The sequence below is a fragment of the Pelophylax lessonae genome, assembly GCF_965119305.1.
Source record: "Pelophylax lessonae genome assembly, chromosome: 4".
In the NCBI taxonomy this organism is placed as follows: domain Eukaryota; kingdom Metazoa; phylum Chordata; class Amphibia; order Anura; family Ranidae; genus Pelophylax; species Pelophylax lessonae.
Window position 1 is genome coordinate 284413210 of NC_138771.1, and position 72089 is coordinate 284485298.

Below are 72089 nucleotides of genomic sequence, written 5' to 3' on the forward strand. Positions count from 1 at the left end.
CTGACTTTGGTGTGATCGGGCCCTTGCTGCTTTGGGCAGTAGCATACTGTCTAGGGGATGGCCGCTCCACTTTTGCACCCAGCTCCCTCTTCTGCTGTGCTGGTGGCTCTGTGCGACCACCGCCTCTACACAGGTCACCTGCATGACGCTGATTCCATATGGAGGTCGAGGACCTCATCGTCCTCCACATCATCTTCCACCCAGTCTTCACCCCTGCCCTCCTTGTCGGTCTGCACAATTCCAAAATCCACAGCAGGTGGCACCTGTGTTTCGTCATCATCTGAGACGTGCTGCGATGGTCCTCCCATGTACTCATCTTGAAACAAACGTGGTTGGGCATTGGTGCACTCAATCTCTTCCACTTCTGGGGCAGGGCTAGGTGGATTGCCCTGGGAAACCCTGCTAACAGAGTCATCAAAAAGCAGAAGAGACTGCTGCATGACTTGGGGCTCAGACTGCTTGGCTGATTTGCAAGGGGGTGAGGTGAAAGACTGAGTGACATCGGCTGCAGGTGCCAACTCTGATCTTTCAGCAGGAGACTGGGTGGGAGACAATGTGACGGAACTGGAGGCACTGTCAGTAACCCCATCTACTATTGCCTGTACTTGTTCTGGCCTCAACATTCGTAGAGCCGCATTAGGCCTGGCCAAATAATGTTGCAGGTTCTGTCGCCTACTCGCACCTGAGGAAGGTGTTTCACTTGTGCGTGTAGCTGGAACAGATCGACCACATCCTCTCCTTGCAACAGGAGCTCCACCAGCAGAACCTCGACTGAGGCCACATCTCTTATTTGACGTTCTCCTCATATTTCTCAAATATAGGATCTTGCCCTAAATTGGTGTTTTTTGAATAGCAGAATAGAACAACAGTATCTAAAGGGTGTATCTCACTATGACAGATGCAGCCCCACATGGAGGGTATTGCCAAAAATGGGTGTTTTTTCAAAGCCTGAAAATTCATGAAGTATTTCAAGCTTGTTTTTTATCACAGATGCACCAAGCAAGGGCTGTAAAATTGTGCATTTTGCCCAAAAGGGTGTTTTTTTACTAACACAATATGATAGCAGAATATAACGCTTGAATTCTACATGTACAGATGCAGCAAGGGCTATACAATTGTGAATTTTAGCCCAAAAAGGGTGTTTTCAAAAACCCAGAAAATTATAGCTATATAGCTTACAATTAGGGTTGAGCGAACCTGGACTGTATTGTTCGTACCGGACTTTTGGGTATTCGGTACCCGGACCCGAACATTTCACTGTATGTTCGGGTACTGTCCGTTGTTCGGTAACATTATTTGAGGTTTTGGCGCGGTTTTAATGGCGTGGTTTCAACAGGTGCAAGGCAGCCAATTAGCAAGCGTTTAACTAGTGTGCCCTAGAAGCCATCACAGTCATGCCTACTAATGGCATGGCTGTGATTGGCCAGTGCAGCATGTGACCCAGAGTCTATATAAGCTGGAGTCACATAGCGCCGCGCGTCACTCTGCTCAAACTATACTAGGGAGAGGTTCCTGATACTTTTGCTGAGGGAGAGATAGGAGATTACTGTAGGGTCAGGCTGGAGATTGCTTTGAGGGAAAGCATAGGAACAATCTTCTTTAATCAGACAGCAATCTACATTGATTTGATTGTGTGGGGGGTGCAGTGCACAATCTTTTTGCCCGGAGGGAGTGTTAGGAGATTACTGTAGGGTCAGGCTGGAGATTGCTTTGAGGGAAAGCATAGGAACAATCTTCTTTAATCAGACAGCGATCTACATTGATTGTATTGTGTGGGGGTGCAGTGCACGATCTTGATGCCCTAACCTGAGCCCAGTGAGGAGGAGAAAGGAGAAAAAAAAAACTTTTATCAGTCTGTTAGGGGTGTGGTGCTGCACATTTAAGGCAAGCTCAGTGCATATGTGTCTGCTTAATCTGCATTTAAAAAAGAAAAAGAAATGTTTCCTTCATATTTAACTTTGACATACAGTCTTTAGACAGACACTGCTTCTCTAACCTGCTCTTCAAAAAGCACCAATGTAAGGGGAAAATAATTATTTTTCAGTATTTAGGGGAAAAAAAAAATATTTTTCAGTTTTTCATTCAAATGTTTTTTTTTTTTTTTTTATTCAATAGCGGAATAGAACAACCACAGTATCCAACCTGTTAGGCGTGCATTTAAAAAAGAAAAAAAAACATTTTTTCTTCATATTTTACTTTGACATACAGTCTTTAGACAGACACTGCTTTTCTAACCTGCTCTTCAAAAAGCACCAATGTAAGGGAAAATAATTATTTTTCAGTATTTAGGGAAAAAAAATATTTTTCAGTTTTTCTGTCAAATGGTTTTTTTTAAATTCAATAGCAGAATAGAACAACAACAGTATCCAACCTGTTAGGCGTGCGGTGTGTAGCGGCCATTTCCTGAAAGCTCAGTGCATACGTATCTGCTTAATCTACATTTAAAAAGGAAAAAAAACTTTTTTCCTTCATATTTTACCGTGACTTACAGCGTTTAGACAGACACTGCATTTCAAATCTGCTATTCAACAAGCACCAATTAACCACTTTACCACCGGAGGATTTTCCTGATTTACGTCCAGGCCACTTTTTGCGATTCGGCACTGTGCGAATTCAACTGATAATTGCGTGGTCATGCAACGCCGTACCCAAACAAAATTTACGTCCTTTTTTCCCACAAACAGAGCTTTCTTTTGGTGGTATTTGATCACCTCTGCGCTTTTCATTTTTTGCGATATTAATAAAAAAAGCGACAATTTTGAAAAAAATAACAATATTTTTCTATTATATTATCTATATATTCAATTTTTGTCATATATTTAGGTCAAAATGTATTTAGCTACATGTCTTTGACAAAAAAATTCTCAATGAGCGTTTTTTTAACCGCTTTAAGACTGGAAGATTTTACCCCTTTCTTTACCAGGCCATATTTTGCGATTCGGTACTGTGTTATTTTAACGTAGAATTGCGCGGTCGTGCAAAACTGTACCCAAATTAAATTTATGTTCTTGTTTTTCCCACAAATAGAGCTTTCTTTTGGTGGTATTTGATCACCTGTGCGATTTTTACTTTTTGCGCTATAAACAAAAAAAGAGCGACAATTTTGAAAAAATAACAATATTTTTCACATTTTTTTGTATGAAATTCCCCCCAAAAAATTTAAAAATCTAATTTTTTTAACATTTTAGGCCAATTTGTTTTCTGCTACATATGTTTGGTAAAAAAAAAATCACAATAAGCGTATTTTGATTGGTTTGCGCAAAAGTTACCGCAGCTACTAACTACGGGAAATTTATGTAATTTTTATTGTTTTTTTTTTAACTAGTAATGGCGGCGATCTGCGATTTTTTTGCAGGACTGCGACATTGCAGCGGACAGATCGGACCCCTGACATTTTCGACACTATTGGGGGTACCAGTGACATTACTACAGTAATCAGTGCTATAAATATGCACTGTTACTGTAAAAATGACACTGGCAGGGAAGGGGTTAACTTTTATTGGTGATCAAGGGGTTAATGTATGCCTGGTGCTTACTGACGTGTGTGGGGGGAGGGGACTGTGTGACAAAGGCACAGATCGCAGGTTCAGCTATGCTGAATCCTGTAATCTGTGACTGCCTGTCACTTAGGAGACCAGCCGCTTTGTTTACACAAGCGGGCGGATCTCCACACTCGATCCCCGACGATCGGGGAAGAGCGGCGGTGATCACCGCCTGTCCTCCCTTAGCCCGACTCCCGCTGTGTCTGAATACAGCGGAAGCGAGCCTCCGGCGGCACCCGCGCGCCGCCCACAAGGGGAGGAGTCCAGCGAAGTAGGTCTACGTTGCTGGACGATAACGAGCCACTTTGCCGCAGTACCCTCAACGTGAGCGGTCGGCAAGTGGTTAAGGGGACAATTATTTTTCAGCTTTTCATTCATATGTTACAGTGCGATACACCCATTGCATACTGTTGTTGTATTCTGCTTTGCAATAAAAACCCATTTAGGGGGAAAAAAAGTTAATTTCAGCCCTGTCTGCATATGTTACAGTGAGATACATCCATTGCATACTGTTGTGTTGCGCATTGCAATAAAAACCCATTTAGGGGGGAAAAAAGTTAAATTGCGGGCCTGTGTGCATATGGTACAGTGAGATACACCCATTGCATACTTTTGTGTTGCGCATTGCAATAAAAAACAATTTAGGGAAAAAAAAACGTAATTGCGGCCCTGTCTGCATATGGTACAGTGAGATACACTCATTGCATACTGTTGTGTTGCACATTGCAATAAAAACCCATTTAGGGGGAAAAAAAGTTAATTGCGGCCTAGGCTGCATATGTTACAGTGAGATACACCCATTGCATACTGTTGTGTTGCGCATTGCAATAAAAACCCATTTAGGGGAAAAAAAGGTTAATTGCGGCCCTGTCTGCATATGGTACAGTGAGATACACCCATTGCATACTGTTGTATTCCCCTTTGCAATAAAAACCCATTTAGGTGAGAAAAAGTAAATTGCGACACTGTCTGCATATGGTACAGTGAAATACACCCATTGCATACTGTTGTGTTGCCCATTGCAATAAAAACCTATTTAGGGGTAAAAAAGTTAATTGCAGCCCTGTCTGCATATGTTACAGTGAGAGACACCCATTGCATACTGTTGTGTTGCGCATTGTAATAAAAACCCATTTAGGGGACAAAAAGTTCATTGCGACCCTGTCTGCATATGGTACAGTGAGATACACCCATTGCATACTGTTGTATTCTGCTTTGCAATACAAACCCATTTAGGGGAAAAAAAAGTTAATTGCAGCCTAGGCGGCATATGTTACAGTGAGATACACCCATTGCATACTGTGGTATTCCGCTTTGCAATACAAACCCATTTAGGGAGAAAAAATAAATTGCGGCCTAGTCTGCATATTTTACTGTGAGATACACCCTTTCTACACTGTTGTTCTATTCCACTATTCAGTAAACACCCATTTAGGGAAAAAATATTACATTGCGGCCTAGTCTGCATATGTTGCTGTGAGATACACCCTTTGGATACTGTTGTTCTATTCCGCTATTCAATAAACACCCATTTAGGGAAAAAATATTACATTGCGGCCTAGTCTGCATATTTTACTGTGAGATACACCCTTTGGATACTGTTGTTCTATTCCGCTATTCAAAAAAAACACCCATTTAGGGAAAAAATATTCAATTGCGGCCTAGTCTGCATATGTTACAGCGCAACAAGCCACACAGGTCTCGCATGGAGGCCCAGTTACTGGTGGCAAAGTTGTGCTGTTCCGCAGAGTGACTCACTCGTGCGTGCTGCAGCTGAAACTCCACTATGGCCAGCTGCTGCTCGCACAGTCTGGCCAGCATGTACAAGGTGGAGATCCACCTTGTGGGCACGTCACATATGAGGCGGTGAGCGGGAAGGCCGAAGTTACGCTGCAGCGCTGACAGGCGAGCAGCAGAAGGGTGAGAGCGCAGAAAGTGCGCACAGACGGTCCGCACTTTCTGCAGCAACTCTGACATATCGGGGTAATTTCTAAGGAACCTCTGCACCACCAAATTCAGCACATGAGTCAGGCAAGGGATGTGTGTCAAACCGGCTAGGCCCAGAGCTGCAACGAGATTTCGCCCATTATCGCACACCACCAGGCCAGGCTTGAGGCTCACTGGCACCAACCACTCATCTGTCTGCTGTTCAATGCCCCTCCACAACTCCTCCGCGGTGTGTGGTTTTTCCCCCAAACAGGCAAGTTTTAAAACTGGCGGCTGTCGTTTACCCCTTGCTGTGCTAATGTTGGTGGTGAAGGTGTTACGCTGACCGGATGAGGAGGAGGTAGAGGATGAGGAAGCAGAGTAGGAGGAGTTAGGAACAGGAGGCAAACTGAAGCGCACTGCAATCCTCAGTGGTGGAAGGACATGCGCCAAACTGCTATCTGCCTCTGGCCCAGCCGCCACTGCATTTACCCAGTGTGGTGTTAGGGAGATATAACGTCCCTGACCGTACTTACTGGTCCACATATCCGTAGTTAGGTGGACCTTGCCACAGATAGCGTTGCGCAGTGCACACATGATTTTGTCACCCACTTGGTTGTGCAGGGAAGCAATGGCTTGCCTGGAAAAGTAGTGGCGGCTGGACACGACGTACTGTGGGACAGCCACCGCCATAAGGCTTTTAAAACTGTGCGTCTCCACCAGACGAAATGACAGCATATCAAAGGCCAGGAATTTTAAAATGCTGGCATTCAGGGCCAGGGATCGCGGGTGGGTAGGGGGGGTACTTCCTCTTCCGCTCCAGTGTTTGGGAGATAGAAAGCTGAACGCTTCCACGGGACATTGTGGAGATGGTTGTTGGTGACCCAGGTAGTGGTGTTGCTGGCAGATCCTCTGTTTGCGGGGTGGCAGGTGTCTGTCTCACTACAGATGTGGATGAAGAGGCCGAGACTGCAGCAGAAGAGGAAGCAGGAGGAGCCAGAGACCTTTCTTGGTTTTTGAGGTGTCTACTCCACTGCAGCTCATGCTTTGCACATAGATGCCTGGTCATGCAGGTTGTGCTCAGGTTGAGAAGGTTTATGCCTTGCTTCAGGCTCTGATTGCACAGCGTGCAAACCACTCGTGTCCTGTCATCATCACATTGTCTGAATAACTGACTAACTGTCCACCTACACCGCCACATCCACCGCCACCTCAACCTCCTACTCCATATGGGCCTCGTCCTCCTCTTCTTCCCCTGCCGCAGCCCTTCCACCTTGAATTCTACACGTACAGATGCAGCAAGGGCTATAAAATTGTGAATTTTAGCCCAAAAAGGGTGTTTTCAAAAACCCAGAAAATTATAGCTAAATAGCATACAATGCACACTGAATAATTCGGCAGAGGCCCCACATGGAGGGTATTGCCAAAATGGGTGTTTTTTCAAAGCCTGAACATTTTTGAAGTATTTTAAGCTTGTTTTTATCAAAGATGCACCAATCAAGGGCTGTAAAATTGTGTATTTTGCCCAAAAATGGTGTTTTTTTACTAACACAATATGACAGCAGTATATAACGCTTGAATTCTACACATACAAATGCAGCAAGAGCTGTAAAATTGTGGATTTTAGCCCAAAAAGAGTGTTTTCAAAAATCCAGAAAATTATAGCTATATAGCTTAAAATGCACACTGAATAATGCTGCAGAGGCCCCACATGGAGGTTATTGCCAAAAAAGGGTGTCAAAAATTTCACAAAAGCACATATGCAGTGCTGGTACACTGAGCTTGCATAAAATGACTCTCCCCCCCCCCCCCCACCGCCCACCTATTTAACAGATGGATAAAAGTAATTAACTGGGCTCAGGGCAGGGTAAAAAGATTGTGCGCTGCACCCACACAACAAAATCTATGTAGATCGCACGCTGACTGAGTTCTGATTAAAGAATAAAGCATCCAGGTGTCAGCTCAACTCTAATTTTGTCCACTCCTATTATCTCCCTCAAAGCAGCAGCCGCAGCCTTTCCCTACACTAGATAGAGGAGAGTGACATGCAGCACTATGTGACTTCAGCTTATATAGAGGCCTAGTCACATGTTGCACTGGCCAATCACAGCAAAGCCATTAGTAGGGCACACGAGTAAAACGCTTGTTGATTGGCTGCCCTGCAGCTTTTTTTAATGTGCCATTAAATTGCCGAACACCGAACTCGTTACCGAACATACAGTAAAATGTTCGGGTTCGGGTCCGGGTACCAAAAACCCTAAAGTCCGGTACGAACCCAAACTTTACAGTTCGGGTTCGCTCAACCCCAGTGAACCATGCTCTACTCTTGGAAACCTGTGGAGTTCTTTTCTCTTTTTCCATTGGATATTATGATTTATGGACTTTTCAAGATTTGAACTTTTATTTACATTTATGGACTGTTTATTTAGCATTTACTAACTACTATTTAGCGCTGCACTCACCCCTTTAATGTCATTCTCCAGTATGTATAACTATAGAGGACTGAAATCACTCTCTGCTTACTTATGGCATATGAACACCAAGATTTTGCAAACCACCCCCTATGCAAGCTCTCTGCGAGACAACCTTGAGAACTTTTTCTCATTAAACAAGGACTCAGTTGATGATCCTAACATACCATGGGCCGCGCATAAGGCTTTTATGCAAGGCCTTTTTATTCAACTTGGGGCCAGGAATAGTAAACTAAGCGAGCCATGGCTGTGTAAGATCTTCTGAAATGGCCCGAGATTTTCCTGGCCTGCCGCAAAACGTCCTGGACCCCAGGGTATTTGACAACAAATCGCTGCACGACCAAGTTCAGGACGTGTGCCATGCAAGGCACGTGTGTAATTTTGCCCTGTTTCAGCGCGCTCAGCAGATTGGCACCGTTGTCGCACACCACTTTACCAACTGTCAAATTGTGCGGTGTCAGCCACTGATCTGCCTGTGAACGCAAAGCTGAAAGGAGTGCAGGACCAGTGTGGCTCTTGGCTTCCAGGCACAACAGACGCAACACAGCATGGCAACGTCTCACCTGGCATGTCGAATAGGTACTGGGGATCTTGGGCGGCGCAGCGGAAGAAACAGTAGCAGCGAAAAAGGAGGAGTCAGCCAAGGAGGAGAGGGAGGATGGAGGAGGAGGAGGAGAAGAAGAAGAGGAAGGCCTGCATGCAATCCGTGGCAGTAAAACCAAATCTACACGGGTGCCACGGTTTACATGCCGTCAGAAGGTTCACCCAGTGGGCAGTAAAAGTTATATACCTTCCCTGCCCGTGTTTGCTAGACCATGTGTCTGTGGTCAGATGTATCCTGGCACCGACACTGTGTTCCAGAGATACATTCACTTGCCACTGAACATGGCCATACAGCTCTGGAATGCCCTTCTGCGAGAAATATTTCCTGCCTGGGACCTTCCATTGTGGTGTTCCAATGGCCTCAAATTTCTGAAAGGCCTCTGAATCCACCAGTTCATATGGCAGTATTTGGCGGGCTATCAGTTCTGACAAGCCAGCAGTCAAAACATTGGGCAAGAGGGTTATCCGGCGTCATCATTTTTTTACACTCCAACATTTGGGCCACGGAAGCCTGCCTTTTTCCAGAACAACGTGAGGACGGCATGATGGAAGGTGGAGTGGAGGACAATTGTGAGGAGAGAGGAGAAGGAGAAGGAGAAGAGGCTGGATGGTGAGAGCCTGGAGTGTGGCTTTGTGGGTTCTGACAGCGTTGCTCCCACTAGGCTTGGTGATGGGAGTCCAGGTGCCTTTTTAAGCTGGTCGTCCCTAGGTGAGTGTTGGGCTTACCAAGACTTATGCGTTGACTGCAAAGGCTGCAGATGGCAACACTGTTGTCAGCAGCGGACACATTAAAAAAAGCCCACACTGCGGAGCCATGTGCCAGCATCCTGGGAGCGCCAGATGTGACTGTACATGGTTTATGGCTCACTCCTGATACATTTGCAGTCTGCTTTGTCCCTCCTGTGCAATGCAAGTTCTGCCTGCTTCTCCTCCCTATCTGCTGGTCTGTCTCTCCTTCTGAACATCCCTCCTCTTTCTCTCTTGTGGCCACCCATAGACACCTTTTTTTGTAGTAATTTAGCAGGAATTCTGTAAGTTACGTTGTGCTTATGCGCACTATTAATGATTTTAGTGTATTTTTTGTAAAAATAGCGATATGATGAACATTTGCGCAATTATTGCGGGCTCCAAAAAATCAGTAGCACTTTTTTACTCTACAGGTCATGTGCTTTCAGAAAATGTCTGGTTTGAGGGCCGGCTCACACTGCATTGCATGTGATTTGTACCTCATTGCTGTGCAGATCACATGCAATGTCTGTGCAATGCGAATTTAACCATACAAGCTGTATGGCTGAATTTGCATCGCATTCAGACCAAACCTGTGCAGGACCCTTTTTTTTCTGTCCGCCCCAGAATCGGCTCGCGTCGGTGTTCACACCCTTGCAATTTGATTCCTATCCGAAATCACAGTTAGCACTGCAATCTCCAAACCAATCTGGGGGTGTCATTACCTTTGTATTGACACCCACAGCAATTTGCAGAGGGCAGTGTGAACTGCCAGCAATTCAAGTGCGATGCGGGAACCCGTACTGGATTCACAGGGTTTCCCGCATTGCACCAGTATGAACTGTGCCTGATGGGAATTTTCAAAATTCTAAAAGTGAAAAATTGTAACCTCTGGATTTTTAGAGGAAATTGTTTTTATTTACAGTTATGCCTACGTTCAGTTTTCACCATTTCACAAAAAGGTACAATTTAATTTTAACATTTGTTATTTATAAACTCAATACAGTTTTAACTTTTATATGTAATAGGAATTTTGTATATTTTGCCATGTATGAATCCACCATTATTGATTTTAGTGTATTTTTAGGGAAAATATTGGTTTGATAAACATTTGCGCAAATATTGTGGTGCCTTAAAAATCAGTAGCACCTTCTTTTTATTCTTTATTTTGCGCTTTCAGAAAAAATATGGTTTAGGGGGTCTTTTTCAAACTCTGAAAGCTGTAAGTGATAGATTTTTTGAGAAATTTTTGCGTCTCAAAAAGGTGCAATCTAAAAATGTATAAATATTTGTTATTTATTAACTTAATACAGGTTTAGTTTTTATATTTAGAAGGAACTTAGCAGGGGTTTTGTAAAATTTGCTGTATTTGTCTCTGTTAATGATTTTAGTGCATTTGTAGCAAAAATATTGTTTTGGCAAACATTTGCGCAAATATCGCAGGGCCTTAAAAATCAATAGCACCTTTCAATTTTTCTACTGGCTCTTTGCTTTCAGAAAATGTATAGTCCGGGGGGAGTTAACAAACTCTGAAAGCTGAAAGTGAAAAATGAAAACCTCCAGATTTTTTGAGAAATGTGGATATTTACAGTTTTGTGTACGTTTAGTTTTAACCATTTCGCAAAAAGATGCAATTAAAAATTTACAAATATTTGTTATTTATTAACTCAATACAGGTTAAACTTTTATATTTAGTAGGTATTTAGCAGGAATTTTGTAAAAGTTGTTGTGTTTGTATATGCTATAAATGATTTTAGTGTATTTTTAGTAAAAATATTGATTTAGTAAACATTTGCGCAAATACCGTGGGGCCTTAAAAATCAGTAGCTCCTTCCTTTTATTCTACTGGTCCTATGCTTTTAGAAAATATATGGTTTGGGGGGTCATTAACAAACTCTGAAAGCTGTAGGGGAACAATGAAAACCTTTAGATTTTTAGAGAAATTTGGTTCTTTACATTTTTGCGTATGTTCACTTTTCACCATTTTGCAAAAAGGCGTAATTTAAAAATTACAAATATTTGTTATTTATTAACTCAATACAGGTTAAGATTTTATATTTAGTAGGAATTTAGCAGCAATTTTGTGACATTTGCTGTGTTTATATCTGCTAAATTTAGTAAATTTATAGTGAATATATAGATTTGATAACCATTTGCGCAAAAATCGCAGATTGTTAAAATCAGTAGCACCTTCTTTTTATTCTACAGGTCATGTGCTTTCATAAAATATAAGGTTTAGGGGGTCTTAAACAAACTCTGAAAGCTGTATGGGAAAAAATAAAAAAGCAAAAGAAAAATTGCAAAAATGGCCTGACCAGCTATGTTTAAAAGTGGAAGACAGGGCCTGGCTAAAGCCTTTCAATGGTGGTTGAACAAAGGTCTATTCTGGATTTGAGACTTCTTTAACCAGTTCTGGACCGGAAGGATTTTCCCCCTAAATGACCAGGCCATTTTTTGCAATTCAGCACTGCGTTACTTTAACGGACAATTGCGCGGTCGTGAAACTCTGTACCAAAATAAAACTGATGTCCTCTTTTCCCCACACATAGAGATTTCTTTTAAATGGCATTTGATCACCTGTGAAATTTTTATTTTTTGCGGTATAAACAAAAAAAAAATGACAATTCTAAAAAAAAAAACAATATTTTTCATATTATGCTATATAACATTCCCAAAAAACAATTAAAAATCTAATTTTTTCATCCTTTTAGGCCACTTTGTATTCTTCTACATGTTTTTGGTATAAAAAAATCAATAAGGCAATAAGCATATGGTTTGCGCAAAAGTTATCGCGTCTACAAACTAGTAAGGGCGGCGATCTGCATTTAACTGACCTTGTTGACACTTTTGGGGGGACCAGTGACATTACTACAGTAATCAGTGCTAAACATATGCACTGTTACTGTAATAATGACACTGGCAGGGAAGGGGTAAACCTAGTGGGTGATCAAAGGGTTAAATGTGAGCATAGGGGAGTGTTTACTAACTGTGGGGGGAGGGGCTTGTGAAATGACCATAGAGACCTGTGATCCTATATATGTGTTTAAAACAGCTGACCGTTCTTCTCTCTCAGCGGGGAGCGATCGCAGGTGCCCGGTGGCAATCACAGGCACCAGCCCCATGCATCGGCCTCCCTGCTGCTTAGTGGGGGTGGGAGCGCGCTCGCCCCCTAGCACCACGATTGCGACCGACGTAGTACTACGTCGTTTTGTGCAGCCGAGCCAGCCTGCCACAGTAAATCTGCGGCGGGCGGTCGGCAAGTGGTTAACGCAAACAGACCCCTCTGATTTAGCTACTGTGTTAGTAAACTGGAGATGCCCCTAATGGAGAGACATCGCTTCACCCAAATTTCTCATTTTTTATATTCTATCTGGACTGATAAGCCTAATCATCTATCAGTCACACCGTATGAACAGTGGTGCTGTAAAGTCATGAACATGAGGGGAGGAATCTTCTTAATCCACCCCACCTTGGCTGAGCCTTCGGAGAAAACATTCTACATGTTGGGCTGGGTGCAGGAACTTGAGGGGGACTGGGATGTGGACACCTGGCACAAGTGCTTTTTGTGTTTGTTTAAGGGGCTTAACAACGTCTCCTTAATTGAAGCCAACCTGAAAGTCATGTCTCGCTGGTACCTGGTTCCTACTCACCGTGCCAAATTATACCCAGAAGTCTCTCCTGTATGCTTCAGAGGCTGCGGGCCTTCTGGCAATGCCCCAGAATTAGGAGGTTCTGGAACCAAATCTTTCACTTGAAAAGTAAAATGACTGGATTTCTTTGACCCAGAATCCACTAATTGCCCTTCTCAACCGACGCATTCTGTAAGATTCCCAAATGCTCTCAGGCCCTAATTTTCTACATGCTACTGGGGGCCAAACTAAAGATTGCTTGAGCCTGAAACAAACCCCTTGGTTTTCTTTCACTTAAACAAACATAAAATATCCTGGATCATGTCTCAGGAAAAGATTATTAGCATACTCCTGAACATTAGCAAAAAAATTGAAATGATTTGGGCTCGATACATGGGAGTTCTCCTTTAATCCCATTGAAACCCTGCCTTTTCTAATTTGCACTGGTAGATCCTTCCCTCTTTTTGCTTTTTTATGTCTTTCTCCAGACCTGGCTTTATACTTTGGCCTAATCGGCCCCTATACCTGGAATTCCAGTCCTGTAGCCTGATTTGACCTTTTGAGTGGGAAGGGATACTAGCTGGGCCCATAGGTCCCCTCCTGGGTGGATTAGTTTCCTTAGCCTCCTGGGACAGGACCTCCCATTAAAGAATTCCGATGGGTTAACCTCAACTAAGGTCTCTATGTGATATTTAATTGCTACATATCTGAACTTTATTTTACTGTTTAGTTGAGGGTTCTCAATGTCATGTCTACCCCCTTTGGACAATCTTCACCTATAACTCAGGTTTCTGACCAGTGGAAACCACAATTTTGTTTGATGCTGAGTTTCTGTGTGAAGTTAACTCAGCGGGGTGATCATAATACTGTGGAACTCTATCCCTTTTCGAGGTATCCTAAGGGCTTGACTTTATTTAGATTTTGACATTTGGGACTTTGTTCTTTGTAATGTTTTGTAATTATCTCAAGAACTTTAAATAGTTTCTCCCTACCTAAAGAGATGCTTATAACACCTACATTTTTTCATATTGGTGTTCCCTTTCATCCATTTTGTGTATGTTTTGGAATGGTTCTTAATATGACACGCTTACTCTTCAGATATTTCTATGTTTCTATACTTTGATATTAACCTTTCTCAAAAAAAGATTGAAACGTAAAGTCACACTAATGTTATATAAGTTAAACCAACAGAATTTGTTGATTATATTTTGGGGTAAATATACAGTATAGAGGTGTGCAAAATAGGTAAAGGCTGCATTGGGAAAAATAACAGGAAATTACTTTTTTTCTACTTTAAAATTATTTATTCCTTGTAAAAACCAAAAAAATATATATTTGTATCCAAGTTTGCTAGCCACAAATGCAGCCATAAATGTCCCGGAAAACTGTATAATATATATTATACTTTAGTGCGGACTACAAAACTTAAACCAGATATAATGTGTAAAACTGAGACATCACCTGAAAAAAAAAAACACTTTGAGACTCGAGGGGATTTAGGGAGAAAAAGGTTTGGGGACTCAACTGGTAAATATTTACAAAGCTAGTTGATGACATACCATTCTATTATCTATCTCTGTTTTCATTTTAATGTGAGCCTTATCATTAAACAGATTTATATGCAGACATTGTTTGTGTACATAAGTCTTATCACAAGGTTTTAGCCTATTTAGAGATATTTACATATCACATTTTCACATGTTTTACTTCCTTGATTAATAACTATCTTTGTGCTAGAACATCTAATGCCTTGTTGATCATCAGTGAAACAGCTTGCTCTCTTTACTGATGGCTGTCACCAAAGTTATTAAATATAAAGCTAAATTCCAGCTGGCCAGATTCTAGAAAATGCCAAGTCCTTCCAAACAAGCCAGGAAATGTATCCAGCAAGCTTTATATGCAGCATGCATAATGGGTCCAGAGAAGCACACTGATAACATGTTACTGGCCAGAAAAATCAGAGGTTTTTGCATAAGCCTTATCTTGGCAGACATTTATGTGATTTTAGTCAGAGTAGAGAAAGTAACTGTTGTATGGCATTTGCATTTTTACGGCAATCTAAACTGAATTAGGAAGCTAGAAATGGTTTAGTATCACATTGAAGATGTACATCAATATCACATTTTCATAAATGTTCAAAAGTTTATGAAATGATCTACCACATCCTAGTTGCATTTTTAAATTCAAATATATTTAAAAATAAGTTAAAAGTTTAAAACTGATTTAATTAACGCAGTCTTTAAGCTTTTAAAAGGGAATCTAATCCTACAATTACATGTAACATATTATGTTTAGTTACACATTTGTTATTATTATTTTACAGGATTTATATAGCGCTAACAGTTTATGCAGCGCTTTACAATATAAAAGGGAGACAATACATTTACAATACAATAAAATACAAGAGGATTAAGAGGGCCCTGCTCAGAAGAGCTTGTAATCTAATAGGGTGGGGCAGGTGTTACAAGAGGTTGTAACTGTGGGGAATGAGCTGATGGAAGAGGTAAAAGATTAGTTGGAGGAGTGATAGGCTTTCCTGAAGAGATGAGTTTTCAGGGATCGCCTGAAGGTATTTAGAAAAGGAGATAGTCGGACTGGTTGAGGTAGAGTGTTCCAGAGGATGGGAGAGGCTCTGGAGAAATCCTGGAGACGAGCATGGGAGGAGGAGACAAGGGAGCTTGAGAGTAGGAGGTCTTGAGAGGAGCAGAGAGGACGGTTTGGGTGATGTTTGGAGACAAGATTGGTGATGTAGCTCAGGGCAAAGTTGTGAATGGCTTTGTATATTGTGGACAGTATTTTGAATTTATTTTGCTGGGCAATTGGGAGCCAGTGTAAGGATTAACGGAGAGGGATAGCAGACACTGATCGGTTAGTAAGGTAGATAAGCCTGGCAGCAGCTTTCATGATAGACTGAATAGGGATAGCCTACGGAGAGGTAGGCCTATGAGAAGGGAGTTGCAATAGTCGAGGTGAGAGAAAACAAGGGAGTGAATGAGGAGCTTGGTGGTTTCAGTTGGTAAAAAGGGGCGAATTTTAGAGATATTATGGAGGTAAAGTCTACAAGCTTTTTGACAATTATTGAATTTGGGGCTGAAAAGACAGGTCTAGGATTACACCTAGCACCCTGGCATGAGGCATGAGGGGAGGGATTGATGGTTGCATTCCCAATATTGATGGAAAAGTCAGGGAGGGGGGCATGGGCGGGGGGGGGTGGAATATTACCAGCTCAGTTTTAGAGATATTTAGTTTGAGAAAGTGGTGCAAAATCCATGTTGATATGTTAGTAAGTAAGTTAGTAATGCAAGAGGAGACTGAAGGAGTGAGGTGAGGATAGATTTGAGTGTCTTTGGCATATAGATGGTATTGGAAGCCATGGCGGTTTTTAAGTGACCAAGGGAGGTGGTGTAGATAGAGAAGAGAAGGGGTTCAAGAACAGAGCCTTGGGGAACACCCACAGAAAGGGGCAATGGGGAGGAGGAGATGGAGTTTTAGGTAACACTGAAGGAGCGCTGTGATAGGTAGGAGGAGAACAAAGATAGAACAAAATCTTTAGGTTTTATTGCTTAAATATTATGGTATCAAAATATACTAGTCCTGAATGGAATTATCGACATGTAACATGTTCTCCCACTGAAAATGAATAGATTATGAAGATGTCAATCGTGAAGAAACAATCCTGTCTGCCAACCTGAAGAAACTTTGATAACATAAAGATGCTCATTATAACAGATGAGTTAGTACAGTAGTATAAAAGCACAATCATTATTAACCACTTCCAGACCGCCCGTCTCAGTAAAACATCGCTACTTTGATTTTAAATACCGGGGTTATGGCAGCAGATAGCTGCCATAACCCCAGTATTTTTTTACTGGGTGGGCAGTCCTTTTTCTCTTAAAAGTGGTCCCAGAGGCGGATTCACTGCAGGATCACTTTTATTGATGGAGGGAAAGGTGACCCCCTCCCGCCACTTTCCGGTCGTTTTCCCCACTTATCGGAGACGTCGGTAGCGGGCAATGATCCGGTCCGATGGAGTCGCAGGCAGGAAGTCGAGTGAGGACAAGCTGGCCCCCACTCAACTCTATGGCCTTGGAGGACTGGAGCAACGTTATACGTCGCTTCCTCCCAACGGCCTTAAAGGGCCCATTTTTTTTCATGATAAAAAAAAAAAAAATCTCACATCAAAGAGGACCTGTCCTGCTTATTTTTATTACAAGGGATGTTTACATTCCTTGTCATAAGAATAAAAGTGATCTTTTTTTTTAAGGGACAGTGTAAAAATATCAAATAAAAGGTAAAATAAATAATAATAAAAAAAATGTAAAACGCCCCTTCCCTCCAAGCTTGCGCGCAGAAGCGAACGCACACGCAAGTCGAGCCCACATATGTAAGCGGTGTTCAAATCACACATGTGAGATATCGCCACGATCATTAAAGTGAGAGCAAAAATTCTAGCCCTAGACCCCCTCTGTAGCTCTAAACTGGTAACCTGTAGCATTTTTTTAAAGCATCGCCTATGGAGATTTTTAAGTACCAATGTTTGTCGCCATTCCACGAGCGTGCACAGTTTTGAAGCATGACATTTTGGGTATCTATTTACTTGGCGTAACATTATCTTTCACATTATAGGGAAAAGATTGGGCTAACTCTACTGTTTCGCTTTTTAAATTGCAATAAAATGTATTTAAAAAAAAATAAAATTGCGTTTAAAAGACCGCTGCGCAAATACCGCGTGACAAAAAATATTGAAACAACCGCCATTTTATCCTTTCAGAGTCTTTGCTAAAGAAATATATATAATTTTTGGGGGTTCTAAGTCATTTTCTAGCAAAAAATACAGATTGTATCTTGTAAACAACAACAAGTGTCAGAAATAGGCCTGGTCCTTAAGTGGTGAAAGTGGTTGTAAACCCTCACATATACCCAGTGAAGTGAACAGCCTCAGATCATACACAGTACAAAGGGATAAAATAAATCCTCCTACACAGGTTTGATTAGTTTATCTGCAGTGTTCTTTACCCTGAATGTTTGAGAAATGATTGGAGGAAAGGCACCCCCCCCCCCCCCCACACACGGCTGAAGAACTGTGTTTTGAATAGACAAGCTGTGTGCTGAGATAGCCCCCCCCCGACACAAATGTATCTCATGTGTCGGGAAAACTTCTTAGAAAAGACTCATGCTGATAACAGAGGATAGAAGCACCAGAGAGAGACAACACCTAGAGCTTTGGGGAGAGATAAGTAAACACTACATATAAATGTACTCAGATTCCATAACTGAGGTTTACAACTACTTTAAATTAATGTTTCTGAACATCTACACACTATTTTCCACAATAACTAAGGATAGAGCTACACCGCCTATTTTAGTAGCTCAGTCATGCTACTAAAATTGCTTGCAATTTGATCACTAATAGTACTCAATGATAACTAACTAAACAGAAAGAATGTTTGCCTTCCTGTGATGTAGGACACACATAGCAAAAGTTATAACAATCAGTTGCACACAAATACAGTGATGTTTAATCACTACATGGAGACTTTTTCCTTTTTTGTTTAGCAATCATTCACTTCTACTCTTGGCAATTAATCACTATCAATTGTAATGGCATAATTAAGCTACAAGGACTTACCAATAACTCTAGCTTTAACCACTTGACCTCCAGAAGATTTTACCCCATTCATGACCAGGTAATTGTTTGCTATTTAGCACTGCACTACTTTAACCACTTACTGACCGCCCACCGCAGATATACTGCGGCAGGATGGCTCGGCTGTGCAAACCGACGTTGGGCAGCGGGGAAGCTGATCCACGGGGCCAGCAGCCACGATTGCCGCCGGGCACCTGCGATCGCTCCTCAAGGAGAGAGAGCGACGGTCTTCTGTTGTAAACACAGCAGACCATTGTTCTCTCTGGAATGAACACAGAGCGCCTGTGAGCCTCCTATTTAGGATCACAGCTTTCTGTGTTGATTCCACAAGTCCATCCCCCATAGTTAGAAAACACTCCCTAGGCTCACACTTAACCCCTTGATCGCCCCTGGGTTAACCCAGTCCCTGCCAGTGTCATTAATACAGTAACAGTGCATGTTTTTAGCAGTGATTACTGTAGTAATGTCACTGGTCCCCCCAAAAGTGTCAAAAATCTCAGTTAGAGGTCCGATCCGTCTGCCGCAATGTCGCAGTGCCGCTACAAATTGCAGATCACTGTCATTACTAGTAAAAAAAATAAATAAATAAAAATTACATAAATCTTTCCCCTAGTTTGAGTATGCGATAATTTTTGTGCAAACCAATCAAAATAGGCTTACGGGGATTTCTTTTACCAAAAATATGTACCAGAATACAAATTGCCCTAAAATGATGAAAAAAATTAATTTTCCCATTTTTTTATTGGAAATGTTATATAGCAGAATGTGAAAAATACTGTTGTTTTTTTTTTTTTTTTTTTTCAGAATTGTCACTCTTTTTTTGTTTATAGCGCAATAAATAAAAATTGCACAAGTGATCAAATACCACCAAAAGAAAGTTCTATTTGTGGGAGAAAAAGAACATCAATTTCTTTTTGGGTACAGCATCGCATGACTGCGCAATTGTCTGTTAAAATAACGCAGTGCCGAATTGCAAAAAAATGGCCTGGTCATTAAGGGGGTAAAACCTTCTGGTCCAGAAGTGGTTAACTGGTAATTGTGCAGTTATGCAACACTGTACCTAAACAAAATGTATATAGTTCTTTTTTCACACAAATAGAGTTTTCTTTTGGTGATGTTTAATCACCACTGGATTTTTTATTTTTTGGAATATATTCTAAAAAAGTCTGAAAATTTTGAAAAAAAAAGAAACAATATTTTTTACTTTTGCTAAAAAAACATATCTAATAAAAAAATAAAACTTCTTCATAAGTTTTAGCCAAAATGTATTCTTCTACATGTCTTTGTTTAAAAAAAAAATCCCACTGAGTGTATATTGATCGGTTTGAGTGAAAGCTATAGTGCCTACAAAAGATGTTATATATATCATATATACAAACTATAACGGAAAATTTATATCAAATACTTACCGTAATTTTCCTTTCCTGATGGACTCCATGGCAGCATACGTTTGGGTAGCCCCGCCTCCACTCCTACCCTATAGGACCCCACTCCCATAAATCCTTGCTCCCTTTCAGCATCCGTGTTCTGTAACTAGCCTACTCAGGAACTGGGAGGGGACTCCTGCTGCCATGGAGTCCATCAGGAAAGGAAAATTACGGTAAGTATTTGATATAAATTTTCCGTTTTCCTGACAGACTCCATGGCAGCATACGTTTGGGAAATAACTCGCCAAAACACAATTGGGTGGGCAGATGCTGATAAATTTTAATTAACACCTGCAACAGATAACACTTGAGCACCAAAACCAACAGAAGAAAGAGCCGCCGGCTCAACACAATAATGTGACATAAATGTATGAATGGACACCAAGACGCTGCTCTGCAGACCACATCCGGAGCGACATGTCTTGAAGCTGCCCATGAAGTAGCGACACCACGAGTAGAATGCGCAGACACCGCTTTAGGAGGAACCAAGCCCTTCTCTCTATAAGCCCACTGAATCGCCTCTACTATCCAGGAGGCAATTGATCTTGAAGAGGCACGCATACCTTTGTTCTTCTCAGACAATAGGACAAAGAGATAATCTGTCTTTCGAAACTAGGCTGTAGCTTCCAAATACTGTCTGAGCGTGTTGCCTACGTCCAGTGGATGAACTTCCAGAGGTTCGGCCGATGAATTGAAAGTAGGGAGAACAATTTCTTGGTTCTCGTGAAAGACCGAAGTGACTTTAGGCCTTGCTCCCAGCATTGGGATAAGGACAACCCTATCCGGGAAGAAAGTCAGAAAGGGTTCCCTGACTTTGAATCTCAGACACCCTTTTTGCAGAGCCACTAGAAAGACTATCTTAAGGGTGAGATATTTCACTGATATAGGCTCTTCTGGATTCATGCCAACTGAGGACAGAAAATCAAGGACCAAAGGCATGTCCCACTTGGGGAATCTCAGCTTCTTCCGTGGCCTTAGCCTTACTGCCCCTTTGAAAAATTGCCTGATCAAAGGATGTGCAGCCCAGGAAATGCCTGTGAAAGCAGACATGGCTGAGACTTGGACTCGCAGGGCGCTCACTGAGAGAGGCAATTCCAATCCTGACTGGAGAAAAGATAGAATATCTTCCACGGAAGGAGATGACCAGGACTTTCCTTTGGACTCCAGGAAAGAAGTAAACCTAGCCCAAATCCTTTCATAGGTTTTATTCGCGCTTTGTCTTCTAGCACTCAAAAGAGTTGGTATGGCTACTTCCGGACATCCTAATGCTTCCAGCCTTCCCCTCTCAAAAACCAGACCCGAAGGTGCAGACGGGCTGGGCATGGGTGAAGGATGGAGCCATGGGACAGCAGATCCTCCCTGAGAGGAAGAGGGACTGGGTCGCGGTAGCTCAGCTGGAATAGTAGAGGAAACCACGGTCTGTTGGGCCAAAACGGAATTACTGCAACCACTTTGACTGGCTCCACCTTGACTCTCCGCAAGAATTGAAAGATGACTGGAACTGGGGGAAAGGCATAAGCCTTGTGAAACTTCCAGCAATCTGTCAGGGCATCCACCCCGAATGCTCTGGGATCTCTGTTCCTCGAGTAAAATTTCTGCAGCTTCCTGTTGTTGAAGGAGGCAAATAGATCCACCTCTGGGATGAACCCCAAGGACAGGATCCAATTGAACACATCCTCGTGGAGAGACCACTCGTTGTTGTTGAGTTGTGTTCTGGAGAGGAAATCCGCTTGTGTGTTCTGAGCCCCTGGTATGTAAACTGCCGACAGATTGACCAGATTTCCCTGAGCCCAGGTCATTATTGGCTCTACTTCCCGAAGCAGGGATGCACTGCGAGTTCCGCCTTGTCTCCTCACATAGGCTACTGCAGTCGTGTTGTCGTGTTGCCCCGAATGAGGTGGCCGAAGGCTAGTAACACCTGAAAGGCCGCTCGTAGTTCCAAGATGTTGGACACAGTCTGGCGAGACCAAAACTCCCATTTCCCTTGTGCCATCTCTGTTCCGCAATGACCGCCCCAGCCGGTGTTGCTGGCGTCTGATGTCACTATCACCCAAGATATGGGGGCTATGGAGTGACAATTGCGCAAATTCTTCAGCTGTAGCCACCAAGGAAGCCAGCTCTTCATGGTTGCGGTTATCACTATTCGCTGAGAATTGCTGATTCCGTTCCACTGCTGAAGAAAACCTCTGAAAAGGCCTCATCTTCCAGAGAGCCCACTTCACCATAGGGGCTGTTGACACCATGGTGCCAATTACCCTCAGGCATTGTTTGGCTATGAGACGGGATGCCGACAAAGCCAGAGATACTCTGTCCCTGATTACCGGAATCTTTCCTTCTGGCAGAGAGATGGTACTGTTCTTGGTGTTGAACAGCGCGCCCAAAAAGACCAGGAACAGAGTGGGAATCAGATGGCTCTTTTCTCTGTTCAGGATCCAGCCGAACCTCTCTAGAGTCGAGATGACCAGAGCTAGATGTTCCAGGATAACAGACTTGTCTTGGGCCAGAAGAAGGAGGTCGTCCAGGTAATGATAAAGACGGACCTCTCTCAGTCTTATCAAGGCTACCACCGCTAACAAGACCTTCGAAAAGGTACGAGGCGACGTGGAAAGCCCGAAGGGGAGACATACAAATTGCAGATGACGCTGGCCGACCGAGAATCTTAGATATTGCTGAAACTCTGTTGCCACTGGCACGTGGAAGTATGCATCCTTCAGGTCTACTGAGACCATCCAATCTCCCGGTTGAACGGCTCGCTGAATGGAGAATAGAGTCTCCATCTTGAATTTTTCTCCTTTGATGAAGCGATTCAAGTGTGTCAGATCTATCACTGGTCTCCAGGCGCCGCTCTTCTTGCGCACCATGAAAAGAGGGGAATACACTCCGAGCCTTCTTTCTGATTCTGGCACTGGAACCACTGCTCCTTGAGTGACTAGCGAGTCTACGTAAGATAAGTGAACCTCTCTTTTGTCGCCTGACCGCGCAAGGGAGGTAGGAACAAATCTGTTTCCGGAAATACTGGTGAAGGTCCAAGAAAGACCTGCAGAGACCGTGTTGACGACCCAAGCATCCCAGACTGAGGCCGCCCAGACCCGCCGAAGTGAAAGAGATGACCTCCCACCTGACTGGCCTGAGCGGTCCCAATCTCAAAAGGACTTTGTGGTATCTCTGTCCCCAGACGTGTTGCTCTTGGGGCCCTTCCGAAAGGAAGACTGCCTGGACTTCCAGTTTCTTCCAAACTCCCTTCCTGGCCTATAACTACGTGCTTCCCTGGCACGGTCAGTATTTTGCTTTCTAGGAGGTAGTCTTTTCTGACCAAGAAGACGCCTGTCCTGGGGAAGAAAGCCCGATTTACCACCAGTAGCCTCAGAGATGGCGCTATCTAATTTATTCCCAAAGAGGGAAGAACCCTCAAAAGGAATGCGACACCATACCTGCTAGAAGCAGGATCAGCCAACCAAGGGCGTAACCAAAGTGCACGCTTTGCTGTAACAGATGATAGCATCCCTCGTGCTAACAGGCGTATCATACCAATAGACGCCTCCCCCAGGAAGGCTGAGGCCAGTTTTAGCTCCTGGATAGGAGAATTCTTGGCTGCCTCTTCAGAGAAACTTCTGAGAGAATCATCAACATTGTCCACCCATACTTCCATGGCTTTGGACAGGGATGCCAGGGCTAGGGCTGGTTTGCAAGCAGCTCCCACAGAAAGATAGACACGCTTCAGATCCGTGTCAATTTTCCTGTCGAGAGGATCCTTAAAGGAAACCGTATCTTCAAGAGGCAAAGTGACGTGCTTTACTAGCCTCATGACAGCCGCATTCACTAAAGGAGGAGATTCCAGGTGTTTGACCTCATCTTCCTTGAATGGATAGAGTTTAGCCAATTTTGAGACCATGGAGTTTTTTCTCTCCACCTTGCTCCATTCTTCCGTTATGATGTCTCCTAATTCAGGGATGAAAGGAAAATATAGCCGCTCTTTGCTCAGCTGCTTGAAATATTTTCTCTGCTTGGGGGCAGAGACCACTGGGTCTTCCCAGTTCAGGGTTTCTCTGACGGCTTTCACTAGCGGTGGAACCAGGTTGAAAGAAAAACCCAAACTAGGTTCATCTTGGTCAGAATCACTCTCAGATTCGAATATCGAGGGATGGCTAAGTCCAGATGATTCAAGGACCCGTCCGCCAGAAGATTCTCTAACAGGAGAAATGGATGGTTCTGGTACTGGAGACTGCCGTCTAATAAGATCAGCCAGGGAGTCCTTGACTATGCGCTTGACCATGGACTCAAGTTGTCGGTCAGAGCTTCCCCTTTTACCCGCTGCTCGGGAATAACAGGAGTCGCATAGCGATTTTCCGTTCAGTAAACGAATCCCACAGCCCCAGCATTTTGTCTCGCTGGATTGGCGTGAAGACCTAGCAGGTGACCGGTCTTTACTGCGGTGTCTGGACTTGGAAGAGGAGCCATGTCTGGAGGAAGAGCGAGGCTGCTGCGTTTTCGCATGGCGATCTTCTCGCGTGCCTAAAGGCTGTTCGGACCTAGAGGAGGAACTGTAAGGGAACATACAAGGGAGTAAACCACAAGACCACCCGTATATATCCGGCCCCCCCCTACTCCAGCTCTGCACTCCTAAGAGAGAGCTGGTCACAGGGGAGCGGTGATGTATCCATAAGGAAAGACAGGGGTACACTAGAAAGACCAATGCAAAAGTACTTAGTAATGCTCCCCAAGACCCCTCATACAGAGGACCCACATACCTTGTCACCAGAGACCACCAATGTGGAAACGCCGCAATTCTACAGTCAGTCCCATAGGCTGTGGGACTGACATCCATTTAAATTTGGCGCCGGCCGTGACATCACGGCCGCGGCATACAGCGCATGCGCGAGTATCGGCGATCGCCGCTACTGCGCATGCGCGGACCAAGCCTCGTTCTCGGTCAGCCCGCGCGCATGCGCAGAGCGTCCGAAAACGCCGCGAATGGAACGCAGTGCGTTCCACGGCATCCATAGTACCTCCCGGACCACCAGGAAGTACACAGAGAAGCGAGGAGCCGCACGCTAAACCACCAGGGAAGCGCTAGATCACCAGGCAAGTAAAATATAATACACATAAGGGTTATAAAACACTTACCTGTCCGCGCAGCTTACCGCTAGACACCAGGGAAATACCAAGTCAGCAACCAGGAAGCAATATCCATCGATGGGGCAATGCACATGAGGCCACCCGCAGCAGCCGGGCTCACTGGCCATGCCATTTGGCCTGCTTTGTCAGGCATCTTAAGGCTCCTCTTCAGCATGCCGACCCCATACCCCGCAGCAGCAAGGGCTTACAGGGGAAACAATTCCTGCCGACCCTCATTAACCCTGCGTCTTCAAGCGATTTAGCATCGAAATTGTAGGAATTCAGCACCAAACAGGTGCAGGAGGAGGACAAAAAAAGAACACGGATGCTGAAAGGGAGCAAGGATTTATGGGAGTGGGGTCCTATAGGGTAGGAGTGGAGGCGGGGCTACCCAAACGTATGCTGCCATGGAGTCTGTCAGGAAAGTGCACTTCCTGGCAAAATGTTGACTCAATATAGTGCAAAAATGATCATTATATAAATATAAAAATTGTACAAAATTTCAATCGTTGCAGTGTTATAAGTAAATAAATGAAAAGTTACTTCTCCATCCGCAACATTGTTTTGCTTTAAAACCATTCAGGGTATTTAGATGTAGTGATGTCGCGAACCTAAAATTTGCAGTTCGCGAATGCGAACATCGGCAAATGTTCGCGAACCGGCGAACCGGGCGAACCGCCATAGAGTTCAATAGGCAGGCGAATTTTAAAACACACAGGGACTCTTTCTGGCCACAATAGTAATGGAAAAGTTGTTTCAAGGGGACTAACACCTGGACTGTGGCATGCCGGAGGGGGATCCATGGCAAAACTCCCATGGAAAATTACGTAGTTGACGCAGAGTCGGGTTTTGATCCATAAAGGGCATAAATCACCTAACATTCCTAAATTGTTTGGAATAACGTGCTTTAAAACATCCAGTGTGTGAATACGATCAGGTATGATGTTTTATCGGTCAAGTAGTGTAAGGGTTACGCCCGCTTCACAGTGACAGACCAAACTCTGACAGACCAAACTCCCCATTTAACAACAGTCAGTCAGTCCATTTGCACAACCGCAAACTCCCCATTTGCACAAGGTTGGATACCAAGCTATCCATGTCCCGTTCCTTGTCCTCACTGACATCATTGAAGGTCTCTTCCTCCACCCAGCCAAGTACAACACCAAGGGTCCCCGAAAGGTGAGAACAAGCCCCCTGGGACGCCTGCTGTGGCTGGTATTCCACCTCCTCAAAGCCACCTTCCTCCTCTGACTTCTCTTCTTCAGACTCCTCTCTCTGCGTTGCCACAGGTCCAGCAATTGACAACGACAAGGCTGCTTCTGGTGGTGGGGAGTGGACCACAACTCTTCCTCTTCATGCTCATCTACAGCCTGATCCAGTACTCTTCGCAGGGCACGCTCCAGAAAAAACGCATATGGGATGAGGTCAATGATGTTGCCTTGGGTTCGACTGACCACCAGGGTTGTCACCTCCGCAAAAGGAAAGGACGCATGAGCCTACAGCCATTGTTCATGAGCATTCAGTAACGCGGCCAAAAAATACCCAGCTCCGCAGAAAGAATGAAAGAAAATGAATGTTTTTTCTATGAAAAATTATCCTGCGGATCGCTTTTGGTCTGTACACAATGAAGCAACGACCTTATCATCTGGGGTGTGCCAACACAATCCTAGAGGTGATCGCTTCATTGTGATACGCAAGCCCCTTCACCACGACAAGGTAACGATCACGAAGGGATATTGACACATGTATGTGCCTTTTTTTTTGTTTTTTGTTTTTTTGCAGCCACAGTGTAGCACCAGAGGCCAGAAAAATTAAGCATGTACACATGCATGAAAAAGGAGGTATTGTTGCAGCCGCTGCTGTAGCAGCGGCCTGAAAAATTGAGGTTTTCAAGGCAGAAAGTGCACTAAAACATTGCGGCTTGAACCGTAGTTGGTGGCGGAGACGTCACGTAAGTCATCCGGCATGCAGAGAATGATTATATACAGCAGCGTGTGGACCATTTTTAGGCCAAGGCATCTCAGTAATCACCAGGCCTTTTTTAGTCAAATGCATCCCCCACTGTCAGTCCCTTTGGGATCCATGCCTCATTCATCTTAATAAACGTGAGGTAATCAAGACTTTTTTGACCTAGGCAACTTCTCTTCTCAGTGACAATACCTCCTGCTGCGCTGAAGGTCCTTTCTGACAGCACACTTGAAGCGGGGCAGGCCAGAAGTTCAATGGCAAATTGGGATAGCTCAGGCCACAGGTCAAGCCTGCACACCCAGTAGTCAAGGGGTTCATCGCTCCTCAGAGTGTCGATATCTGCAGTTAAGGCAAGGTAGTCTGCTACCTGTCGGTCGAGTCGTTCTCTGAGGGTGGACCCCGAAGGGCTGTGGCGATGCATAGGACTAAAAAAGCTCTGCATGTCCTCCATCAACAAGACGTCTGTAAAGCGTCCTGTCCTTGCCGGCGTGGTTGTGGTGGTAGGAGGAGGATTACTTTCACCTCTTCCCCTGTTGGATTCCCGTTGTGCTGTGACATCACCCTTATATGCTGTGTAAAGCATACTTTTCAACTTATTTTGTAGCTGCTGCATCCTTTGTGACTGCCGGTAATTGGGTAACATATCAGAGACTTATACCGGGGGTCTAGTAGCGTGGCCACCCAGTACAGGTCGTTCTCCTTCAGCCTTTTTATACGAGGGTCCCTCAACAGGCATGACAGCATGAAAGACCCCATTTGCACAAGGTTGGATGCCGAGCTACTCATGTCCAATTCCTCGTCCTCACTGATGTCATTGAAGGTGTGTTCTTCCCCCCAGCCACGTACAACACCACGGGTACCAGATAGGTGACAACGAGCACCCTGGGATGCCTGCTGTGGTTGGTGTTCCTCCTCCTCAAAGCCACATTCCTCCTCTGACTCCTCTTCCTCACACTCCTCTTCCAGTGTTGCCGCAGGTCCAGCAAGCGATGGTAAGGCTGTTTCTGGTGGTGGTGATGGTGACCACAACTCTTCCTCTTCCTCTTCCTCTTCACGCTCATCTACGGCCTGATCCAGCACTCTTCGCAGGGTACGCTCCAGGAAAAAAACATATGGGATGATGTCGCTGATGGTGCCTTCGGTACGACTCACTAGGTTTGTCACCTCCTCAAAAGGACGCATGAGCCTACAGGCATTGCGCATGAGCGTCCAGTAACGTGGCAAAAAAATACCCAGCTCCGCAGAGGCTGTCCTAGCACCCCGGTCATACAAATACTCGTTGACCGCTTTTTCTTGTTGGAGCAGGCGGTCGAACATTAGCAGTGTTGAATTCCAACGTGTCGGGCTGTCGCAAATCAAGCGCCTCACTGGCATGTTGTTTCGCCGCTGAATATCTGCAAAGTGCGCCATGGCCGTGTAAGAGCGCCTGAAATGGCCACACACCTTCCTGGCCTGCTTGAGGACGTCCTGTAAGCCTGGGTACTTCTGCACAAAACGTTGCACAATCAGATTCAACACATGTGCCATGCACGGCACATGTGTCAACTTGCCCAAATTCAATGCCGCCAACAAATTGCTGCCATTGTCACACACCACTTTGCCGATCTCCAGTTGGTGCGGGGTCAGCCACTGATCCACCTGTGCGTTCAGGGCGGACAGTAGTGCTGGTCCGGTGTGACTCTCTGCTTTCAGGCAAGTCAACCCCAAGACAGCGTGACACTGTCGTATCCGGCATGTGGAATAGCCCCTGGGGAGCTGGGGGGGTGCAGTTGGTGTGGAGCAAGACGCAACAGCAGAAGAGGACTCAGCCGAGGAGGTTAGCAAAGAGGATGGAGTAGGAGGAGTAGAGGAGGTGGCAGCATGCCTGCCTGCAAGTCGTGGCGGTGTCACCAACTCCTCTGCAGCAGAGCCACGCATTCCATGCTTGGCAGTCGCCAGCAAGTTTACCCAATGCGCAGTGTAAGTTATATACCTGCCATGACCGTGCTTTGCAGACCAGCTATCAGTGGTCAGATGGACCCTTGCCCCACACTGTGTGCCAGACGTGACATGATTTCCTTTTCCACAATAGAGTACAGGTTGGGGATTGCCTTTTGTGAAAAATAATTTCGGCCGGGTACCTTCCACTGCGGTGTCCCAATAGCGACAAATTTTTTGAAGGCCTCAGACTCCACCAGCTTGTATGGTAAAAGCTGGCGGGCTAAGAGTTCCGACAAGCCAGCTGTCAGACGCCGGGAAAGGGGGTGACTCTGTGAGATTGGCTTCTTACGCTCAAACATTTCCTTGACAGACACCTGACTGTGGGCAGGTGAGCAGGAACTGCTGAAGGTGAGAGGCGGAGGGGCGGGTTGTTGATAGGGGGCATGGAGGACAGCAGTGGTTGACGTGGCTGAAGATGCTGGACCAGGAGGAGGATGGTGGCTTTCAGTTTGTGTGCTGCTTTTACTCATGTGTTGATCCCATAGGCGTTTGTGATGTGAGATCATGTGCCTTCGCAAAGCAGTTGTACCTAGGTGGGTGTTGGACTTCCCACGACTCAGTTTCTTTTGGCACAGGTTACAAATGGCATCGCTGATATCAGAGGCAGACACACAAAAAAAATGCCACACTGCTGAGCTTTGCAAGGACGGCATTCTGGTGGTGGCAACAGCTTGCGTTGATTGGCGTGCTGTCTGGCTGACCCCGGGTGCCGAATCTACATGCTGTCTGACTGCGCCACTAGCTCCTTGCGATGACCTACTCCCCCTTCTTCCAACTCGTCTCCTCCTCCTCTCTGTCTCCCCATCTGAACTTTCCCCCTCTTCTTCTGCTCTTCGAGCAGGCACCCAGGTGACATCCACAGACACATCGTCATCATCAGCCGCTTCACTTGACAACTCAGCAAAGGCAGCAGCAGCAGGTACAACATCATCATCATCATCATCATCATCACAATGTACGTCCATGTGTATAATGCTGCCTGACTGAGACATATCCCCGTTATCTACATCCTCTGGCACTAATAGTTGCGCATCACTTATTTCTTCCAACTGATGTGAAAATAACTCCTCTGACGGATCAAGTGAAGCGGCTGTGGTGCTAGTGTTGGTGGTGGTGCTGGCGGGCTGGCGAGTGGTAAATTGAGAGGTGCCCGAATCTGAGCTGGAGGAGGATGGTGCATTAAGGTTCCGAGCGGAAGCTGTAGACGATTGGGTGTCCTGTGTAAGCCAGTCAACTATGGCCTCAGAATTTTTTGAGTTCAGGGTCTGTGGTGGCCTCTGAACACTGGGCATTATTCTAGGGCCTAAGGAAATCACAGCACCACGACCACGACGGCCCTTGCGGGATGGCCTGCCTCTGCCTGTCATTTTTTTTTTAATGTGTTGTTACTGTTGTACTATGAGTGCAAGGTGCTGTGCCACCCCTATAGGAGTGTTGGGCAGTGGGTACAGTACACTCTGTGGACCTGACAGTCACTGGCACCCAGGCAACTGCAATTAAAAAATATATATATTTTTTTTTACTTTGCAAGCTGCTGTGCCACCTTATATATCAGTGGTGGGTGGGCAGTGGCACAGTACACTCTCTGTGGACCTGACAGCAGTCACTGGCACCCAGGCAACTGCAATTAAAATATATATATATATTTTTTTACTTTGCAAGCTGCTGTGCCACCTTATATATCAGTGGTGGGTGGGCAGTGGCACAGTACACTCTCTGTGGACCTGACAGCAGTCACTGGCACCTAGGCAACTGCAATTAAAAAATATATATATATTTTTTTACTTTGCAAGCTGCTGTGCCACCTTATATATCAGTGGTGGGTGGGCAGTGGCACAGTACACTCTCTGTGGACCTGACAGCAGTCACTGGCACCCAGGCAACTGCAATTAAAAAAAATATATATTTTTTTTACTTTGCAAGCTGCTGTGCCACCTTATATATCAGTGATGGGTGGGCAGTGGCACAGTACACTCTCTGTGGACCTGACAGCAGTCACTGGCACCCAGGCAACTGCAATTAAAAAATATATATATTTTTTTTTACTTTGCAAGCTGCTGTGCCACCTTATATATCAGTGGTGGGTGGGCAGTGGCACAGTACACTCTCTGTGGACCTGACAGCAGTCACTGGCACCCAGGCAACTGCAATTAAAAAATTTATATATATTTTTTTAATTTGCAAGCTGCTGTGCCACTTTATATATCAGTGGTGGGTGGGCACACAGTGGCACTGCAGTGGGCACAGTACACTCTGTGGACCTGACAGTCACTGGCAGCCCAGGCAACTGCAATAATAAAAAATATTTTTTTTTTTCAATTTATTGCAACAAGATGCTGTGCCACTGTATATATATCAGTGGTGGGCAGTGCACTGCAGTGGGTACAGTGCACTCTGTGGACCTGACACAGCACTCACTGCAATTATGACAGAGGAAAAAAAATATTTTTTAAAATGCAAGGTACTGTGCCTGTGCCACCCGAAATGAGTGTGGTGTGCACACAGTACAGTCTGTGGTAGGTCTGTGGCCTCTCACACACAGCGGGCAGGCAACTGCAGTCACAGTGTACAATATATATATATATATATATATATATATATATATATATATATATATATATATATATATATAAAAAACTCTATTACCTTACCAGCCCTTAAAAGGGCTTTTGGGGACGCTAGATATATATATATGTATATATATAAATAAAAAAAAAATCCTCAATTACCAGCCCTTAGAAGGGCTTTTGGGGACACTAGATATATATATATATATATATATATATATATATATATATATATATATATATATATATATATAAAAATTACACAAATACCAGCCCTTAGAAGGGCTTTTTGGGGTGCTGTCCTTACAGCAGTAGTGGACCAAGAACACTGCAAGACCAGGAACACTGACTAACTGTCCCTAGCTTAACAGCAGCAGCAGCAGCTCTCCCTACTCTCACTACACACACTGCTTCAGAATGATCTAAGATGGATGCTGCCCTTGCTTATTTATAGGAGGTGGGAGGGTGTGGGAGGGAGGTATGCTGATTGGCTGGAAATGTGCCTGCTGACTGTAAAGTTCAGGGGCAAAGTTTGCCTCAATGATGTATTATGGGGGGCGGACCGAACATCGCATATGTTCGCCCGCAGCGGCGAATGCGAACATGCTAAGTTCGCCGGGAACTGTCCGCCGGCGAACAGTTCTGTACATCTCTATTTAGATGGTATATGGGGGCAGATCTGGTTGAATTTATCACACTTTAATGCTAAATATTTAAAGTTTTTGGTAATGATATATATACTAGATTTTTTAAAATATATTAATGGTGGTAATCAGTGACTTATAATGGGGACTGCGATAGTGCAGTGGACATTCTGACACTAATTGACACAAGGGGGGAACTGACTATCTACCACTGACATCACCGGTGACACACAGGGATCAGTGAAAATATTATACACTATACTAAGGACACTGGCTAGGAAGGGGTTAACATCTAGGGTGATCAGGGGGATAAATGTGTGCCTAATTGATTTAGCCACTACATCTAATGATTGGTAAGCTGCTATATAATAAATATATTTGATTTGGGTTTAATACAACTTTAAAGCAAAACTCAAGGTATGATCTTTATTGCAGACCTATATCTTGATCTTGTTTAAAACAATGTAAGTATGTATATTTCCTTCCTGAGGGCCCACTGGAGAAGCTAACAACCACAGTAGGTACGAAAGATCTGCTGCTCCAGGTGAGATGAGTGAATCTGATGGAACCTCCACATGAGTGTTAGCCCCGGGTCACCTCCGTGAACAATATCAAGATAAGAAGAAACGGCCGCACATCCCTGGAGTTCCAAATGCCTTTATTATGATTTCCAAAGTGGCACGACAAAACACCAACCAGTCAAGGTAGCCGCATTTCACACAGTACAACTGCGCTTAATCATTACACAGACATGTCACACTGGTACATCTTAAATAGACCCATCCCCAGTAGTCACAGATATTGAGGAGGTGGTAATTAACAACAGGTGACTAATTCAATCAACCTCAAGACAAAAGACGAACAAATAATCAAACCTAAAAAAGCAGATCCTCCCTGAATAAAACCTCCAGTGAATATAAAGTGCTAGAATAAACCAACGTATATGTGCAAATGAAGGGCATCCATATTAAGCAAAAAATAAAAAAGATGAAAAAATATATATATATAAACAATCATGATGATGTATACATATGTGTACATATATACAAACACACGTACACATATAAGAAAACACATACAGTGAGTGATAAGCTCTCCATGCATGATAGTACTATGGAGCCCTTCTTCAAATAATGCATTACACCAAACCAACATATAAAAAAGGAAAGAGGAAAAATAGAGAGGAAAAAAAAGAAGGAAAGCAGATGACACATATGTATAAAAGACCATGATATAACATATTCAAAATGTAGAACTACATAAAGGCCACAGTTAAGACTTGTGGCCACACCATATGTCCCATAAGATAATGCGCCCTAAAAGGGTGATGCCTGTAGAGTTATGTCCATGCCGGTAAAGTCACAGAATGTGCATGTAGGAAAAGTGGGACATGAGGACATTTAAAACTTTCATTACTCAATACCTCCCGCAATTGCCCAATGTGCTTTATCTATAAAATACATGCAAAGTAAAATGGGTGATGCCTGTAAGATTATGTCCCTGCCGATAATTCACAGAGTGTGCATGTAGGAAAAGTGGGGACATGAGGACAATCGAAAAATGACATCACTCAATAACCTCCCACAATTACCCAACATGCTTAATCTATGACATACATGCAAAATAAAATTCACAGAATGTGCATGTAAGAAAAGTGGGGACATGAGGACGATTTAAAACGTCATCACTCAATAAACTCCTTTAATTACCCAACATGCTTAATCTATGACATATATACGCAAAATAAAATGGTTGATGCCTGTAAGATTGATGCCATATTCATGCAGGTAAATTCACAGAATGTACATGTAGGAAAATGCGGGATATGATAGCGATCTAAAACATCATCACTCAATAAACTCCTACAATTACCCAACATGCTTAATCTATGACATATGACATATACGCAAAATAAAATGGTTGATGCCTGTAAGATTATATTCATGCAGGTAAATTCACAGAATGTGCATGTAGGAAAATGCGGGACATGATAGCGATCTAAAACTTCATCACTCAATAAACTCCTACAATTACCCAACATGCTTAATCTATGACATATGCGCAAAATGAAATGGTTGATGCCTGTAAGATTATATTCATGCAGGTAAATTCACAGAATGTGCCTGTCACGGGTCTGTGGTAGTGAGCCCTTATAGATCCCCAGCTAAGGATTCCCGGGAGCGCGGAGTCTAAGCCCCAGCCTGCTTCTTCACCCTTGCCCCTGATGGTGGGGATGGACTTGCAGCAGACTGGAACCAGGTCGCGGCCCCCAGGTAGGCCCAGCTGAGAATGTGGAGACCGCTGGCGTGTGCAGGGTAAACAGGAGACTATAAGGAGATCCAAGAGACAAGCCGAGGTCAGGACAGGCAGCAGACAAACGTAGACGGAGAAACAAAGCCGGGTCGGTACACAGGAGATCAGATACAATAGCCAAGGGATACACGGATGGGAGCTCAGAGAACAGGGTTGTTGCTCAAGCAAGGAACAGTGCACTGAGCCTGTGTATATATAGGGAAGCAAACAGGGAGGTGACCCAGGAAGTAATTGACAGAAACAGGATATAACCCACAGTGGAGCAGGCGACGCCCATAGAAGCCCAAACACCACATGTGAAGGGAGCCAAGACAGAAGCATTGCTGCAAGGAGGTAAGAATATACAGGCTAACTTGTGACAGTACCCCCCCTCTTACGGGGCCTCCCCACTCGTTTGGGCCCAGCCTTGAGAGGAAACTTCTGATGAAAAAGTTTCACCAAACGAGGTGCAGAAACATCAGTGGAAGGAATCCAACATCTCTCCTCAGGACCATATCCTTTCCAGTCCACTAGATACAAGAGCCTCCCCCTGGAGAATTTGGAATCCAAGATTTGCTTGATTTCGTACTGATCCGAAGTACTGGCTATTGGAGAAGGACGACGAATAGGACGACAAAACCTATTGATGATGTATGGTCTCAGGAGAGAAACATGGAAAACATTGGGGATTTTTAGATGTGACGGGAGACGGAGCTTAAAAGCGACAGGGTTAACCTGGCAGAGGACTGTAAAGGGACCAATGAAACGGGGAGCAAACTTCATAGAGGGTACCCTGAGACGGATATTCTTGGTAGAGAGCCAAACCTTATCACCAGGGAGAATTTTGGGGCTCGCATGGCGATGACGATCTGCAGCTACCTTGTACCTGGAAGCCGCCAGATGTAAATTCTTGGAAACATCTGCCCAGATAGAATTGAGAGACCGTTGCACCTCTGCGGCTTCCGGCACTTCAGCAGAGATCGGAACAGGAAATGGTACTGAAGGATGGCGGCCAAATACCGTGAAGAAGGGAGACTCACCAGTGCTGGCATTAGCATGGTTATTGAGGGCAAATTCTGCCCAGGGTAAAAGGTCTACCCAATCATCCTGATGGGCAGAAATGAAGGCACGAAGATACCGTTCCACATTCTGGTTAACCCTTTCCATTTGACCATTTGACTGCGGATGAAAAGCTGAGGAGAAATCCAACTTGATTCCAAATGACGTGGCCAGGGCTCTCCAGAAGCGGGCCGTAAACTGAACTCCTCTATCTGAGACAATGTGTGAGGGCATACCATGGAGACGAAAGATTTCCCTAATGAAGATGGAAGCCAAAGTGACAGCAGAGGGTAGGCCTGGAAGTGGAGTTAAGTGACACATTTTAGAAAACCTGTCCACCACCACCCAGATAACGGTGGAGCCCGCTGATGGGGGTAGTTCAGATATAAAGTCCATAGAAATACATCGCCACGGTACATCTGGAACAGGTAGAGGTAACAGGAGACCTGCTGGAGCTGAAGTAGAAGACTTAGACTGCACGCAAATGGAGCAAGCCTGGACATATTCCACAACATCCTTCCGGAGTGAGGGCCACCAGTAGTAACGCAGCAGGAAGGCACAGGTGCGTTGCACACCAGGATGTCCAGAGAGTTTGGAATCATGTGCCCATTTGAGAAGCTTGGGGCGAAGGGAGGGCCTCACAAAAGTCTTTCCGGGAGGGATACGTGGAGACTGAAGGTGAGTGGAGGCCAGGAAACAATTGGCAGGAATAATATGTTCAGGTTCAATATGACACTCTGAGTCAGCAACGTCAAATGATCTGGACAAGGCATCCGCACGAGCATTCTTGGAGCCAGGCCGAAAGGTGATGTCAAAATTAAACCTGGCAAAAAAGAGAGCCCATCGTGCTTGCCTGGGATTTAAACGTCGGGCGGACTGCAGATACTGGAGGTTCTTATGATCGGTATAGATCAGAATACGATGAGGAGACCCCTCCAGTAGATGTCGCCATTCTTGCAGTGCCAGCTTGATAGCCAGAAGCTCCCGATCCCCGATGGTGTAGTTTTTCTCTGCATCAGAAAACTTCTTCGAGAAAAAGGCACAGGGGCGGAGCTTACTGTCATGTCTTTGGAGAAGGACGGCCCCCACTCCCAAGGACGAGGCATCTACTTCCAAGAAGAAAGGCTGAAGAATGTCAGGACGTTTGAGAATAGATGCCGATAGGAAGGCCGATTTGAGCTTGTGGAAAGCCTTGACAGCTTCAGGAGGCCAGGTTCTGGCATTGGCACCCTTCCGGGTCAAGGAGGTAATGGGTGCCACCAGAGAGGAGTAATCAGGGATGAACTGGCGATAGAAATTGGTGAATCCCAAGAACCGTTGCGTAGCTTTTAGACCAGAAGGCTGAGCCCAGTTGGAGATGGCCTGAAGTTTGGCAGGATCCATAAGCAGTCCTTTATCTGTGACTATGTAGCCTAGGAAAGGAACTTGGGTTTGCTCGAAGAGACACTTCTCCAACTTCACATATAAGCGGTGGTCCCGAAGACGTTGAAGAACCGTACAAACATGCTGGCAATGAGTATTCAAATCTGGAGAAAAGATGAGTATGTCATCCAGATACACGATGACACAAACATATAGGAGATCAGAAAAAATTTCATTAACAAAGTTCTGGAAGACAGCTGGGGCGTTACACAAGCCAAAAGGCATTACGAGATATTCATAGTGCCCATCTCTGGTGTTGAAAGCGGTTTTCCATTCATCCCCGTCTCGAATCCTAATCAAATTGTATGCTCCACGGAGGTCCAACTTGGTGAAAATATGAGCATTTTGTAGCCTGTCAAAAAGTTCGGAAATCAAGGGTAACGGGTACCGATTTTTAATGGTGATGGCGTTGAGACCTCTATAATCAATGCAGGGCCGGAGTGTACCATCCTTTTTCTCCACAAAGAAGAACCCAGCCCCAGCAGGAGAATTGGATTTACGTATAAATCCTTTCTGCAGATTTTCCTGGATGTACTTGGACATGGCTTGGGTCTCCGGGATGGAGAGAGGGTAGACTCTACCTCGGGGTGGTGAAACCTCGGGTTGGAGGTCAATCGCACAGTAGTAGGGACGATGAGGAGGCAAACTGTCAGCAGCTTTCTTGCAAAAGACATCTCGGAAGGCCAGATACTGCTGAGGAAGGATTGGAGAGGTAGAGACCTCAGCCACAGGTACACGGAGAGGTGGAGACACCTTAGGGAGACAGGTCTGATGGCATTGCAACCCCCAAGATAATACTTGGCCAGAGTTCCAATCCAAATAAGGTGAGTGTTTCTTCAACCATGGAAGTCCAAGAATGATGGGACTAGAAGACTTGGGAAGTATCAGGAAGGAGACTTCCTCCCGATGAAGAACACCGACATGCATGGTGATGGAGGCTGTTCTGAAGCGTAGAGGTCCAAAGGCCAAGGTAGAGCCATCCACTGCCGAAACAGCTAGAGGCATAGCCAGGGGAACTAGAGGAATGCCAAGTTCAGTGGCCAAAGACTGCTCAATGAAATTCCCGGCTGCTCCAGAGTCTACATATGCAGAAACTTGATAAGAATTTAGGGCCCAATGAATAGAGACGGGAATAACAAATCGAGGGTAGGTGGCTGAGTTCAGATTCTGGTCTAGATCGCTTCCCTCTGAGCGACCTAGACCCGAGAGTTTCCCGGACGGACGGGGCAGGATTTTATCATATGACCACCAGCTCCGCAGTAAAGACACAGGCCGAGTCTCAGGCGACGGGACCTTTCTTCTGGAGCGAGGCGTGTCCGGCCTAATTGCATGGGTTCTTCAGAAGCCAATACTGCGGGAGAGATGGGTTGTTCCAGAATGTTCTGGACAACAGGAGCAAGGTGACCCAGTGGGGGGTGACGTGACACAGTCCTTTCCAGATCTCGCTCCTGGAAGCGGACATCAATTTGGATGCTAAGGGAAATCAAGCCATCCAAGGTGGTGGGTACAGTTCTGCCAGCTAGTTCGTCCTTAATACGATCTGCAAGACCTTGCCAAAATGTTGCAGTAAGAGCCTCGTTGTTCCATGCCAGTTCTGAAGCCAGGGTGCGAAACTGAACTGCATATTGACCAACAGTCATGTTTCCTTGACGAAGACGAAGAAGGGCTCCGGAAGCAGATGAGGCCCTGCCAGGCACATCAAAGGTATTACGGAAAGCTTGTAGGAAGGCAGAGAGACTGGAAACGGTAGGATCTTGACGTTCCCACAGCGGCGAGGCCCAAGCCAACGCTGGTCCCGACAGGAGTGAAATCATGTACGCCACCTTGGAACGATCAGTAGGAAAGTAATGGCCTGCTAGCTCGAAGTGGATTGAGCACTGATTAATGAATCCCCGACAAGCTTTGGGGTCCCCAGAGAAGCGAGATGGCGGAGGCAGCTGGAGTTTTGCAGGACTGACCTCTGCTGGAGGGACTGCGGAAGCGGAAGCAACAGGGGCGGACACAGGAGCTGGAACGGAGGAAGCGGGAGTAGGAACAATCTGCAGCTGATCCAAACGGGAAGAAAGAGCCTGCAGACACTGCATAATCTGTTCTTGATAAGCCTGCTGAACGTTAACTCTCTGTTCCAAACTCTGAAGTTGATCCTGAAGTGGCAGCGGTGTCTCCGACGAGCTCATGGCTTGAGCAAACTGTCACGGGTCTGTGGTAGTGAGCCCTTATAGATCCCCAGCTAAGGATTCCCGGGGGCGCGGAGTCTAAGCCCCAGCCTGCTTCTTCACCCTTGCCCCTGATGGTGGGGATGGACTTGCAGCAGACTGGAACCAGGTCGCGGCCCCCAGGTAGGCCCAGCTGAGAATGTGGAGACCGCTGGCGTGTGCAGGGTAAACAGGAGACTATAAGGAGATCCAAGAGACAAGCCGAGGTCAGGACAGGCAGCAGACAAACGTAGACGGAGAAACAAAGCCGGGTCGGTACACAGGAGATCAGATACAATAGCCAAGGGATACACGGATGGGAGCTCAGAGAACAGGGTTGTTGCTCAAGCAAGGAACAGTGCACTGAGCCTGTGTATATATAGGGAAGCAAACAGGGAGGTGACCCAGGAAGTAATTGACAGAAACAGGATATAACCCACAGTGGAGCAGGCGACGCCCATAGAAGCCCAAACACCACATGTGAAGGGAGCCAAGACAGAAGCATTGCTGCAAGGAGGTAAGAATATACAGGCTAACTTGTGACAGTGCCTGTAGGAAAAGTGGGGTCATGAGGACGTTCGAAAACTTCATCACTCCTGCAATGACCCAACATGCTTCATCTATGAAGTACATGCAAGTGAAATGTAAAAAATATAAAAAGTAATAAGGGGAGAAACACAGGAAGGGCACACCAAAGCGTAAAGAGGGGGGAATGGGAAAAGCATTCCCTAGGCTCAATCATAAAAGTGGCTAACATCCCACTCGAAAATTGAGTCCTTGAGGAATACGAGTCTGGAGATGGAAAATCCTGAATAGCCGAATGGCATCACCCCCTCTTTTGGGGACCTTAATCTTGTCAATAATTTGGACCTGTACAGCTGTTTTATCGCCACCATGACATGTATTAAAATGCTTTGCCCCATTGGTAGATACATTCTTTTCTACACTATATAAGTGTTCCTGGAAGTGATCACGAAGACGCCTCATTGTTCTACCAACATATTGAACCCGGCATATGGCACAGGTAATTAGGTATACCACATAGCTCATACCACGAAAATTCTCTCTGATTTGTAGTTGAACCAAATGTGTCACCTCCATAAATGTGGCTGCAGCAGGAACATTCCACTTCACCACACCTATAGTTCCCCTTGAAGTGTAGCCATGTGAGTGACTTTAGAGGCTCTCTGTGAAAGAATGTGGGGGACGGAGAACATCCCAAGGTGGGAGCCCTTTGTGAAACAATATTGACTCCCTCCTGTAGGATATTGGCAATTCTCATCAGAATATAGGATCGGTAGATGTCTGTTAATGATTTTTTTATATCATTAAATTCATTACAAAATGGGGTACAAAACATTCATTTCTTTTGTTGTTGATTCATGTGACGGCTTTTTTTTTTTTACCAAAAGGTCAACCCTATTTCTACATTTAGCTATGGAGAGAGCCCTATCCAGCATCCACCTAGGGTATGCCCGTTGTAAAAATCTCTCATAGAGGGACACGGCCTCCTGTTAAAATTGTTGGTCGTTACTGCAAATGCATCTGACTTGTACCACTTTTGAAATCACAATACAGGCATTTGGAACTCCAGTTTCTTCTTTTTTTAGCAATCACAGTAGAAGCTGCAACTACTACAGTGACAGCAGTGATCCTGTGCTGAGAGGTTTCCCCTCTATACACTGACCGCAGGGGGTCACTCACCTGGCACAGACTGTTTTTATTTTTTTCTGTGAATACAAGGTGTTCTCTGATTGGATGAGGTGGAGATTGTGGTTTCACCATCCCCTCCTCCCCACATTGTCCAATCAGAGAAAACCTTGTATTCATTAAAAATACAAGGTGTTCTGTGAATGGTTATTGTGCTGAGAGAATGAGCTCCTGTGGTCAGTGTGTAGGGGGGAAGAGGCTTAGCACAGGACAGGGAAGATTGCAACTATTGATGTAGATGTGCTGAATACTACTGTGATTGTTAGCTTCCCCAATGGCCCCTCAAGTATGAGATATGCATTCTTATATTCGTCCAAGCTGGATCAATTAAAGTATATAATAAAGTTCATACCTGATGTTTAGCTTTAAAAGACAATTATAATATTAGAAAATGTTGCAAGCATTCAAACAACAATATATTTTTTAAATAGTTTGCAAGGTGATATTTGGAGAGATTCAACAGCTATGAATCAACTTAGTTGAAAAGTGTTCAGGGTTGATTGATTGATTGATTAATTGATTGACTGCCTTGAGTATTCCAGAAGTAGGTGCTAATAAAAAAAAAAAACACATTTTAATGGACAGTCCCATTTAGGACGATAGATAGAGATTAATATACATTAATACATAAAGAATGCATAATAAAATAATATGACCCACAATTCCTATTATTTATATTACCTATATGCTATTTTTAACGACTTAAGCCCCGGAGGATTTGGCTGCTGAAAGACCAGGGGGTATTTTGCGATTCGGCACTGCGTGACTTTAACAGACAATTGCCCGGTCGTGCGATGCTGTACCCAAAATGAAATTGACGTCCTTTTTTTCCACAAACAGGGCTTTCTTTTGGTGGTATTTGATCACCTGTGCGATTTTTACTTTTTGCGCTATAAACAAAAAAAGAGCGACAACTTTGAAAAAATAACAATATTTTTCACATTTTTTTATATGAAATTCCCCCCCAAAAAAATGTAAAAATCTAAATTTTTTAACATTTTAGGCCAGTTTGTTTACTGCTACATATGTTTGGTAAAAAAATCGCAATAAGCGTATTTTGATTGGTTTGCGCAAAAGTTATTGCGTTTACTAACTAAGGGAAAGATTTCTGTCATTTTTGGTGTTTTTTTTTTAACGAGTAATGGCAGCGATCTGCGATTTTTTTTGCGGGACTGTGACATTGCAGAGGACAAATCGGACCCTTGACTGACATTTTTGACATTTTTGAGGGTACCGGTGACATTACTACAGTAATCAGTGCTATACATATGCACTGTTACTGTAAAACTTTATAGGTGATGCAGGGGTTAATTGTGTCCCTAGGGGCGTGCTTCTAACTGTAAAGGGGTGTGGCTAGTGATGTAACCACAGAGACATACGATCCTAAATAGCAGGGTCGTATATTCTCTGCAGTTAGATCAGGGAGAATGACAGGCGGCTTTGTTTACATCAGCCGTCTGCCTTTCTCCCTCTCCACGGGGAGATTGCGAGTGACCGGTGGACATCGGGTCCGCCGGTCACACGCACGGACTTGTTAGAGAACGAGCGGGGGCGGGAGTGTGCCTCCGGCGGCACGCGCTTGCCCCCTAGAGGCACTCAGGCTAGCGACGTAGTACTACGTCACTTTGCCTGTACAGGGCTGACCGCCGCAGTAAATAGTCATGCGGCGGTCGGCAAGTTAATTGTATTTTTAGTAAAAAGAAGCCTTTAAAGTGCATTTCCACTTTCACAACCAAATTGGGAAAACACCTACTTTACAATTGTTACATGTCCCTATTTGCATAGCATTACTTAAAATAATATTTAAAAATTGCACCTTACCTTTTTTAGATGCCCTATCCTGGACCATCCAGCAAGAAAAAAATCATAGGTACTTATATTTGTTTATGATGGGGCTGGGCAGCTGCATTTGCCATACATATACAGTATATATATATATATTTTTTTCTTTTTTTTTATCAATCTTTTTTATTCATTTTGAAAAAAAAGTGAATATAAAGGCCGAGCAGCCAGGCCCACACAAAGGTAAGATGCCCAGAAGGAGTGAGCATAACCAAAAAAGGAAAAAGAAAAAATAGGAACACTTTGAAAACACTTTAGATCTCAATGGGGAAAAATCTCATGCTGAATATTTATACTGATATGGACTGAGTACGAGTCAAAATTAAAGGATTCCACATCGCTTGATGGAAATTAAAATTATCATCATAAAGAGGGCTGAATTCAAAGACACGCCAAAAAAAAAGAGAAAAAATAATGCAGCAGACTAGTCCAATTTGCTAAAATGTCATTGCAGCCACTCAAAGTCATCCTCAGTAGTTTGTATGGCCCCAACGTGCCTGTTTGCATGCCTGACAAGGTCAGGGCATGCTCCTACTGAGATAATGGATGGTGTTCTGGGATATTTCCTCCCAGATCTGGACCAGGGTATCGTGGAGCTCCTGAACAGACTGAGGTGCAACCTGGCGGCGTTGGATGGACTGAAATAATGTCCCAGAGGTTTTCTATTGGATTTAGGTCAGAGGAGCATGGGAGCCATGCAATGGTATCAATTCCTTCATCCTTCAGAAACTGACTGCATACTCTCCCCACATGAGGTCAGGCATTGTCGTGCACCAGGAGGAACCCAGGACCCACTGCACTCGCATAGGGCATGACAAAGGGTTCAAGGATTTGATCCCCGATACCTAATGGCAGTCAGGGTGCCATTGTTTAGCCTGTAGAGGTCTGTGCTCCCCTCCATGGATATGCCTCTCCAGACCATCACTGACCCACCACCAAACCGGTCATGCTAAATGATGTTACAGGCAGCATAATGTTCTCCATGGCTTCTCCAGACTCTTTCACCTCTGTCTCATGTGCTCAGGGTGAACCTGCTGTCATCTGTGAAAAGCACAGGGCACCAATGGCGAACCTGCCAATTTTGATGTTCAATAGGAAATGTCAATTCAGCTCCATGGTGCCTGGCAGTGAGCACAGGTCCCACTGGAGGCTGTTGGGCCCTCAGGCCACCCTCATGAAGTCTGTTTCTGCTTGTTTGGTCAGAGATATTCACACTAGTGGGCTGCTGGAGGTCATTTTGTAAGACTCTGGCAGTGCTCATCCTGTTCCTCGTTGCACAAGGGAGCTGATACTGGTCCTGCTGATGTGTTAAGGACCTTCTACAGCCCTGTCCATCTCTACTAGAGTAACTACCGGTCTCCTGGATTCTCCTCCATGCTCTTGCCTTCTGGCAATGTCACGTATTGATGTGCCATCCTGGAGGAGTTAAACTGCCTGTGCAACCTCTATATGGTCCAGGTATCGCCTCATGCTATCAGTAGTGACACTAACCTTAGCCAAATGCAAAACTAGTGAAACCAGTCAGAAAAGATTAGTGGGGAAAAAAATGGCAGTTGCCTCCACCTGTAAAACCATTCCTGTTTTGGAGGTTGTCTCATTGTTGCCCATCTAGTGTGCCTGTTGTTAATTTCATTAACACCAAAGCAGCTGAAACTGATTAACAACTCCCTCTGCTACTTAACTGACCAGATCAATATCCCAGGAGTTTACTTGACTTGATGCTATACTCCGATTAAAAAGTGTTCCTTTAATTTTCTTGAGCAGTGTATAAAGTAAACAAATCAAGCACATAAAAATGCCACAAATGGGACTTTAAATTTGTTCCCCCAGGGGTTTTCAACACATTTATAAATATGAATTCAAAAAGATTTACATTTTGATTGCCGCAGTCAGAGAATGGGCACATATAAATTGCTTCTGATTTTTAAATCTAGACATGTATGACCCCTCACATGACCCTTTTTGGTCATTTGTCCATTCATGGTTAGGCTATGTGGTGACTACTATTTAAGGAGGGGAGCTTGTTGGACATTTGAAAAGATTGCCACCTCTTCTGGGCCATATTTGCAGATTGGAATTATTACAACTCACTCTATTTATTTATTCTATTTATTTATTTTGGGGTTATTTTATCTTGCTCTATGTAACCCTGGATCTAAATGTATATGTGCCCATTCCCTGACTTGGTGTGCCCCCCACATAGGCCAGGGAAGATACCAAGGGTCAGTTTTTAGATTCACCATTGGATGGGTGGTTAGGATGTTTTTTTTGTGAGACTGATCTTTGTCAATTACTATTCTACATAGAAAAGGGGACAATTACAGTCCTCGGGAAATGGTAAATGACCGAAAAGTGCATAGACTGATTCAAATCTGTAATATTAGGCCTTCTGTGTTTGCTTATTACAGACACACTTTCTTGTACTTAGCATCAAGAAGATTCTGCTCTACATATTTCTTTTATATGTTGGATGACTTTTTATAAATTTTTTTGTACAATAAAAATTGTGTTTATTTTCATTGATATTTATAAGTACGTTGAATACCCTTGGGGGAGCATATTTAAAGTCCCATTTTTTAGTTGGGATGATGTCCCTTAAGAGTGTATTTTTCTAATGTCCTTTATCCTTATTGGTCCCACATACTGTTTATCCAGTTTTGTGATTATAAACACATCAAGTAAGTGGTGCATGGTTTGCAAAAATAAGATTGTTGAGTACAGGAGTATAGAAATTTCCCAGAAAAAAAAAACACTATGGTCCCCCACACGAGAAGGAGTATGTCTGGCCCTTCTATTATCCTAGTGGTAAGTCAATAGGTGTTGTTAACTAGAATGCATAGTAGCAGAAGAAGCTTCTCCAAGCGTGTTTGCCACAATTAACCCTGCCTGTACTGTGCAGGCAGATCTTCATCATCAGTTGTAACTATATTAGAACACTCTATCTCCAAGCAAAGATGTAAAGGTTGGGCTTCTTGCATTATATATTAATGAAAGCAGACTTAGGACAGGCTTACTCTAGCATTTCTGACTTTTCAGAAACCAACCTTGCAGTCACCCATAACACCTCCTTCTGAGAAACAACTGAAAAGGTAAGACATTTTCAGTTGGCAGAAGGAGCTTAGGGAATTGAACAAGTGGCTGAGAAACTGATGTAGGAAGGAGGGGTTCTGGTTCCTGGAAAACTGGGCTGACTTCTCAGTCGGCTACCAGCTCGTTAGTAAGGACGGGGTGCACCTTAATGGGGATGGTACAGCTCTATTGGGGAGAAAGATGGCCACAAAGTTGGAGGGACTTTTAAACTAGGTGTTGGGGGGGAGGGCTCAGAGGTAGAGTCAGTTAGTATGAGAAAAGGACAGATGGTATTATTGGGGTCAGCAGCTACAGTAGAACCGTAGCGACAACCACATAGGGGTCTGTGCGAACAAACCTCAGACCAAACAGGAATAAACTTAAGTACAATTCTCTATCCACTTCTACAAAACTAAGAAGGGTATATGCAAATGCCGGCAACCTAGCTAATAAAATGGATGAGTTGGAACTGTTAATACATGTGGAGGACATAGAATATGGGAATAACAGAAACTTGGTTTGACCCCTCACATGACTGGCTGGCCAATATCAAAGGATACTCTGTGTATCGGAAGGACAGGGAAGGAAAAAGAGTGGGGAAGGGTATGTCTCTATGTCAAAAATAATGTAAGGGTGGTAGAGAGGAGTGACATTATGGAAGGGATGAGTACGGAGTTAGAATTCGTATGGGTAGAACTCCGTAGGGAAAAAGTAAAGGGGAAAGTATTAGTGGGGGGTATGTTATAGGCCGCTCAACCAAATGGAGGAGGTTGAGCTGGAATTTCTATAACTGTTGGGTAATGCGGCAAAGCTGGGGCCAGTCATCATATTAGGGGCACTTCAATTAAGAATATAAGAACCCTGAACTTCAGAAGGGCAAACTTTCCCAAACTGTGCTTAATGATAGAGAAAATAAACTGGGACCAAACCCTAGGAACACTGACCACATAGGAAAAATGGGAATGCTTTCGGAACATATTAAACAAAAGCATCTCACAATGCATCCCTATGGGAACTAAATTTAGAAGAGCCAAGGCCAAACCAGGGTGGCTAAACCGTAATGTAAAAAAACTTATTAGGAAAAAAAAATGGCCTTTAAGAGATATAAATCGGAGGGGACTTTATCGGCTTTCCACCAATACAAGGAATCAAATAAAAAATGGAAAAATGATTTCGAGAGACATATAGCAGAGGAAAGTAAAAGGAACCCTAAGAAATTCTTTAAATATATCAACAGCAAAAAAACAAGGTCAGAGCATGTTGCACACATAATTAACAATGATGGGAGGATGGTTTACAGAGGACATAGAGAAGGCAACTGTGCTAAATGCTTTCTTCTCCTCAGTCTTTACACAGGAAAAGGAGGGGTATACTGGCCATGACTGTATGGTTAGCAGTACATCACATGACATACCGCTATGGCTAACAGAGGGTGACATCATGAAAAGGCTTGATAACATTAACACAAATAAATCACCAGGACCAGATGGCGTGCATCCGAGAGTACTCAAAGAACTCAGTAAGGTTATATCTAGACCACTGTTCCTGATCTTTGCAGATAGTATTTTGACAGGAAATGTACCAGGTGACCGGAGGAAAGCTAATGTGATACCAATATACAAAAAAGGGCAGAGGCAATTATACGCCAGTCAACCTGAAGTCAATAGTATGTAAATTACTGGAAGGGATGATAAGGGACTATATCCAAGAATTTGCTAAAGTCAACAGTATCATCAGCAGTAACCAGCACGGGTTTTCAAAAGGACATTCTTATCAGATCAATCTGTTAACAATCTACGAGGAGGTGAGCTGTGAGCTAGATAGGGGGAGACTTGTGGATGTGCTGTAAATGGATTTTGCTAAGGCATTCAATACAGTCCTCCACAAATGATTAATTAAAAAAATAAGGTCTTAGACCACAAGGTTTGCTCTTGGATAGAAAACTGGTTAAAGGGGCGTGTCCAAATGGTGGTAATAAATAACGAGTACTCAGACTGGTCTGGAGTGATAAGTGGAGTTCCCCAAGGTTCAGTCCTGGGACCAATTTTGTTCAATCTATTCATAAATAGCATTGAGGACGGGATTGTTAGATCAATCTCAGTTTTTGCAGATGACACAATATTAAGCAGGGCAATAACTCCATATCATGATGTAGAAATCTTACAGAATGACCTGAATAAAATAACAGAGTGGGCAACTATGTGGCAAATGAGGTTTAATGTGGAGAAGTGTAAGGTATTGCACTTGGGGACTAAAAACATAAACACAAAATACGCGTTAGGGGGGGAACCTCTGGGGGAATCAAGAATGGAGAAAGATCTGGGAGTCTTAGTAAAAGATAGACTAACAAATAGCATGCAATGTCAAGCTGCAGCCGCCAAAGCTAGCAGCATATTGGCATGCATAAGGAAGGGGATATATTCCAGAGATAAATCTATAATCCTACCACTTTATAAAACTCTGGTCCGTCCACACCTGGAGTATTCTGTCCAGTTCTGGTCGCCAATCCTCAGAAAGGATATGCTGGAACTGGAAAGAGTCCAAAGAAGGGCAACTAAGCTAATTAGGGGATTGGAGGACCTAAATTATGAGGAGCGTTTGCAAGCACTCGATTTATTCTCCCTATAGAAGAGACACCTGAGAGGGGACATGATAGCGATTTACAAATACCTCAACGGTGATCTCAGCATAGAAAAAAAACAATTCAGTTGCAAGGAGTGCAAGAGAACACTAGGCCATTCAATGCGATTAGAGGAGAAGCGATTTAACCTCAGGCTACACAAAGGATTTTTTACAGTAAGGGCAATGAGATTGTGGAACTCGCTTCCACAAATGGTAGTATCTACTGGGAGTATGGCTACTTTTAAAAGACTCTTGGACATAAATCTTCCAGATCAAAACATTCAGGGGTATGGGGAATGAATACATTCACACACACCTACACAGGTTGAACTGGATGGACTATTGTCTTTATTCAACCCCAACTACTATGTAACTATGTAACTATTTTTTAAAAAAATGTGTGAGCATCCTATGCAAATGGGAACACATAACAAACATATAATGAGGTTTTCTTAAAATTGACTGCAAAAGTGGAAATACACTTTAGTTACCTCCCACCCGCCGTGTAATAAAATGATGGGGGGGGGGCGGGTTTTCCCCACTCATTCTGGGAGGACGTCATATGATGTCGCCCCAGTCTCACCGCTTTCACGCGATCCTGATCTCAGTGAAGAGCCGATGATGCGGCTCTTTACCCAAGTGATCGGCTGTATCCAATCACACCCGATGTAAACACTGAAGTGCTGGTAATCGGCTCTCCTCGCCTCACCATGACAGAGTGTGAGGAGAGGAGAGTCAATCAGCGGCATCTCCTCACAGGGGAGACATGTACAGGTAATCAGGGCACTGACCATCAGTGCCCTGATTACAGTGCAGCCCCAGCTAGGCCCATCAGTGATACCAGTCTGTGCCCATCTGTGATGCTAATCTGTGTGTCCATCAGTGACAGCAATCGGTGCCCATCAGTGATGCCAATTTGTGTGCATCAGTGAGGCCAATCTGTGCCCATAAGTGATGCCAATCAGTACTACCCATCAGTGCCTATTAGTGCCGCCTATCAGTGCCCATCAGTGCTTATAAGTCCTGCCTATCATTGCCCATAGGCTCCCTCTAGGAAAAAGTCACAGACGCATATAAATGTTTTTTGTATACTATTTATAAAGTGCATCAAGCTTACACTATTTTGTACTCTTTTCAGGAGTGGAATCAGAATCCCTGATGAAGATTTGCATGTTTTAGATCACACATGTATCGAAACGCATTGGATTATGTATCGCTCCTCTAAGTTACACCATGTTTGTATTATGTATCGTTACAATGCAATGGATGAGTTATTATCTGTATAACAAGTTACAATACCCTGTATATACATGGGAGAAACAATATTGAATATAAGTGATATCAATTTTCAATAAAATGTAAAATATTTTAGATTAACAACATTTATTTTTTATGGATATAACCCACTGTTACCTCTAAAGTCCCATATGATACTTAGGGGGTTTTCTTTCTAAATCATTGCCCATAAGTGCCGCCTATCAGTGCTCATCAGTGCCTTATATCAGTGCCACCTATCAGCGTCCATCAGTGGGACATATTAGTGCCTCCTCATCAGTGCCACCTCATCAGTGCCCTTCAGTGCCATCCCATCAGTGCCCATAAATGCCACCTCATCAATGCCCATTAATGCAGCCTATCAGTACCCATCAGTGCCGCCTCATCAGCGCACATTAATGAGAGAAAAATTACCTATTAACAACATTTTCTGACAGAAACTTAGAAAAACTTTAATTTTTTTTTCAAAATCTTTAGTATTTTTTTAGCAAACAAAAAAGAGCAGTGATTAACCACTTAAGCCTCGGAGGATTTGGCTGTTCAAAGACCAGGGCCTATTTTGCGATTCACCACTGCGTGACTTTAACAGACAATTGCACGGTCATGCGGCGCTGTACCCAAATGAAATTGACGTCCCTTTTTTCCCACAAACAGAGATTTCTTTTGGTAGTATTTGATCACCTGTGCGATTTTTACTTTTTGCGCTATAAACAAAAAAAGAGCGACAGTTTTGAAAAAATAACAATATTTTTCACATTTTTTATATGAAATTCCCCAAAAAAATGTAAAAATCAAATTTTTTTAACATTTTAGGCCAATTTGTTTTCTGCTACATATGTTTTGGTAAAAAAAATCGCAATAAGCGTATTTTGATTGGTTTGCGCAAAAGTTATTGCGTCTACTAACTACGGGAAAGATTTATGTCATTTTTATTGTTTTTCTTTTTACTAGTAATGGCGGCGATCCGTGTTTTTTTTGCAGGACTGCAACATTGCGGTGGATTGATCGGACCCTTGACTGACATTTTTGACACTTTCGGGGGTACCAGTGACATTACTACAGTAATCAGTGCTATAAATATGCACTGTTACTGTAAAAATTACACTGGCAGGGAAGGTGTTAACTTTATTGGTGATCAGTGCAGTTACACCAGGGAGAATGACAGACGGCTTTGTTTACATTAGCCGCCTGTCTTTCTCCCTCTCCAGCAGGAGATCGTGAGTGACCGGCGGGCATCGGAGCCACCGGTCACTCACGCGGTAATGTTAGTAAACGAGCGGGGGTGGGTGAGCGCCTACAGTGGCGCGCACTCGCCCCCTAGAGGCTCGTGAGTGAGCGACGTAGCCCTACGTCGTTTTGCCTCTAGGGGGCTGACTGCCGCAGTAAATAGTCGTTCGGTGGTTGGCAAGTGGTTAAGTACCACCAAAATAATGCTCTATTTGTCTAAAAAAAATGCTAAAAATTTAATTTGGGTACAGCATTGCATGACAACGAAATTGTCATTCAAAGTGTAAAAAGGTGAAATTAGAGTAATCAGCAAACTATTCATACAAAATATGTTCAACTTGACTACTTTTTTTTTAGGTAACATAGCAAGGATCACTTTAAAAGATGTCATAGCTGTTGCTAATTCATTTGGTTACCATATTTCGAAGCAAAATGAACATGTTGTTCTGTTTTGACGTATTGACAGAAAAGCAATCAAATCAAAGGGCTATTTAAAATAGATTAGGAGATGCATATTGCTGGAACCATGTATTTAAAGCATGCATTTCAAACCTCTAAAATTTCTACATCACTAAACAAAACCCATAAAAATATTATTTCAGCAGATCTGCCACCAGCTTCCTTACGAAATTGGAAAAAAAAAAGGCATGAGAAAATACATTCTAGCAGTAATGATGTGCTGAGATGAGGACAGAGAAGGATGGAATTGACTTTGGCATGAGGGGATCTCCCTAAAGATATTAAATAAATTACTTCTTTATTTTTTTTCTAGGAATGTCTCATATGATCTCTTTTAAATGACAAGCAAAATGATTGCACTTGACGTCATTTTGAAAATGCATGAATTTATAGAAGATTGAATGATGTGATATGTTATATCATGAAATAAAATGAAAAACTGTTTGGATTATAGTCTACATTTCATACAGAGCAAGAATATATTGTTTGTCTATGTCTAGTTTATTATTTGTTCAAACCTTAAAATCATTCAATAAAAATAGATATTTTTAATGGTTTGTCTAACATATATGGTACTTTAAAAGAGTCTAATAAAACCATAGTTTAGTTTCTGATGCATACAGTATACTGTAAATATCGGTATTTGTAAAAGCCATATACTGGTCTATGACTGTGGGTTTAACAGGTCACTATTCCCCAGAAAGTAGAAAATGATAGGTTATGAAATTAGTCCAAATTAAAAAAAAAAAGAAAGAAAAAGAAAGAAAAACAAAAACCACTAACTTGTATAACATTGACCAAACGATGAAAGCACTGCAAAAATATTTAAAAATTGCTGGTTACTTTTTTAAGTGCTTTTTGCTTGCTTAACCACTTCCATACAGAGCAGTTACACCCCCTTCCTGCCCAGACCAATTTTCAGCTTTCAGCGCTCTCACACTTTGAATGATAATTACTCAGTCATGCAACGCTGTACCCAAACACATTTTTTATCATTTTTTTCACACAAATAGAGATTTCTTTTGGTAGTATTTAATCACCACTGAGTTTTTTATTTTTTTGCGATATAAGTGAAAAAAGAGCGAAAATTTTGAAAAAAACCACATTTTGTTTTAGTTTCTATTATAAAATTTTGCAAATAAGTAATTTTTTTTTCCTAAATTTGGGCAAAAATTTATACTTCTATATATCTTTGGTAAAAATAACCCAAATAAGTGGTTATTATTTAGTCTGTGTGAAAGTTATAGAGTCTACAAGCTATGGTGCCAATCATTGAAAATTGATCACACCTGATGTACCGACGGCCTATCTCATTTCTTCAGGCCCTGAAATGTCAGGACAGTACAAATACCCCCCAAATGACCCTTTTTGGAAAGTAGACATTCCAGGGTATTAAGTAAGAGGCATGGTGAGTTTTTTGAAGTTGTAATTTTTTCCCACAATTCTTTGGAAAATTAAGAAATAATATATATATATTTTTTTTTACACAAAATTGTCATAATTGCAATTACACCCCAAAAATACATTCTGATACTCCTCCTGAGTATGGCAATACCACATGTGTGAGACTTTTCCACAGCCTGGCCACATACAGAGGCCCAACATGCAGGGATCACCGTCAGGTGTTCGAGGAGCATAAATTACACACACTGTATAATTTCCTAACGACCTATCACACTTTTGAAGGCCCTGGAGCACCAGGACAATGCAATTACCCACAAAATGACCCCATTTTGGAAAGCAAACACCCCAATGTATATTCTATGAGGCATAATGAGTCTTTTGAACATGTAATTTTTTTCCACAAGTTTTTGGAAAATGTGGAAAGAAAATGAAAACACATTTTTGTCAATTTATAGAATATTTCTAACACATAGCATGTACATAGCAAAAATGACACCCCAAAACACATTCTACTACTCTTGAGTATGGTGATACCACATGTGTGGGACTTTGTCACAGCATAGCCACATACAGAGGCCCAACATGCAAGGAACACCGTCAGGTGTTCTAGGAGCATAAATTACACATATAATTTCATTACAACCTATTACACTTTTGAAGGCCCTGGAACCCCAGGACAATGGAAACCCCCACAAAATGACCCCATTTTGGAAAGCAAACACCCCAACACATAATCTAGGAGGCATGGGCTGCAGATAGGTACTCAGGTACACTGATCGGCTTCAGAAAGGTACTCGGGTACTCTGATGAGCTTCAGAGAGATACTTGGGTATTCTCATGGGCTAGAGACAGGTACTCGGGTAATCTGATGGGGTGCAGATAGGTACTCGGGCACTCTGGGCTGGAGACAGATACTTGGGTACTCTGATGACAGGTACTCGGGTACTCTGATGACAGGTACTTGGGTACTCTGATGACAGATACTTGGGTACTCCGATGACAGGTACTCGGGTACTCCGATGACAGGTACTCAAAGTACCCTAAAAACCTATCATCAGAGTACCTGAATACCTGTCATCAGAGTACCCAAGTACCTGTCATCAGAGTACCCGAGTATCTGTCACCAGCCCATTAGAGTGCCCGGGTACCTGTCATCAGAGTACCCGAGTACCTGTCACCAGCCCATTAGAGTGCCCGGGTACCTGTCATCAGAGTACCTGATGGGCTGTGACAGGTACTTGGGTACTCCGATGACAGGTACTTGGGTACTCCGATGACAGGTACTCGGGTACTCCAATGACAGGTACTTGGGAACTCCGATGACAGGTACCCGGGTACCCGAGTACCTGTCATCATGGGTACCCGAGTACCTGTCATCAGAGTACCCGAGTACCTGTCATCAGAGTACCTGATGGGCTGGTGACAGTTACTCGGGTACTCTGATGGGCTGGTGACAGGTAATCGGGTACTCTGATGGGCTGGTGACAGGTACTTTGATGGGCTAGTGACAGGTCCTCTTTATTTGGGGGGCAATCAGTGTGTTTTGGGGTGCACTGTAATCGGTAACTAGCTGTTACCACAATCTCCTCCTCACACAGGATCAGTGTGTGAGGAGGAGAACACGGTGACAGCTAGTTACCGTGTTCTCTGTTGATATTCTGTGACCGGCTGTGATTGACAGATGGTCACATGGTAAAAAGCCAATTTCATTGGCTCTTTATCTAGATCGGGGATGGGCTCTGTCCAAGGGATGAGCCTCGTCCCCGATCGCAGCCCTGCGTGCCCCCGGGGGGCGCGCATTGAGGAGAGAACTAACGGCTCGCGCTGGAACCGCTCATGTGTCAATCACAGCCGATCATGTGGGAAAACAGCCAATTTCATTGGCTGTTTACCTTGATCGGGGATGGGCTCAGTCCGAGGGACGAGACTCATCCCTGATCGCTGCGCTGCACGCCACCGGGGGTGCGCAGTATCGGTGAGAGCGGGCCGCCGTCATATGACGTTGGCCCAGATCGAGGAGCACTTCCTGCTGCTGTCATTTTTCAATGACGCGATATGGATGTGGTTAAAAAGCCTCACATGCTCTTTTGTAATGTTTAGGAGGGGGTTGTGGAGCAATGTTTAACATAATTAACCCTGTCTGTACCATGTTAGTAGTTCTTCATTAATAGCTGTCATCTTTTTTTGAGCATTGTCTGCTCTAACAAAGGGTTCAAAATTTAAAGCCCACCTACCTGCATTGTATGTTAATGAGGAATAGCTCAATCTGTGTGGGGGGCAGAGACACTGTAAAACAGCCCATGGATTATGCAATTTTCTGTCCTTCCGCCACATGTTGAAGAAAAGAAAATTGCTTGATTCATCAACATAATCAGTGTTGATAGGGTGCTCCCACAGTGCTATTGTGTTCTGCCGGAGGGCAGCACAACACAATGATCACTGCAAGCGGCTATAGCCACCGGCAGTGACCACACAAAAAAAACCCAACAGGCTTGTTATACTGAAGTTGATTGATGGGTTGACTTCAGTATAACTGGCCTGCTCATAGATTCAATTCTTAGAATCTGCCATGATACCCTCTCTGCAGAAACTTTTAAAAGATTAGCTCTTTTTTGTTTTTATTTATTTAAATGCAAATATATATATATATATATATATATATATAATTTGACTGCATACATACATCTTAAGCCCTGCTTAAGTTTTCAGCAAAGCCGTATTACCAGTTGACCTTTTCCTAAACATACATCTTATTTATTAAGGAGTAAGAATGATAATTTACTACCTGAGTGATGTTAGTACAACAGGTCAATGTAAATTACATGAATATCAAATCAAATGCAGGTAGTCCAATACTAGCAGGCTGATAGCGATGTCATGTATAGTTAAGTACTATAAGCATTGTATGTTCCATGACTGAAGCCAGGTTAAACAACCATAACTCAAATATACAGGGCAAAGGTGCAAAATTAAAACTGGAGCCCTCTTATATTATGTTGAGAAAATATTTGATGTGACCCACAATGTTTTTTTAATTAAATTTAGATTTTTCATCTTAGACAGCAAATGTGAAAAAGGATATGAATTTATAGCTGGTAAATATGAGGGAGAAACAGAAAATATTGACTCTCGACATTATGAATCCTGTAGTTATGTCCTTGGGAATACTTTTGTTCATTTTACCCTGATAACTGAGCAACCAGTGAAAGCACAGGCTAGATCTAACTAAGCTTAAAACAGCTCCCTCCCCTCACCAACTCCTTTTCTAACTATCCTGTAGAAGAAAGATTCTTTTTTTTTACAAATAAATTTTTATTTTGTTATTAAACATATAAACAAAACAAATAATTACAGCGACAATACATTACTCTGCACAAAAAAAAAAATATCCATACATACAAACACACAAAAAATAAATAAATAAATAAAATAATTGGGAGAGGAGGGAAGGGGAATATCAACAAAACAATTTAAGGAGAAGAAAGAAAAAAAAAAAAAAAGGAAATCATCAATTAATAAATTCCTGCTTCTATCATTATGAAGCAGGTGACATTGGCACCCCTACAGCATCAATCCAGGCTGACCACACTTTATCAAATTTTTTTGGGCAATTCCTACTACCGTATGTAAAACGGTAGAATGGAAGTGTGGTAGTAACGGCAGCTATCCAGGTTGACCGGGTGGGAGACTCAGGTAACTTCCATCGCAAAAGGATTTCTCTCCTGGCATAAAACAGGGTATACGTAATGCACATTTTAGCATATTTATCCCCAACCACTTCTGTAAGGTTACTCAATAGAGTTACCTTTGGGTCCAAAGGAATCATAATATCAAAAATTTCCCCAATAGTATCCGTCACCGCTTTCCAAAAGGATGCCAGCTCAGGGCACGACCAAACGTGTAAAAAGGTGCCAATTTCACGCCCACATCTAGTGCAGGAGGGATCCTTCATAGGATATATCCTAGCAAGACGTTGCGGCGTGTAGTATGAAGAAAGATTCTTATGCTTACCTATTCTAAGGGCACTCCAGTCTGGTAATGTGATCATCTCCCTGCGGCTGGCTTCAGGGGAGAGGAGGGACAGTTGAAAAACAACAACACCCAATGTCTATGGTTGACATCACCACCCAAGCATTCCTTCTGTTGCTGGGGCTCTCACATCTCCCCTAAAGCCAGCCACTGGGGAGATCATGTGACTGACCAGAACTAAGTGCCCTAACAATAAGTAGTATAAATATATGTATAAATATGTACAATATATATATATATATATATATATTTATATATATATATATATATATATATATATATATATATATATATATATACAGTGCCTTGCGAAAGTATTCAGCCCCCTTGAACTTTTCAAACTTTTGCCACATTTCAGGCTTAAAACATAAAGATATAAAACTATAATTTTTTTGTGAAGAATCAACAAGTGGGACACAATCATGAAGTGGAACGAAATTTATTGTATATTTCAAACTTTTTTAACAAATAAAAAACTGAAAAATTGGGCATACTTTGTAGCGCCACCTTTTGCTGCGATTACAGCTGTAAGTCGCTTGGGGTATGTCTCTATCAGTTTTGCACATCGAGAGACTGAAATCTTTGCCCATTCCTCCTTGCAAAAGAGCTTGAGCTCAGTGAGGTTGGATGGCGAGCGTTTGTGAACAGCAGTTTTCAGTTCTTTCCACAGATTCTCGATTGGATTCAGGTCTGGACTTTAACTTGGCCATTCTAACACCTGGATATGTTTATTTGTGAACCATTCCATTGTAGATTTTGCTTTATGTTTTGGATCATTGTCTTGTTGGACGACAAATCTCCGTCCCAGTCTCAGGTCTTTTGCAGACTCCATCAGGTTTTCTTCCAGAATGGTCCTGTATTTGGCTCCATCCATCTTTCCATCAATTTTAACCATCTTCCCTGTCCCTGCTGGAGAAAAGCAGGCCCAAACCATGATGCTGCCACCACCATGTTTGACAGTGGGGATGGTGTGTTCAGGGTGATGAGCTGTGTTGCCTTTACGCCAAACATACGGTTTTGCATTGTTGCCAAAAAGCTCAATTTGACCAGAGCACCTTCTTCCACATGTTTGGTGTGTCTCCCAGGTGGCTTGTGGCAAACTTTAAATTACACTTTTTATGGATATCTTTAAGAAATGGCTTTCTTCTTGCCACTCTTCCATAAAGGCCAGATTTGTGCAGTATACGACTGATTGTTGTCCTATGGACAGAGTCTCCTACCTCAGCTGTAGATCTCTGCAGTTCATCCAGAGTGATCATGGGCCTCTTGGCTGCATCTCTGATCAGTCTTCTCCTTGTATGAGCTGAAAGTTTAGAGGGACGGGCAGGTCTTCATAGATTTGCAGTGGTCTGATACTCCTTCCATTTCAATAGTATCGCTTGCACAATGCTCCTTGGGATGTTTAAAGCTTGGGAAATCTTTTTGTATCCAAATCCGGCTTTAAACTTCTCCACAACAGTATCTTGGACCTGCCTGGTGTGTTCCTTGTTCTTCATGATGCTCTGTGCACTTTAAACGGACCTCTGAGACTATCACAGTGCAGGTGCATTTATACGGAGACTTGATTACACACAGGTGGATTCTATTTATCATCATTAGTCATTTAGGTCAACATTGGATCATTCAGAGATCCTCACTGAACTTCTGGAGAAAGTTTGCTGCACTGAAAGTAAAGGGGCTGAATAATTTTGCACGCCCAATTTTTCAGTTTTTTATTTGTTAACGAAGTTTAAAATATCCAATAAATTTCGTTCCACTTCATGATTGTGTCCCACTTGTTGTTGATTCTTCACAAAATATTACAGTTTTATATCTTTTTGTTTGAAGCCTGAAATGTGGCAAAAGGTCGAAAAGTTCAAGGGGGCCGAATACTTTCACAAGGCACTGTATAGATACAAACCCAAATCCAAAAAAGTTGGGACACTGTACAAATTTTGAGTAAAAAAGGAATGGACTAATTTACAAATCTCATAAACTTATATTTTATTTACAATATAATATAGATAATATATCAAATGCTGAAAGTGAAACATTTTGAAATGTCATGCCAAATATTGGCTCATTTTGGATTTCATGAGAGCTACACATTCCAAAAAAGTTGGGGCAGGTAGCATAAGAGGCCAGAAAAGTTAAATGTACATATAAGGAACAGCTGGAGGACCAATTTGCAACTTATTAGGTCAATTGGCAACATGATTGGGTTTAAAAAGAGCCTCTCAGAGTGGCAGTGTCCCTCAGAAGTCAAGATGGGCAGAGGATCACCAATTCCCCCAATGCTGTGGCAAAAAATAGTGGAGCAATATCAGAAAGGAGTTCCTCAGAGAAAAATTGCAAAGAGTTTGAAGTTATCATCATCTACAGTGCATAATATCCAGTGATGGTAGTAACTGCGTTTAAGCAAACGGCGTTACTTAACGCAGTTACTTTAGAGGGTAACGAGTAATCTAACTGATTACTCTTCCCCTCACGGTAACGCCGTTGCCATTACTTGGGCAGCGTTACCACAATTACATCTACCGCCACTAGATGGCAGTAATGTAATTGTAATTCCTCCTCTCCTCTATGACCAAGGACGAGAGAGGAGGAGGAGGAGACTGTGAGTGAACAGAGAGGACGAGTGCGGACTCCGGACTGAGTGAGTACAGCGCGCCAAGCCCAGCAGCAGCCAGCCAGCCAGCCACCATCACTACTACCATCCTCAGCCAGCCACCACCACCATCATCCCCAGACAGCCACCATCCCCAGCCAGCCACCACCACCATCCCCAGCCAGCCACCACTACCACCACCATCCCCAGCCAGCCACCACTACCACCACCATCCCCAGCCACCACTACCACCACCATCCCCAGCCTGCCACCACCACCATCCCCAGCCAGCCACCACCATCATCCCCAGCCAGCCACCATCACTACCACCATCCTCAGCCAGCCGCCACCACCATCATCCCCAGCCAGCCACCATCACCATCCCCAGCCAGCCACCACTACCACCACCATCCCCAGCCAGCCACCATCATTACCACCATCCTCAGCCAGCCACCACCACCATCATCCCCAGCCAGCCACCATCACCATCCCCAGCCAGCCACCATCACCATCCCCAGCCAGCCACCACTACCACCACCATCCCCAGCCAGCCACCACCACCATCATCACCACCACCTTTCCCAGCCAGCCACCACCATCCCCAGACACCACCACCATTCCCAGCCAGCCACCACCACCACCACCATTCCCAGCCAGCCACCACCACCATCCCAGCCTTCCACCACCACCATCCCCAGCCTGCCACCACCACCATCCCCAGCCTGCCACCACCACCATCCCCAGCCGGCCACCACCACCAGCTTCCAGCCACCATCCCCAGCCAGCCACCACCACCACCAGCAGCAGCTAACCACCACTACCATCCCCAGCCAGCCACCACCAGCAGCAGCCAGCCACCATGACCACCAGCAGCCAGCCACCACCAACATCCCCAGCCAGCCACCACCATCATCCCCAGCCAGCCACCACCACCATCCCCAGCCAGCCACCACCACCATCCCCAGCTAGCCACCACCATCCCCAGCCAGCCACCACCATCCCCAGCCAGCCACCACCAGCAGCAGCCAGCCACCACCACCACCAGCAGAAGCCAGCCACCACCACCAACAGCAGCAGCAGCCAGCCACCACCACCTCCAGCAGCAGCCAGCTAGCAGCAGCCAGCCACTACCAGCAGCAGCCAGCCACCACCATCTCCAGCAGCAGCCACCAGCAGCAGCCAGCCACCACCACCAGCAGCCAGCCAGGCAGCACTGCAGCAGCAGCAGCACAGGTACAAAAAAAATACGGTTACTCACAGTCACAGACTCAGTCACAGTCAGGACAGGAGGACTCGGGACTCAGACCCCCACCACCAGTGTGCCACACCACCACCAGCCACTACCAGCAGCCATACACTCCTGGCAGCAGACGCAGGTACCACTCAGCAAATACCACTCAAGTACCAGTGTACCACGCAGCCAGCCAGTACCACTCAGCAAATCCCACTCAGGTACCACCAGTGGCACTCAGCAAATATCACTCAGGTACCGTACCAGTGTACCACGCAGTTACCACTAAGAAAATACCACGCAGGTACCACTCAGCAAATACCATGCAGGTACCACTAAGCAAATACCACACATACAAGGGGCATACAAGTTATTTGACATATTTGATTATTTTTATAAAGTAACGCGATAGTTACTTTCCCTGGTAATTGAGTTACATCAGTAAAAAAGTAAAAAAGTAACTAGTCACTAACTCAGTTACTTTTTGGGAGAAGTAACTAGTAACTATAACTAATTACTTTTTTTAAGTTACATGACCAACACTGATAATATCATCCAAAGATTACAAGAATCTTGAACAATCTCTGTGCGTAAGGTTCAAGGGTGGAAAACCATACTGGATGACCGTGATTTTTGGGCCCTTAGATGGCACTGCATCACATACAGGAATGCTTCTGTAATGGAAATCACAACATGGGCTCAGGAATACTTCCAGAAAACATTGTCGGTGAACATAATCCTTTGTGCCATTCGCTGTTGCAGGCTAAAATTCTATAGACCAAAAAAGAAGCCATATCTAAATATGATCCAGAAGCGCAAGCGTTTTCTCTGGGCCAAGGTTAATTTAAAATGGACTGTAGCAAAGTGGAAAACTGTTCTGTGGTCAGACGAATCAAAATTTGAAGTTCTTTTTGGAAAACTGGGGCACCATGTCATCCATACTAAAGAGGACAAGGACAACCCAAGTTGTTATCAGCAGTCTGTTCAGAAGCTTGCATCTCTGATGGTATGGGGTTGCATGAGTGCATGGGGCATGGGCAGCTTACACATCTGGAAAGGCACCATCAATGCTGAAAGGTATATCCAAGTTCTAGAATAACATATACTCCCATCCAGACGTCGTCTCTTTCGGGGGAAGACCTTGCATTTTCCAACATGACAATGCCAGACCACATCCTGCATCAATTACAACATCATGGCTGCCTAGAAGAAAGATCCGGGTACTGAAATGGCCAGCCTGCAGTCCAGATCTTTCACCCATAGAAAACATTTGGCGCATCATAAAGAGGAAGATGCGACAAAGAGACAAAGAAGACCTAAGACCGTTGAGCAACTAGAAGCCTGTATTAGACAAGAATGGGACAACATTCCTATTCCTAAACTTGAGCAACTTGTCTCCTCAGTCCCCAGATGTTTGCAGACTGTTATAAAAAGAAGAGGGGATGCCCCACAGTGGTAAACATGGCCTTGTCCCAACTTTTTTGAGATGTGTTGACGCCATGACATTTAAAATCAACTTATTTTTCCCTTAAAATGATACATTTTCTCAGTTTAAACATTTGATATGTCATCTATGTCATATTCTGAATAAAATATTAAAATTTGAAACTTCCACATCATTGCAGTCTGTTTTTATTCACGATTTGTACAGTGTCCCAACTTTTTTGGAATCGGGTTTGTATATATACAGCTTCCTTCTACAGGATAGTTAAAATAGGAAATAGAAGGGGGGTTGGAGTAAGCTTAATTACACCAAGACTTGAATTCCACTTTAACATTAAGAATTTTTGCATTCCAAAAATAATAATAATAATAATAATAATAATAATAATAATGTGATGGTGGATTTAAAGCAATAGAATGTGTTCACTTTGCAAGTAAATTTGCACTTCCATCCAATCCTGTGTGAGTAAACAATCCTGTGTTATTTTCTCTTACACATGATTGGGTATTCTATGCAAAGTCGATTTTCACTTCACCTCATTAACCAGACTTAGTAAAAATGCACTTTGCAATGTGAAAATATTTTATGCAAAGTCAATCTTCACTCAGATTCACCCTATTCACTAAGCTACATGAAAATTCACTTTGGGATGTGAACCTTTTCTTCTCCTTTAGTATATCACCCTGAGTATGTGTAAGACCATACATTTTTTCAAATATAGTCATATCCAGAAGCACATTTTTCTGCACTATTATATTCATATGCTTATGAAAAAACAGGGTAATGAGCATATGTCTTATGAATGTTTCCTTTTGCACAAATATGTATTTTTGTACACACATGGTTTATCAGATACATATTTAAAGGTGCCTTTATGCATATACATATTATATATATATACTGCTCAAAAAATTAAAGGAACACTTTGAAAACACATCAGATCTCAATGGGGAAAATATCATGCTGGATACCTATACTGATATGGACTGGGTAATGTGTTAGGATCGAAAGGATGCCAGATTGTTTGATGGAAATGAAAATTATCAACCTACAGAGGCTGAATTCAAAGACACCATGAAAATCAAAGTGAAAAAATAATGCAGCAGGCTAGTTCATTTTGCTGAAAACTCATTGCAGCAACTCAAAATGGTACTTTTTAGTTGGTATGGCCCCCAACGTGCATGCCTGATAATGTCAGGGCATGTTCCTAATGGGACAACGGATGGTGTCCGCAGGGTCTAGGTCATGTGAATGTGGGGGCCATTCAATGGTATCAATTCCTTCATCCTCCAGGAACTGACTGCATACTCTCACCAAATAAGGCTGGGCATTGTCGTGCACCAGGAGGAGCCCAGGGTCTACTACATCAGTGTAGGGTCTGCAATGGGTCCAAGGATTTCATCCTGATACCTAATGTAATAACATTCTTTATGACTTCTCCAGACCCTTTCACATCTGTCACATGTGCTCAGGGTGAACCTTCTCTCACCAGTGCCAGACCTGGCAATTCTGGTGTTGAATGGCAAATACCAATCAAGCTCCATTGTGCTGGGCAGTGAACACATGGCCCACTAGAAGATATTGGGCCCTCAGGCCTCCCTCATTAAGTCTTTTTCTGATTGTTTGGTCAGAGACATTCACACCAGTAGCCTGCTGGAGGTAATTTTGTAGGGCTATGGCAGTGCTCATCCTGTTCCTTCTTGCAAAAAGGAGCAGATCTCTGTCCTGCTAAAGGGTTGAGGACCCTGTGTGGCCCTGTACAGCTCTCCTAGAGTAACTGCCTGTCTCCTGAAATCTCCTGCATGCTCTTGAGACTGTGCCGGGAGATACAGCAAACCTTCTGGCAATGGCACGCATTGATGTGCCTTCCTGGAGGAGTTGGACTGCCTGTGCAACCTCTATAGGATCCAGGTATCACCTCATGCTACCAGTAGTGGCACTGACCCTAGCCAATTGCAAAACAGTCAGAAAACATGAGGAGGGAAACAAAATGTAAGTGGCCTCCACCTGTAAAACCAATCCGGTTTTTCAGAGGTTGTCTCATTGTTGCCCATCTAGTGGATCTGTTGTTCATTTCATTAACACCAAAGCTGCCAAAACGAATTAACAACCCCCTCTGCAACTTAACTGACAAAATCAATACCCTGGGAGTTTAATTGACTTAATGCTATACTCTGAATAAAAAGTATTCCTTCAATCTTTTTGAGCAGTGTATTTTATTTTACCCATACATCCTTATATCCCATAAAAAAGCAATGTACTGTTTTTTTGACTAAGTCATTTGCCACATTAGAGGCTTCCTCTCTAATAAATGTGGGCACCAATCTGTAAAGCATTGCATAATTTACCCCCCCCCCAAAAAAAAAATATATATATATATATATATATATATATATATATATATATATATATTGCACTTTACCATACCTTAACTGTGGTGGTTGTATTATTTTTTTATGCTTTTTTCATATATTTTACCATACTTACTGTCTTAGGGTGGCTTCACTCTACTAAGGAGCAATAGAGCCACTCTAAGAAATCAGTATGGTCAGCCAGTGGAGAGGGTAGTGTTAGATGCACTAGCAGTTACATGATTACTTCCTTGAATTCTGTAAAACATATTCCCTCTGCCCTGTGAGTAGGCACTGCTGTGTCACACATTTCACAAAGCCTGCCTTCTGAACTACAGAGGAGATAAGAGGAGGAGTTTCAGGAGCAGTAAGTACAGGAATCACTGCTTGCAGGCAGCAAGGTACCATGTGTAGCTAGGTGCCGGAGACTGCAAGCTGAATACAGGGGACATAATCCTTGGGACCACAGACTAACTAGTTCCCATCTAGTGCTTGCACTCCAACCTTTACTTCGCTTCCAGACTACAGAGCAGGGGAGTTCCTCTTCCTGGACCAGAGCACAAGATATTAGGACTTGTAGTCTTGCAGTCAATGATCCCTGTACTTCTGAATCCCTTTTAGACTACACTTCCCAGAAAACTGATCAATGAAAAGGACTGTGGGAAAGGCTATATATTAAACTGCAACTGGGGGGCTTGCTCTCTTGGCCTGGGACCCCCTAGAGAACAATTAGACCGCTGACTTGCACACAGTCCTTTCCAGCTACAGCCACGCTTCCACAGCACTAGGCTCTGCTAGGGAGGCTTAGCATTGTTCCTGCTCGGCAGCCTGAGAGCAGAATAGGGGTCTTTGTTGCGCACAACTGTGGTCCCTACCTGGAAGGTCGGCTCTACTTTCATCACTTAGCTGGATTGTAGAGCCTGTACCATTGGTCCATTTCCCACAGAGGCTGTCTTCAAACCAGGATTGGTAAAAGGAAAATTGCCCAAAACTCTTCATCCTGTCCGTCTCCTGCTTAGAGACACTGCATGCAGACCTCATAATTGGGTTGCTTTAAAAGAGCCACTACCCCATTATTTCAGTTATCCCTTTTCTTGCAATACAGATCCTCAAAGATTTACATCTTGTTCATGGGTCCCCTACCTGCTAGCGAAGATACCACCTCGCACCTAAGTCTGAATGGTCCTTAAATTATTATTGACAGATTGTGGATATCTTAAAGGGGATATCCATTATTTTACTGGTGTTATATCAGGGGGCTTTCTCAGTGTTTCAGTGGTCCAGAGAGAGTTGACCTGTTTTGAAGTCTCTCCCCAGTGAATCAGTGTTGCACTTGATCATACTCTTCAGGTGTGTTTTGTCTATTTATACCTTCATTGTTCCACGTTTTTCTAGTGTTATCTAACTGTCGGTGTCATATTTGAATGTTCCCTGAAGTTTATCTGTGAATTGTTTAACTTCTGTCTTAAATCGTATACTCAACTGCATTCAATATAGTATTTGCTGTGTTGGACTCGAGTGTTATCCTTCTAATTAGCTATAAGAGTGCTGTTGTGTGTGGGTCTGGGCTACTGTAGGGTCAGGCTGGAGATTGCTTTGAGGGAATGCAAAGGAAGAATCTTCTTTAATCAGACAGCGATCTACATTTATTTGAGTGTGTGGGGGTGCAGTGCACAATCTTTTTGCCCGGAGGGAGAGATAGGAGATTATTGTAGGGTCAGGCTGGAGATTGCTTTGAGGGAAAGAATAGGAAGAATCTTCTTTAAACAGACAGCGATCTACATTAATTGTATTGTGTGGGGGTGCAGTGCACAATCTTTATGCCCTGACCTAAACCCAGTAAGGAGGAGAAAGGAGAAAAAAAAACTTTTATCAGTCTGTTAGGTGGGCGGCATGCAGTGCTGCACATTTAATGCAAGCTCAGTGCATATGTGTCTGCTTAATCTGCATTTAAAAAAGAAAAAAACTTTTTTCCTTCATATTCTACTTTGACATACAGTGTTTAGACAGACACTGCTTTTCTAACCTGCTATTCAAAAAGCACCGATGTAAGGGGAAAATAATTATTTTTCAGTATTTAGGGAAAAATAATTATTTTTTAGTTTTTCATTCAAATGGGTTTATTTTTATTGAATAGTGGAATAGAACAACCACAGTATCTGTCAGAAAGGTCCTGCCAGAAGATAAGTTGGCAACCGCAGGCAAGGTCCTGCCCCTCGAATTTCCCAAGGCTAATTGGCTAATTGGCAAACGTAAAAGCGCCAGCATGTGAACTTGAGTGCGCATGCGCACGCTAATGTGCGCTGCGCACCTGATGACAGTTTAAGCATCAAAGGGCTATTTAAGCTGCATTTGCTCCCAGGATCAGTGCTGTCTCATCTACAGCATTCCGTTTCAGTTCTGCTTCCTGTTACCTGTGTTGTTCCTGAAATCTTGACCCGGCTTGCCCCTGACTACTCCAGTTCTCTGCCTGCACCGACCCCAGCTTGTTCTTTGACCATTCTCCAGTCTCTCCACTTGTACCTGATCTGACCTCTCTGTGTATGACCCGGCTTGTCTGACTCTGCTTACCTTCCAGCATTCCCCAAGGCTCCCTAGTTGCTGCATTGATCCAACTACTCCCAGGACACCTGCCTCCTTTTGGAACTCTACTCTACCAGCAGTCCTGCAGCCTTCACGTCCACCGGCACTCGTGCGACTCTGCACTCTGCACTTCCTGTTTACTCTATCAAGGGCTCTGAGTCAGAGGTGTAAGAGAGGCCTTCCTCCGCACATTCAGGCTCTACCTATCAGGTACATGACAGTATCCAACCTGTTAGGCGTGCATGCAAGCTCAGTGCATATGTGTCTGCTTAATCTGCACTTAAAAAAGGAAATAACTTTTTTCCTTCATATTTTACTGTGACTTACAGCGTTTAGACAGACACTGCATTTCAAATCTGCTATTCAACAAGCACCAATTAAGGGGACAATTATTTATCAGATTTTCATTCATATGTTACAGTGCAATATACCCATTGCATACTGTTGTATTCCGCTTTGCAATAAAAACCCATTTAAGGGAAAAAAAATAAATTGCGGCCCTGTCTGCATATGTTACAGTGAAATACAACTTTTCTATACTGTTGTTCTATTCCGCTATTCAATAAAGACCCATTTAGGGAAAAAATATTAAATTGCAGCCTAGTCTGTATCTGTACGTGTGAGATACACCCGTTGTACACTGTTGTTCTATTCCGCTATTCAATAAACACCCATTTAGGGAAAAAAAATTACATTGCGGCCTAGTCTGCATATTTTACTGTGAGATACACCCTTTGGATACTGTTGTTCTATTCCGCTATTCAATAAACACCCATTTAGGGAAAAAATATTAAATTGCGGCCTAGTCTGCATATGTTACAGCGCAACAAGGCACACAGGTCTCGCATGGAGGCCCAGTTACTGGTGGTGAAGTGGTGCTGTTCCGCAGAGCGACTCATGCGTGCGTGCTGCAGCTGAAACTCCACTATGGCCTGCTGCTGCTCGCACAGTCTGGCCAGCATGTGCAAGGTGGAGTTCCACCTTGTGGGCACGTCACATATGAGGCGGTAAGCAGGAAGGCCGAAACTACACTGCAGCGCTGACAGGCGAGCAGCAGCAGGGTGAGAACGCCGAAAGTGCGCACAGACGGCCTGCACTTTCTGCAGCAGCTCTGACATATCGGTGTAATTTCTAAGGAACCTCTGCACCACCAAATTCAGCACATGTACCAGACAAGGGATGAGGGTCAAACCGGCTAGGCCCAGAGCTGCTACGAGATTTCGCCCATTATCGCACACCACCAGGCTGGGCTTGAGGCTCACTGGCAGCAACCACTCATTGGTCTGCTGTTAAATGCCCCTCCACAACTCCTGCGTGGTGTGTGGTTTTTCCCCCAAACAGGCAAGTTTTAAAACTGCCTGCTGTCGTTTACCCCTGGCTGTGCTGAAGTTGGTGGTGAAGGTGTTACGCTGACCGGATTGGAGGCGGTAGAGGATGAGGAAGCGGAGTAGGAGGAGTTAGGAACTGGAGGCAAACTGAAGCGCACTGCAATCCTCGGTGGTGGAAGGACATGCGTCAAACTTCTATCCACCTCAGGCCCAGCCACCACTGCATTTACCCAGTGTGCTGTTAGGGAGATATAACGTCCCTGACCATGCTTACTGGTCCACGTATCCGTAGTTAGGTGGACCTTGCCACAGATGGCGTTGCGCAGTGCACACCTGATTTTGTCACCCACTTCGTTGTGCAGGGAAGGGATGGCTTGCCTGGAAAAGTAGTGGCGGCTGGGCATGACGTACTGTATGACAGCCAACGCCATAAGGCTTTTAAAACTCTGTGTCTCCACCAGACGGAATGACAGCATTTCAAAGGCCAGGAATTTTAAAATGCTGGCATTCAGGGCCAGGGACCACGGGTGGGTAGTGGGGGTACTTCCTCTTCCGCTCCAGTGTTTGGGAGATAGAAAGCTGAACGCTTCCACGGGACATTGTGGAGATGGTTGTTGGTGACCCAGGTGGTGGTGTTGCTGGCCGGTCTCACTACAGAGGTGGATGAAGAGGCCGAGACTGCAGCAGAAGAGGAAGCAGGAGGAGCCAGAGACCTTTTTTGGTTTTTGAGGTGTCTACTCCACTGCAGCTCTTGCTTTGCACTTAGATGCCTGGTCTTGCAGGTTGTGCTCAGGTTGAGAAGGTTTATGCCTCGCTTCAGGCCCTGATTGCACAGCGTGCAAACCACTTGTGTCCTGTCATCATCACATTGTCTGAAGAACTGCCACGCTTGGGAACTCCTTTGAGCTGGCTTTGGTGTGCTCGGTCCCTTGCTGCATTGGGCAGTAGCAGGCGTAGTGTTTAGGGCACGGCCGCTCCGCTTTTTTGCCCTGCTCCCTCTTCTGCTGTGCTGGTGGCACTGTGCGACCACCGCCTCTTCCTCCAAACTACTCAGGTCACCTGCATGATGTTCATTCCATGTGGAGTCGAGGACCTCATTGTCCTCCACATCATCTTCCACCCAGTCTTCACCCCTGCAACCCTTGTCGGTCTCCACAATTCGGAATTCCGCAGCAGTTGGCACCTGTGTTTCATCATCATCCGAGACATGCTGCGATGGTCCTCCAATGTACTCATCTTGAGACATAAGTGGTTGGGCATCGGTGCACTCAATCTCTTCCACTTCTGGGGCAGGGCTACGTGGTTGGCCTTTGGAAACCATGCTAACAGAGTCATCAAAAAGAAGAAGAGGCTGCTGCATGACTTGGGGATCAGACTGATTGGCTGATTTGCAAGGGGGTGAGGTGAAAGATTGATGGACATCAGCTGCAGGTGCCAACTCTGACCTTTCAGCAGAAGACTGGGTGGGAGACAATGTGAAGGTACTGGAGGAACTGTCAGCAACCCAATCTACTATCGCCTGTACTTGTTCTGGCTTCAAATTTGTAGAGGCCCATTAGGCCCTGCCAAATACTGCTCTAAGGTTCTGTCACCTACTCGCAGCTGAGAAAGGTGTTTCACTTGTGCATGTAGCTGGCACAGATCGACCACATCCTCCCCTTGCAACAGGAGCTCCACCAGCAGCACCACGACCCAGCACTAACATGGTGGAGCAGTATGTGTACACACGCCTAGACGTACTGATTGACGGGTCTGCCCCCTTCAACTTCTGGGTCTCCAAATTGGGCACATGGCCTGAGCTTGCCCTTTACGCCTTGGAGGTGCTGGCCTGCCCTGCAGCCAGTGTATTATCTGAACGTGTATTTAGCACAGCTGGGGGCGTTATCACAGACAAGCACAGCCGCCTGTCCAGAGCCAATGTGGACAAGCTCACATTCATTAAAATGAACCAGGCATGGATCCCATCCTGGATGTGAGGGTAGACCCCACCTTAGACTGCACCCAGGTGTTGTTAGAATGTCAAAAAGCTGTACCCACCTGCTTACAGGGAGAAGAAGTAAGTTTAGCGGAAGGGGTGAATGCTCAAGTGATATGGCTGCCACCACCCATAGAGTTAACAGAAGGGCACCCACAAACCAGCAAAAAGTATTCAGAGTCTGCAGGGCCCTCTCTTGCCTCTTTTTACACTGACGTGAGTAAACTTGTCGAGAATCGAATGAAGAACAGTTCAGTTTCTGTCAACCTAGGGTACAGGAAACTTTGTTTCTTTTCAGGGCAGATTTTAAGCCCTATGGGGGAAGAATAGTTTGAGACCTAGATGGACCTGGTAGCTCAGGCTTTAGAGAAGTGCAATGTTCCAGAAGCAGTAAAGAGCGACTGTGTAGCCATGGACTATATGGAGGCCCTTTATACTGTTTGTGTATGTGGAAAAATGTCCTGATATCCTGTACAGGTTTGCGCATACCCATGAACAGAGGGGGGTAGGAGGGACAAATATTGCACCAAATCATTCTGAAAAAAGGCATAGACCCTGAAGATTCTAGACCGGGTTCTGCAAGGCGTACATCCAAATCACCCAATTGTCCTAAAACTCTTGCACAAGGGGGCCCGTGCAATCCCCACCTATTCTGAGCTGGTGAAGGAAGTAAGGGAGGACAAACGCTACTAGAGGAAAAAAATCAGGAGCAGAAGGAATTGGCTAAGTCTGGGTTATAGAAAGAGAAGGTATCTCTCATGCAGCTCAGTTGGGCCAGTGCTTCTCTGATGAAGACAGTGAGGCAGGGATGGAGAAGCATTCAAGCTCATCTGTGGCAAAGACTGTTAGTGAGTTCATGCACAGAGCCACTGGCCTAAGTTGCCCATGTGACGGAGACACAAGTGAAGATGCAAGGGTCAAAACCAGACCAGGGAGGGGCTGGGTTGTCAACGTCTAATAAAAAGAGATGTTTTTGGTGCAGAGATCCTAGTGCTAGTGCTCCCAAAAAGAAAAGGGGTGTCACGATTGCTATAAGTGCAATCTCATTCTCTCCCCAATGATTGAGAATCAACGTCTTACTATAGTCAACCTTTATGCTCCTAACAAAGCTCAGAAGAAGCCATACAGATCTAACCTGGTAATTCTGTGTGGAGACTTTAATGACATTATTGATACATCCCTTTTCACCTCCACCCCAGTGAATCGTAGACCTTCCGCACTGTCCTCTCTACTAAAAAAGGAAGACTTATATTATCCCTGGAGGTACCTACAGGATGAGAAGCAAGACTACACCTTCTTTTCCCACTCCCAAAGTTCTTATTCCCAGATCGATCTATTACAAATAAACACCTACTACAATCAGTTACAGAAGCATGAATCAGCATGATTACTTGGTCTGATCATGGGCCGATTTAGATCAAGCTTTTCACCCCTAATCAATCTCCACAACATACTGTCTGGTGATTAAATCCCTCCTTTCTCACCAACCCACTATTTGAAAATCAAATTCGATCCGATATTGAGAACTACTTCAAACATAACGCACATTCAGGTGATGATCACTTGGAATACACACAAGGCTTTTCTACGGAGCCTATTCATAAAATTAGGGACTCATGAATAAAAATCCCACTAAATTACTACAGAGACCTCATTAAAAGGAATACATGACCTTGAACAAGTAAACAATGTTCAATTTCCATTGTTTCCTTGGAATTAAAAAACTTAGATACCAGTTTA